Below are 72089 nucleotides of genomic sequence, written 5' to 3'. Positions count from 1 at the left end.
AAATTATTATTGTTTTGAATAACACATACTAATTATGCAAAATCCTGGCACTAAATGGCCTCTGTAAGCAAAATCATACCTACATATCATTACCCTCACATTTTTATTAAGGGCAAAAGAAGAAACACATTATGCATAATGCCAAAAATTTATTTTACATCCAAATGGAAAAATAACTAATTAAATAATTAATTATTTAATTAATTATTTAATTAAATAATTAAATTATTTAATTAAATAATGTTTTTTGTCCCACTGAAGTCATTATGGAAAAAAATAAATAGCTTTAAAAGAAAAAGTGTAATACTATAGACTTGTCATATTCATGCTTCCTAGATCTGCTGCTTCTGATGTTATGCTTAGCCTGCCAGTGCCCCTTGAGCATTGAAGGTTTCAGAAATAAGAGGAGATCATGTAGCTCAAATCTTTAGCCATGAGGAATACAGTATTTTTGATTTCTCTTTTCTCATCTTGGGAGCCCCTTGAGGTAATATTTCTGTGTTTGCTAATGTGTCATGCATCTTGCTTGCTCTTTACCAAGTAGTTCATGGTGCAACCAAATTTCTTATCCATGGTCTATTTCACACAAGCTGCGTGTTTGTTCTCCCTTCTCTTTGTACCTCTGCATGAGGTTTTGCTCAGCTCTCGGTCTGCCTTTCTCCAGCTGACCACCCGTGAGTTGTGTGTAGTGCTGGGGCTCCTGTGGGACACTGACCCATCTCTTACCATCCCATGCCTGCACTTCTCTAGACCATCTCCTGTGTCCTCGCTTTCCAAGGTCTCTGCTATCATGCCATGGCTTTTACAGAGAACATCTGGATAAAACTCTATTGTTGCACCATACAAAGATAAGCAAAAATAAAGCAAATTAGACATAACCATATGGTCATTAGAAAAAAATTCTACCATAGCTAAGTCAGGAAATTGCAGGCAGCTCAGGAGAAGTTGAGACAAAGTAAACTTGAAAAGCTGCTGTCCTGAGGCCTTGCAAACTCAACACTGCTTCTAGCACAGCAGTAGAGTATGTAAAGGGCACCAGGGCTACACTGCACCAGCTACGGAATAATATATGTTGTCTTCTTCAGTAATGTGATTCCTGTTAGGGACATTACTCTTGGAAACATTTGGGAACTACTTCAGCTAGTTTTTTATATGTCATGTCATTTCTATGGCACCATATTTTTCTCTCCTTGAAGGATTAATGGTCCCAGTTCCTGAGTTTTTAATGAGAAGGCTGACAGCAATCATTCCTACTGTGGATGTGCCATCATCTCTCACACTTCAAGTCATGGCACTTCATCTACCCGGAGTGCGACCTGTTCTGGGATGTGGCAGTAAGTCAGGGGATATGAAAAGCAGACTCCTCTGTGATGGGCTACTCTGGAGGTTTGATTTTGTTTTTAACAACAGCTGTGTGCTTACATTTGTCTTGATATGTTAAACTCATACAAGTTCCAAGAACTGATTGGTCATGAAGGATGCAGTTAAGCATATTATTCACAAGAAATTAAAGAATGGGGCACAGGTGTAGACATTAGTTCCCACAGTTATAATAACTTGGCAACTGCTTTGGTTTGCTCTCTCTGGTTACCCCCAGATACATGGAGAGTTCAAACATATTGCTTTAGTGTAGAAGGTAGATGTTCTAAGGACTTGCACAAAAATCCCCAGGGCTTTGGAGGAAATTAATCTTTCAATACATCAGTGGAGTCCTTTTCATGTGGTTGTTCCTCCTTTAGCTACCTTCAGTGTTGCTACAGTAATAAATCACACCCAGCAAAACTACATGTAGAAACTAAATGCTGAGTGACCTTTTGTGTGTATGATTTGCTCTGTTATTGTGTAAATATATCGTTACACATGTGTATATGTAGCTACAGAGAATAAAATACACAGTGCCTTTTGCATGCCACAGGTGACAGCAAATTCCCTCAGAGAAGTTCACTCTCATGACCTATAACAGGGCATGGTTTTGTTTCACCTCTGCAAACTTACACCAAACACTGACAGCTCCTGTTGGACCCAGCCTAACAGTGAACTTAAACTGAGTCACACAACTCTTTTTCTCATGTTCATGGTTTCAGCTTCCAGGCCCTCATCCTGGTGAGGGCAAATGAATATGTGACTGAAAACCAGACAGCTTCGTGGGATCTTATCAAAAAACTGTTCTGCGTGGGAAGTGGAGGAGACTCTCATCCCAATTTCACATCCATGGAGAGAGTTGGGGACCCTTTTCTCTAGGCAGGGGGTACAAAGTCATGTTGGAGACCTGCATGAATGATGCAGTTATAAATTAAATTTGAAAACAAAATTTCAAAGGAAACCTTGCTTCTGGTTGCTCTACTAAAAGAAGCTAAGTGACCTGGAAAAGCTGTTGTCCCTGTGATGCTCAGCCAGACTCTTCACATGAGTGCTCTATTCTGGCGGGGTAATTTTAGCACCATCTTTACAAAAAAGTGGCTTTTGCCTGCCTTCAGTGCAATTAACAACTAGCCTCTCTTGCAGATCTAGTAAGCAGTGCTGCTGTTCATGCAGTGCCTGTCTCTGAGAAGTTTATGCTTCCCAGAGCTAACAGCTAAAATTAAAAATGCCTGTTTTATCATTTGATGTTAACAGGAATGATGTGGAGTGCATTCAGAGAAGGATCTATTGTATAAAACAAAGCCCTTCTTCCCATCACTCTGGATAACAGCACTGTGTGAGAAGAGTACTGTGCTTTAAATCAGTAAAGATAACTTCTTGCCAGATATAATGCAAGATAATGATAGCACATAACATTCTTCTCTTGCTGCTTCTTTCTTATGTATTGATTGGTTCTATCCTGTAGGTGTGATAGAGCAGGGTGCTTACCCTCTGTTCCTCTGGGCACTTTGAAGAAACTACTACATTTGTCAAATGACAAAAAGAATCATCTTAAGGGAGTCAATTGAGAGATATCAAAAGCAACTGGAAAATCTGCAGTCTCAGGTGAGCTGTTGCTTGAAGATTATCCAGCTTTCGAGTCATCTGTGGTTTGTCTTTGAAAAGCTCTGCTGAACTCAGTCCGGATTTGAGAACTGAACACTGGATTTTTTTGTTTGTTTTCTGGGCTCCCTTCCCTCCCTATCTCCTGTGAAGAAAAAAGCCAGCATGGTTAAGGGGATTGTGGGCCACATGGTATTTGTCCCATGGCAGCTATGGGGTTACCAATGCCTAGTAAAGGATCATTTGTTTAAATACACTTTATAAAAAAAAATCAGAAAAGTCTCTAAACCTGTCTATTTTCCACATAAAGTACTCTGACTGTGCAAGCATTAAAACAATAATACTACATCTAATGTATGAATGTTTTTTTAAGTTTGTCTTAACTCAGGGTTTTTCAGATAGGCATTAGGAATCTGGAATCAGCTGCTGTAACCTCTTATCCAAATGCAATACAGATGCTAATAACCCCTGAAATAATTATACATTACTGCCAAGCACCAAGCTTGCTGAGAATGAACCAGATGTTGAAGAGTTTGAAAGATGGCAACCTTCTTCTTCCTAAACCTGAAATATAGAAATGAGTGTTTGCTTTAAAGTAGTAATAAGTTTAGGAAATTTAGGCTGTAAGAAAGAGGATATATTAGTGGTTTACAGCCAAGTTGTTTCCTAAATGTTGTTAAGGAATTGTCTTCCTTAGTCCATGGAAGGAGTGGTCAAAAGGAGTTCAAATATAAGTATGTCTTCCAGGGTCCTGAGCCTAAGCCCAGCATTTGGTTTCCAAGGAGAAATCTTGCATTAAGAATTGTTGCATTAGATCAAGGGGCAAGGGGTAAATAAACATCTGCTGTTCACAGGAATTTGCATCACAAAACTGTATAGTTAAGTGCTTTTTCAGATGACAGAGTTCTTGTTCTCAGAAACAAACTTCTTATATAGTGTGAACAAGGACATCTGCTTGTTTCTGCCATATTTAGGGAACAGAAAATTACTGTTTGGTCAAATTATCATTTTGTGATGCATAATACCATTCTTTTAATCCTGATTTCTGAATCTGTCTTTTCTTGAGGGGAAAAAGAGATCATAAGACTTTCCTTAAATATATTTAATGTCTAATTGATGTCTTAACAGTTGAAATTTTCCTTATCAACTTATGCAGTGGTTGCATAGTTCTAAAAATTCCTTAGCATGTTCATTTTTAGACTACCTCATTCCATCTTTCTGTCACATTATGCCCTTTTTCAAACTATTCCACTATTTTCCAAGAAGAGGCTTGAAAGAGTTGTTATTAATAATTAGAGATGAAGACATAGTGGCTCACATAATTTCTACCCTCTGCTATGTAGTGACAAAAGGACAGGAAATTGTTTCATATTTTATTTGTCTTTATAGCCTCCCAAATGTATATGAAGCTGATTTTGTATTTCATATGGGATCAATTCTCCTGTGTCCATTGTTCTGTCTGCCCACAGGCTGTGCAGCCTCACACCAACCCTTCTGCCCCGTGCAGCAGCTGGAGCTGCAGTGTTTGGGTTTGTGCCTTGGCACCAGCTGCTCTCCAGCTGCACAGGGCTGCATCTCCATGAGCTGGGGCTCAGAACTGCAGCCTGCTCTGTGACAGAGGGCCAGATATTGGAGCTTCCTTCAGAAACAGGGACTTCTCCCCTCTAGGGTTTCCAGAGTGGTAAGTGTTCTCTTTTCAAGAGCCCTATTCCATTGCTGGCACTCCTTTGAGCTTTATCTCTTTGATCATATGTGTTAGTTGAAGAAGATGGATTTTGCACATCATTTCCTAAATGTTTGCTTTCTTTCCAGCTCTTTGGTAAGTGGGAATTATAGAGTGCACCATTCTGCTATTCCTCACCACTTGAAGATGTTCTGCAGGGTATGGTTTGATATCTTCTCACACTATTTTCTTTCCCAACTCCATTCACTCCATTATGTATCACTTCAGAAGATCAGGCTTTCCTTCTACATCATGGAACCTTCTCTTTGCCTCACTGTTAACATCATCTTTGGCTATCCTGATTTTTCAAATTATCCCTTTTTACCTGTTCTCAGTTTCATAGCCCATGTGTTTTTTACCTCCATAGTGACATCTGTCTACCTGTTGGTTCATCAGATTTTCCATTCAAGTCACTACTTGCGCTACTAGCAACAGGCAGACTGATGTTTGACATTGAGGAACTTGTTTGTAAATGCCTTCAGAGCAGAAAAAAAATCAAATCTACAGGTGAGATGAAGGGATAAAAAAGAAGGGTATTACCAGCTTTGGTAATTACTTGGTAATTGCATACCAGCTTCAATTCAGGGAAGTTAGTTTTGTTTAGGGTTTCAACACTGAGCTCTGGGCAATATCTGTTTGATTTATTAAGGATTTCTGACCCCAGTTTATATAAGAATCAGATGCTTGGACACATCTCAAGTGTTGCAAAAGTTGCCAGCCAGAAACAGGCTCACATAAGGATGGTCAGTAATTGTGTGAATCTGTAGTTTTTGAAACTGTTTTCAATAGAAAAACTGAAATCACTCCAGCTACAGGAAAGCACATTGACTCCACCTCTCATGATGTTTTTTGCAAGGCTGGTAATACTCTTCTCTTTTATCCCTTCAGGTCATCTGTTCATTTGATCTTTTTTCTGTTCTTCTTAAGGGATTTACAAACAAGTTCCTCAATATCAAATATCAAAGTTTCTATTTATATTTCTTTTTTCTCTAGAAAAAATTACAACTCTCCACATAGTTGATAAATTGATCAGAAATTACCAATAAATTAAGTTACAAGTCAAATTCTTTGTATTTCAGAATTTCTTCTTCAGTTTGCCAAATGTACACTTCTTCTGTTCTTAGTACTATTGCCTTAAAATTTATTTCTGTAATGTTACTTCTCACCAAGTTAACCAACACTTAACCAACTTATCTTCATCTAGTTTTCGTCTTTTTTTTTTTTTTTCCCTAAAGCTTGTCTTTTCCATCATTGGTTATGCTTGGTTTTCTTATGCATACCTTCTATATCTTGATATTTAATTGCCTGGTAGCATAATCTCTATGTTCTATTTAGCCCAATGTTTGCACTTCTTCCTTAATCCTGCTTCATTTATGCCAAGTTTTTAGCTCTGACAAAAGAATTATGAGACAAGGATTTAGTAAAGTTAAGAGTTTAGAGCATGTAGAATATAGGAATGCACTGATGGACCATAAATGAAGCAAACAAACGTTTCATGAGTCACCATGCACCAGCTATCATAGAAATGCAGAAACTTTACTTTAAAATTTAATTTGATACACTTGTGTTGCTGCCATACTGACTATTTTTTCCTTATAAAATCTCACATTTATCTAAACTAAATGAAATATTGGTTTTTCAGTCTGAGGGCAGTCTCTAGCTCCTAGAACTGCCCCTCCAGAAGGTAGAAAGGGTGCAGGCATTGGAGCCACCTCTACTGAACTGAAAGCTTCCTGCTATGAAGCTTTTCCTTTTGTTCTTCAGACAGCTTTTTTATTCCATATTCTATTGTACCTTCTTTGATTTAAATCCCTTGCCAATTGCTCTTGAAAAATCTAAATATAACTACATCCTCTGAAATTGCCTTTATCTTGGTGGTAATACCTTCAAACGACTCTTGCAGGTAAGATAAATGTATTTTCCATTGTAGAAATGAATAACACTTCAGTTGTGCATGGATCCAAAGGAATTTTGACAAATGTGTGCATTTTATCATGGTGGCTTTAACCTACCTCTTCATACCACTGTCTTTTCAAGTAAAGCATCATTGCTTTCACTAGAGTCCATTTTTTCTAAATTCACCCTTGAAATACAAAATCTTTTGAGGATTTTCAAGTGAAGAAGGGTTAAGCTCTTTTTTGCATGCTTCTTGAACTTAAGTCACTTATCAAAGAATTGGAAATTAATTCCTAAAATGTAATGATAGCACAACACAGAAAAGTGATGCAAAATATATACTTTCTAAAAAAAAATGCAAACCTTTATTCTTAGGAGAGAAAAAAGAAATAAGAAGATGCAATAACCATTGTTACACATGGTTTAAGTGGTACTGACCTTTTTTTTTCCAGAAAGGAAGTATAAATGCATTCATAATTTTGACAATTTGTGTTTGTTTTCATGTATAAACATACTTTAGCTATTTTTTTTTAATTCATGGAAATTTCATGTAAAAAATTCAGCTGAAAGTAGCTGAAAGTTGTTGTAATATTACATATGGCTGGCCCTGTTCCCATTGTCCTTTAGAAATTTCTTATAGCACTTCTGGAAAAAGACTGGATGGTGAGAAGGGCCCTTGACCTGAACCAGATCACAAATGTATCTGTAGTATTTTGGCCTCACACTTATGAAAATGATATATGCATTTATTCCATCAATAAAGTCCAATTATTTTATGCTGAGTGACCACTCTTACAAAGCCAGTATTCTTTGTGCAAAGAATATTACGTAATTTCTGCACAGAACATGTTTTCTATATGTTGAAAATGTATGCAAAATAGCTCTTAAGGAATGCCAAGGTGAGGTATAATTTAGGGTTGAACTAGTGTGACCTATGAAAATTTATCATGCAAACTGCTCCTATTAAAACATATTCCTATTCCAATTTTCGATAAGTGGGTTTTATTTAGTAAATTTGGATACTTCTTATCCTCCAGTCTTTGAAGAGTCTAGTTAACACCAATCTCAAGACCTCTGAGAAGCACAAAAAGAAGGGACATTTCATGTTCTCATGTCTTAAGTTTCCTAAAACCAGAAAATACAGAGTTCAGGTGGTAATGCCCAGGAAATTGTATGCCTGCAGTCTGTATGTTTGCCCTGCATGGCAGTAGGGAGACCAGGTTTGATGTCACCAGAACATGCCCAGGCTGAATAATCTTTGAAAAAGCAGGTGACGACAGCTGAGCTGACCTTTTTTTCCACATGCTTGTAAGGGTAGTTAGAGATTTTGAAAGGAGTGTTGCAGCTTATTTCTGTAGTTGTTTCTTTGTGCTGCTACATCGGGGGCATGCTGAATCTGAGCATTAACTTAAAATGTCAGTCAGTAACCTTTTGAACAGTCCTTCCATGAGCCTTTACCATTTAATGACAGGCATATATAATTAAGTGCCTAAATTCCATGCACCTTTCTCCTAGAGGGCTTTTCATTAGGACCACAAACAGCTAGCTCTTCGTTCTGGAGGCAGCAGGGCCCCAGGAACAAATATATTTCATTGTTTGGTTTCATGCTTTCTGACAAATACCTGCCAAACAGTGCTAGAATAAAAATGAAAATACTCCATGCACACAGTCAGATTTTGGCTTTACGTTGTACAAAATAGAAACTCATCCCCAGAAAAAGTCATGCCGTGTCTCACAGGGACAGTCTACCTGATTGGAAACCCATTTAGTGTTAGCAGGGAACTAGAAAAGGTCAAACATTACACTTATTCATGAGTTATTCTGTAAAATCAAACATGGATAATTCTTAAGCAGAATAACCCAGAAGAAGTGGTGGTGCAGGTTTCAGCACAGCTGGCCTCTTCCTTTCTCTGACAAATCTGTGAATGGTCACAAAAGCATGCACAAAACTAATCTTACCCGAGGGATCAGTTCTGTCATTCCTCTGCCCAGAGAACTGTAGTGAGGAAATGGCCACGTGCAAAACGTGGGCTCTAAAAGGTGCATTACTCAGGATAAAAACTTTCCATCTCCAAAGAAAATGAGATCACCTGGATGATAATCATGTTTTCTTTTTTGAACCATGGGGATCATCCCCATGCTCCCGAGGCACAGCATTGCAGTCCCTCATTCCCCACCTTACATTTAGCTCTACATTGGCAAAGTGTTTCTTTTGTAACCAAGCAGTTTCAAAGGTGCTTCCAGAAACATTGAAGATTGTGCAAATACTGTCAAAAGTGATTTGCCAGACCTAACCTGAAGTAAAATATTTATTCTTTCTCTGTGAGCCTTGTGGCCTCTGCTTGCTGGCTGGCACACACACCTTGTGGGAGAGGAGGGCAGGTGAGAGTCACACAGGTCTCCACACCACAGCTGCTCCTGGGCTGCCCCTGAGCTGGGGTTGTGTGCAGTGACTCAAGAGTCCCCAGCTGCAGGGCCACCACGGTAGCAGGCAGTTGCTCACTAAAGCTCTGTGCTCTAAGGACCAAGAGATTAAGGCACAACAAGTCTCCAAAATGCATTTGTCACAAAGCAGGGGCTGATGTAAGGAGGCCCCATGTACTGAGTCTTGCTTGTTTTAGACTCACTGAAGTGTAAATTTCTCGAAGGAGGAATTGTTCTTAGTATTTTTTAAAGAGTTCTTGCACAAACAAAACAAACCCTGGGCTTAAAATGCTGTTGGAGTGCGTATAGTAAATGCTTTTGTGCTTTCCTTTCCAAGAACATGAGAAACCTCATTTCAGATTCTGAGGTAGTTTTTAAATAATTAAGGAACCACTGATTTTTCCCAGGAGATCTGCATTTGTGTGCACAGGCCAGAGTGTCACTGAAACACACGTTTTCCCTTTGTCATTTTACAGACAGAGGCACATGGAAGAGGCAACACAGTAAAATTGAAAAAAAGAAAAAAAAATCTGTTTTGTTGAATGCCACATAGGGAAGACCAAAAAATCAGATCAAACAAAGAGCAGCCTAAGGTGCAGTTGCAGAAACTTCTGTACTCTGTAAATGGTGTTTTACTTTATCAGAATAATTAACACATTTAACGTTGGGCTGGTTTGGTTAGGTTTTAATGCATAAATTATGGCATTCCTTAGCGCTACAATAGATAATAACTTCCCTGGAACAATCTCCAAGTCTCCCAGAAATAGGTGTGTACTCCTTTTGCTGTTGTTACACACCTGTTTTCACGTAACTATTGTTTGACTCACATTTGCTGCACATCAAAACACAAATGTAGGGTTAGCTGTAGCTGATTTTATCGTAGTGGTCATTCAGGAAGCCATTAATATTTTTCCCTCAAGCATAAAGAATTTGGTGGCTATTAAAAAATTGTTCTCCTAGGACCTTTACCCTGCATACTGATCTTAAAATTGTAAATATGGTGATTAAATTTTACTGTACATCTTTTCTCAGTGAAAGGTTTTCTTGTAATTATAGATACTGGCTACACATTTTAACATCTTCATCTTAAAACCAGTTGGATGTTCAGAGCAGGATGCTGATTTTTTTTATTGTCGTTGATATAGGCTGTGTGAAATACCAAATTCAGGAGCACGTATTTGGTATATAGAGTAGAGTTAGCAAGTGCTTTGGACAAGGACATTCATATGCTGAACCACAAATATTTCCACTCATCTTTTAGCTCACAAATGATGATGAAGATCATCTTCTGTGATGGTAATTTTATTATGGTGATTGGATCAACTCAGGATTAAAGCTTCTTAGATTTGGCAATAACCTCTTACACTGCTACAGGTCACGCTTTTGACAAGAGGACTAATTGCATTGCTTCTGTGAAGGTTTGATTATATTTATGTTTTTCCATTAGAATAGCTCCCAAACCATTTTAGACAGTTAGCTCACTGTACTTTGCTACCTTTTTTTATTCAGAACAAAAAATTAACTTTTCTTCAAGTAGATTGTTCTCACATTCCCTCAAGTGTCAAAAAGATAGAACCACTTTTATTTCAGATGGCTGAAAACTCCACCCACACATACATCTTGAAAGATTAAAGACAGGGGAAGGGTGTATGTGTGAACTAAGCAAATGGCTTTGCCTTGGATAGAGACCAGGCCTCTCTCACTACAGATTTCATTCCTAAAAGAAAGGGATCGGAATGTTAATGGATATACAATTGGGAAAACAATGTGGTGTTACAGCTTCTATAATTCACCTTGCGCAACATTTCTGTGTTGTGCTAGAAGAAATAGAATGTCAGAGAGCAGTAAATAAAGTTGTATGTTAATACAAGGCTAAATTATAAGGCATGGCATGAGTAATGCTTTCAGTTAAACTGGCTGGGATAAAAATTTATTGGTGCTGTCAGTCTTCTTGCTGCAGGATGCACACTGATCACTCAAAAACAGTTGTGAAAAAATTTATCCCATCACAGCCCATTCCTCCTCCTTTCACTGCACATTTATTATGAGTGTGATTGTTTGCATTCTGGTTTATTTGCTTTTCCCTGTTGTTGACTCCAACTGAAGATTACGTGAAATATTGGTTTAACCTGATAAAATAATGCCTGGTCATATCAGCATCAAGAAGTAGAGAGGAAGTATGTGGCCACATGTGAACTGATTATGGTTTTATTGGTTTCCTGATTTCCTGAAAAAGAGGTGTGTCAGATCTGTCTTAAGAAGATTAACCTGTCATTAACCTAAGTGCTACCAAGAAGATAAAGGCTTGCCAGCCAATAAGCTGTTAATTGAAAACGATTTTTTCCTATAGCTGTCAATCAGTGAAACCTAAAAGCATCCAGTTTCACTCACATTTTTTCTACAAAAACTGCAAGCAGGATGTTGCACAAGCAAATGGTGCTTTAAAGAGATGCCTTTCTCCTGAAAGCTTGTCACTTAAATCAGAACTGCAAACTGGGATTTTTTAGCATGAAGGTATGTTCATTCATTACCCAGAAATGTGATTTAAGATCTTTTCCGTGCACCCCAGGCACAGAGGTGTAAGTCACATCTGGAATGTCCTCTAACAATCTCAAGACCTTTTTCAAAAAGAAACATATTCTGCAACGTCACACAAGGAAGGACACATCCCAGGCATTGATTTCAGGTTGTGAAAGCATACGACATACATGTTTTTAAGGTAAAAATACCTCCTGCCTAGCTTATTTCCTATGCAATTTTGCAGGTACCTCTTCCCGATCTAAAGAAAATCACCTGTTTTGTGAACCATTGGTGCTGTTAAAATTGATGTGAAAAACAGTGATCCAGAAATTATCTGTGTGAGGAATTTCTCTAAAGTGCCAGAGATGTTGTATGGTAACAAATTGTATCAAAAAGGGACACAGGGGTGTTTCTGCCTCCTGCTGCTTAAAAAAACAATTTTTGAACTGGTGTCTTACAGTACTGTGCTGTCATTGCAGGTTGAAGGCCGTTGTGCATAAATATGAATTTACCATGGTTCTTGTAAAACATGACAAAAGGCTGTGCTGTAGCAGGAGAAGTAACATTGATGGACTTTCAATGTCTTAAAGCCAGTAATACTCTTAATATGGTGACTGAGCACTCTAAATCTCTGGCTTGGGATATCATTTGCCTTAATTACTTGTGGATCATCTATCTTAAAGTGCTGACTTGTTCTTGAAAACATAAGGCTGGTGATGCAGTGAAAGTCAACCTCCAAATCTGATACATATAACTTAAATTAATATTTTCTTACAAGCAGTTACACAAATAAAAATTACTTAGAAGAATACCAAACCGTCTAAATAGAAGGTTTATCTTTTTTTTCTCTTTCTCTCCCCACCCCCCCCCCCAAAAAAAAAAAAGAAAAAAAAGAGAAAAGCATATATCAGAGGAAAGGCATCTAATATGTATTAACTTTTGGAAATGGAAATTTGATAGCCAGAGACCAATTTGCAAAATTATAAAGAAATACTGAAAATGTAATTTATGAAAATAGCGAGAATTGAGTGCTCCAGGATCAAGAAGGCAAAGTGTAAGAAGTTAAATCAGGCAAAGGTTAGATACTATTAGCAGGTTATGTTCATTAATTTGTTGTAGTGTTTCACTGCAGTACAAAATGGGATTTTTAGAGTACAAAGAGCATAAAAAATCCTAATGTCATTTTTAATTTAACAAAAGGAATCTGAACCAATTTCTGATACTTTTGGTGGAGAAAGACTTTCAAATCAAGGAGTAAAAGCAGTATGTATCATAGATTTGCATTAAGAATTAGCAGGCAATTTAAGAGCAGAAAATTCCTGAGTTGATTGAAAGCAAAATAATTCCATTAAACTAAGTGTCAGTTAAGTTTTGAGTGCTTATAGCAAGCAGCTGTTTCCCATAAGGGATACAAAGTTTGGCACTGAGCAAGGTTCCAAGGGTGTGTTCCATTTATTGTCATACCTTGGAATTCATCCATTTTGGGGTGATATCACAGGAGGCTGTTTGGGTTGCAGCCCTTTTTGTCAAGATGAACCATAGTTGTATTACTTTTGTTTACATTTTGTTCTATGTTTTTCCTTCAACTGAATACCTGTCTATATGCAAATAAAGTAATTTTTAAGAGGCAGCATGCATGGTAGAATTGCAGTGTAAATTAGTATCATCTGGCCTGATTTTTGCAGGTCATACCAAATCATGTTGCAAATTAAATTCCTCACTAGCTGTATCGTTTCTGTAATTGATGACCTCTGCTGCTGAGGTACAAACAAAAGCTGAGTCTACACACAGTACTTAGTGCTGCTAAACCAACCACATCCTGAGGACATTTTTTTGTGTTACACTATTTTTTTTATTTTATTGACCAAGCATTCACCACAACAGAAGTTTTACCCACCCTGTATCATTCAAACCCAACCTGTCTTTAACTCCTGCTTAGCTACTATTCTGGTTGTCATATAAATGGTGAATAGCTGTAAACTCACTCCAAATAATTAAGTTTTAAACATTCACTTTTCAAAATTACTTCATAATTCTCTCCAGGTATGCCACCCCCACAATGCTTATCTTTTTGATTTCGTGGGAGTTTCTTTTCGCCCTTATGTCACTGTCTCAGTTTGTTTAAAACATATATACACCTCTTACACTGTGATTTTCCTTTCCTTGCTTGGTTCTTTGCACACCCTTTCTCTCAATTTTATGTTTTAAGCCATGCAAACTCTGGAATTTCGGCAGAATAAGAGAAGGTAATAATTTTTACTACTACTACTACTAAGCCCAGGCTCTTTGTGAAAACTAGCCTGGGTCTTCTTAAGTTCCTGGATATCTGGCAATTTTACATACTCTGAGATCAGCCATTTGATCTGTCACATGGAATAATGCAGGATAGTTTTGATGGATAGTTTGTAGAACACATATTATCCCTGTTTCAGAACTAGCTGAAATGTCTGATAATCATTATACCATGCTTTACTTCGTTTTTATGTGTTCAGATAGGTAGTTCATTACTTTTAACACTTCTCATCATGCCTGAGTGGTGACAGTAATAGCTTCAGTATTGCTTTCTATTTGTTGGAGCGTGTTTTTAAGAACTGGAGTAAATTACGTCTGTCCTGATCCTTTCCTCCCTTGGAAAGCATGACATCGCTTCCTTTCCTCATCCCTTTCTTCAATCATCTGTTGGGCCTTGTTGGCAACAGCTACACAAACACACCTGGGGAAATGGCATAGCTAAGCCTTGTCAAAACTGACTTGAGAACTCACTGTGGCCACAAGGGAGAAACAAGAGCACTTAATGCTCTTCCTCATGCTGGGGCCTTTTCATCCACTAACAGCACCCTGCTCTTCAGGAGCTCTTTGATTTCTTTTCTTTAATTCTGGTGGATTTGAGCTGAGTTTTGGTGCTGGGTTTGGTTTTCTGTTGTGTTTGGGTTGTGGGGTTTGGGTTGGGGGGGCAGGTTAGTTCGTTTTTTTTTCTTTAATTTAGAAGCTTGCCTGTCTTGTTTTGTGAACTAATAATTCTTGACTTTCCATGACTTCTACACCATCTAGCTCCATGATTAACTTTTGTGGCCTGTCTGATATTATTGTGGTTGATAATCAACTTTCTCTTACAGAAAAGAAAGTTACAGTACTATACAAAGACAAGACATAAAACCATCTTTCCAGGGCATCTGTACTGATAAGCAACAGTGCACATGGACAGAAGATAATCAGTGCCAATTACACTGTGAAAAAGCCTCTCTTATTCTCAGATTGTAACTCCTATCACTTCTATAATAAAGACCTGCTATTAGCTCTGTTACAAATCCCTGCTCTTCTGAAATATATAACAGTCCTCAAAGCATATGCTAAAATAAAGCTTTGTATAATCAACCTAATATCCAAGAGCAAGTGTGAAATTACCCAGTCACTTTTCAGTAGACGACAAAACAGGGCAGTTGAAGCAGGGCAGTGCTATATATAATGACAGGAAATTCTGGACTAGTTGGAATCTGTACCTCTGATCAGACAGGATTTTAAGTTTCTGTCTCCAACAGACAGCCTGCACCCCACTGAGTGCTCTCCCTGCTAAACCAGTCTTGTTTCTGCTCCTTCCTTTTGCACTTTGCATGTCCAAGGGCAGAATGAGCAAAGAGGCTGACCTAGCACTGCCCTGGGAGGCTTAAACTGCTTTTGTCAGCTTTTCACAGCAGCTTTGAACAGGGCTCTTCACTCTCATTGTTCAACCGCTTCTCTTACAGGTCTCTATATCTGCTTAGGATATTATTTAGTAACTATCAGAAGACAGACATATTTAAGATAATTAAGTCAGTCAAAGCACTTGCAAAAAGTTTAATCTTTCTCACCAGATCTAGTTAAATGCTTTGTGTGTCCTTATATACATCTATCTATATATATCTATATATCTATAGATATAGATATATATAGACATGTCTTTGTTCTGTGTTGTGGCCTGCAACCAATACCCACCAGCCACTCTCTGACCATCACCACCTCCATCCCCTAGGAGCTGGAGGAGAGAATAAGAACAGCAAAATTTTATCTTGTGGTTCAAGATAAAGACAGTGTAATAATCTGTTTCATAATAATGATGAGGTGGTGTTCAAAGATATATTGGATTGAAATGGGAAATAAATAGTAAGGAAATATTTATAGCCCAGCTCTGCCATTTTAAGCCCATTAATATCAGTGGGCCTGCTTCTGATGAAAAGAGAAGCAAAGGTAAAGTAGGATGCAGTTGCACCTGATGAACTAGTAGCATCTGACTCTTGTTAGCTACAGCCTTGTTTTTAATTAAAAGGAAGGAAGGTTAACACATAGAAAACCCGAATTCATTGTACATGGCATTTTTTAATTTTGCTTCAAGATAAGTCTGAAGACTTACTTCAGAATAAGGATTTTCCTATATTTTAGTGCGATCTTAACTGAGTCTTATACCTGGAATTTTGCCTTCCATACCCACTGAAATCATTATTTTATTATTTTAAAGATTTGAATCACAAGTGCAGTCAATTTTGAAAAATTAATAATAATTTTACATGCTACATTTTTCTGTAAATAAGTGCCTCTTGATGTAAATTATATCTATAGTATTCTTGTTTATTCTTGTTCTTCATTTTCTGGTAATTTATTTTATAAATATAGGGTTAAGACAATTTATCTGACATTGTTGATGGAAAACAGCCTCAATTATTTTAAGAAAGAAGACTTTAAAAGCAATGATTAAACACCTATTCTCTAAACTGCCAACAAAAAAGGAAAAGGTTTTTCTAAGACCCTGCTGTTAACCCAGTGCATTAAAGTCGAGGGCTTGTCCAAGGTTTCAGATCCCTTAATCATGCTGGCTTAGCTTCAGTGGTACATTTTTAGCATGTAGTTAGAACAATATAATTGCTACTTTGTGCAGCTGTAAGAAAATGTAGCTGCTTAACTCCAGTGTGCTAAACCCAACACGTAGTCTTGCAAGGCTTGGAGCAACATCTGCTGTCATGAATTTGGTATAATAAGACTCCCTAGGCCTGAGTGTTGGATGTCTGACCCTACTCTTGTCAGGGTGGTTAAATGCAATGTACCATTCAGCCAATGCCTTGTTCTTCTTCGAATGGATGAATGTAAAGACACAAAGAGTGTGGCTGTGCAGAGTAAGATAAATGGAAAAGGGACTTCTGGAACACTAATGCAGGTACTAAAATAATATTATATCAGAATGAGGTAGTATCTGGACAAATAATTTTCCTGCAGTACCACAATCATTTATCTTTATGTGGTATCTTGAACTGCTGCTGTGTGCAGTATCAATTTCTGCACTCTACAGTATGTATCAAAAGTGGGAATTGTTGCTTTGAATTTTCTCATGTGCTTCTCTTAAAAGTCAGTGAAAGGAAGCCCAACAAATAAAGTTTTCCTTTTATCAGCTTTCTCACAGTAATGTAATATTTCTGAAGATGGCAACAGTCAGAATATTAGATTAGAAATACTAGATATTTTAGTGTAAAATATCCAATCTTTTTTAAAATTCAAAATACAGAACACTAGGTGTTTCTTAAAAGTTTTAGTCTGTTGCCCATGTTCTTTATTTTTAAGCAAAAGTGCCTACTCACCTGTTAATTGCTTGATTTTGCATGTTTGAGTTAATTAATTTCTAAGATTTCATTCCACCAACCACTTCTTATTTGCTCTTTAATAAAATTTACAACTCTAATTCACTTGTCTCCCTCATACAGAAGTACCTGTCTCCTGTTGGATGAGAGACTATGTTGAAAGACAACTTCTGTTTGTCCCTGACTGATACTATTGAACTCCAGCAGGCAAAACAGATGATTTAATCAACATTTTTTCTGGCTTGCACTGTGTGTATCACACTCTAGCCTACATAGCCAGGCTGTCAAGGGTTCCATGCTTTTCCAAGAAACATATAATCTTGTTCTCAGAGCAAAAACAGGCATTTAATACCTGAGCTGCTTTCACTCCTCTTCTTCCAAATTCTTCCAACCCTTTCTTTTCCAGAGAAGCATCAGTGTCACCATCATTTGGAAACACTCAAACCTGCTTGAACTTACTAGCCAGTTTTCTCTCAGCTCTTTGCCTTCACTTTGCTTTTATGTCTATTTTTCTTCTGTCTAGCCAAAGTGGCTGAGGTAGTCACCCCTTACTCCCTTCTTTCTGGGCCAAGTGGGCTTTAGGATTGTGCTGCAAGGTTGGAGAAAAGTCCAGAGTCCTGGGAACAGTGCCCTCAGCTTAGTGGAGATTTCACCTGCTCCCACAGACTGAACTCAAAAATAAGGACACTGTGCTCTCCCTGATTTCAAGTTTTAATTTGACACCTACTGTGGTAGCTTTAGCATGTTAACTGCTAAGAAGCCATAAGAACTTCTTAGGAAAAGGACCTCTGACTTTCTTTAAGTTCTTTATGTTCTTCTTCTGCTCTCTGCCAATTTACTGTACCAAAGAAGTCTGTACCATTCCATGGGAAGCTGGTGCAGTGACAGCTTTCATGGGATCTTGGGATCTTCCCTGTGCATGTGTAGGAAGACACTGGAAATGCCAACCTCTCATTCAAGGCAAGCTTTTCTATGCGAGTACTTTACAAATCCCTGCTGTGCTCACCTTGTGTACAGATTGGTTTCAATCATTTTTCAGTCTGTTTCAGAGCCTTATGCACAAATATAAACAAAGTTTCAGAACTGTGAAAAATACCCAGAACATATTAAACCACTGATCAAGTTTCCACTAGGCTAGGACATGTGCCCTGCAGTTTTACTCTAAGCAGAAATTCTCAGGTGCACAGTGATCACTGTGAGATGTGATTTTGTAACACTGTGCTTAGGTGAGAGTTAGTTTTGAGGGCTTGGCTGTTGTTTGTTCCTATAGGGGCTGTGTAGTTCATCCGTGTGAGCAGTGATTTTAATAAGGAAGGGAACTGAGAGATTCCTCTCTTCGCACGCTGAATTCCTATTTTACAACATTATATAACACTAATCCTGGTTTCAGCACTTCAGCAGGATGAAAGTGGCAGGTATTTGGCTCTTTTCCTGTCACATCACCATAGTGTAATGGCGGATTTAGCAGGGTGAAATGAGGATTTTCATCGCTTACTACTTCTTATGTCTGTCTCTGAAGCCAGTAATAGTCATACCCCCTGTGGGTGTTCAGGACTGGTTTTTAGGGGCTGAAAGAGTGTTTCTTTTTCTGGACAGTGAGTTGAATTAAAAACGAAACTGCAAGTAGTTTGTCCTTGAATGAGGGAGGAAATCTTTGGTTTAATGCTGAACTCAGCGCTCAGGAAATTGTGTAAGTTGAATATGTAAGATTTTTGGCAGATGTGCTTCTACCAGCTATGGAGGAATGAGGATTTGAAACACTGCACTCAGAATTTTAAATGGATGCATTGTGGCAGCAGGGCTATCTAAATGGTCTTTGCAACCATTCACTTTTGCAACCTCTTTCACTTTTTACTGCATTTTTAATTTGACTTGTGATGCACTACATGTTTTACATAGGGAGTAAAATACCAAACTTACTCACTTGGCAGATTTGTCTCATAGGACTGTCTGGTCTGTAGTAAAAAGCAAAGTGTTAATTCAGGTTCTGAAGACAAAAGCAATAAGCGTTAGATATTTTCAGCCCATTTATCCCCAGAAACAAAAAGGAATGGTATGCTGAGCAAATGACAGAATTAGGGGTATATTCCACACTCCCACTAGCATCAACCATTAAAACTAAGAAGCTCTAAGGTCTAAAGAGCATCCGGTCTCACAGTAGCTCTCTGTTCTCCAGGAGTCTTTTACATTGAACCACTGGATAAAGCATAGTTTAATATATTCTTCTTAAAGTAAAGAAAAATATATTGTCAGGAACTAAGATTAAAATTTCAAAACTTAATCAGGCATCTTATTTAAGGATTATCAACTTGTAAAAAAAAAAAAAAAGTGGAGACATGAAGAAGTTTTAAAGGTAATTGCTACCAAAATGGTTATATTTCTGTTCCAGTGAACTGCTGTGGCCAGCTACTTCATTAAGATTGTTAATAACATTAAGTTATTTTCTGAGAGAAGAAAAAAAAATTCTTAATTAGAAAACATGTTGAAATCACTCAAAAACATTTTAGTAACTTTGACAGATGAAAAACTGCTGTGTTTTGTTTTGTTACTCTTTTATTCAGTAAAAGTTTGTAGAAGAGCAAGAGCATGCTGCAGTTGAACCATCAGATTTTAGTTCATGCTTAAGCAGTCTCTCCAAATGTGTGTTATAAACATGATATAGCAGCCTTATCATTATTATGTATCCGAAACTGAGCAGATGTCCAATAAAATTGCCAGAAATACCAGTGGTTCCCTAAGGTGACTCTTCTGCCAATAGGGAGAAATGCATTAAATCCAGCCTTTCAACACAGTTCTGTGGGGAAAGGCAGCAGCCTGAAGGCCAGAAGCACAAGCATCTGAAATGCTACCAGGGTCAGACTTGTTGCAGGCAACACTAAGTTTGCAAGAAGCTGACTTCCCTTACTCCCTGAGTGCAGTGGCATAATAACTGTGTAAGGCAAGGTCTCACACAAGCTTGCAGTACAGTTTCGAGGTGTGTTTAGCCTCTATCTGTGATTCTGGTTGCACTTCATTTTTTTGACATGACATCCATGATTGCTTTGCATCCATCTTAAGACATTCGGTAATTCAAGCAGGGTTATTAGGCAATGCAGACTAGGCAATAGGAATATTCTGTCTGAAGGAAGTTCCTCCTTCATCCCTTCTTCTCTGCTGATACTGTTACCTTCCTTGCCAAACTCACAACCACTGTGAAAGCAGAACCTTGAGTAAATACACCATAGAATGTCCAGTGGAAGCTGCTGCAGCCCCACAGCAGAAGGCAGCTCTTCATCACCCCTTCCAAGGATAGAGACAGAGATATGGGAGAGGACCTTACCCCCAAGATGCCAAGTGACTAAGTCAGGTGTCAGATCTGCACACACTCTGGCACCAGCATGATTTTACTGCAGCTCTAAATCTCTTTCTGTGCTACAGCTTATTATCTGAAATAAAGGAAGTGGGTTTTTTAAATATGGACTCTTTCCATCACTGAAGTAAAATTAAAATAAAAAAGCTTTTTGTTTTACTACTGGCACTGTGTGGAAGACACGTTGATCGTGTTAGATAGTACAGATACAGAGTTAAGACACATGGGATAGCAAAAAGAGTTGGCCTGGAGTCCAGTTCCTTAATTTTAATCACAGCAAATTATACACTATGGTGGCCAGATGGTCTGGTATCACTTTATACAGCTGGTTGAAAAAAAACAGAATTAATTATCATAAAATTGAGATGTTTCCAGCTACTTAAAACTGTACTAAATTAGAAGCTGCCCATTAAGGAAATTTTCTGCTAGTTCTTCTAGTAGAATGGTGTGCACTGAAATTTTGTAAGCACACTTTGTATGTAAGATTTTAATCTTTCTCCATAAAAGCTCTGACAAGAAGTTAAAAGCCTTGCAGCTTTGTGTTTAAAAGCATTAGTTTCATTTGTTGCACAGTTTCCCTCCACTGTGCCAGAGAGTAACTGCACTACAAGCCATGGTTCTCAGAAAAGATGCCCAGACTGAGTGACCAGGACATGGCTTTCCTGGCCTTGATGCTTTTGAAATCTTCATCGCTGGTGTGTATTTGCTTTTATTGTCATTGAACTTCTCAGAGATATGTAGCTTTTTTTCCAAACATAAGCTATTAAGAGAACAGTTTGCCTGCACACCTGGAGAGGATCCTACATCGATGTTTCCAGTCTGGGAACCTACAGCTGCCTGCCTATTAACTCAGAATGCAGAGTTCCCATTTCATGGGAAACCACGGTAACCCTGACTGTGGCACTGTCACAATTTTTCCAGTGAGTTTGTAAGGGAAGTGCTTGGTTTCCTCTTGTTCTTCCATGCAGACCATACCTGCTCTTGTTCCCATCCTCAGCTGCACCGAAATTGTGGTTGAAGCAATGTACAGAGTGCTGGTGGGGGCTGCAGGGTGTCCTTGGTGGGCAGTGCTCAGGACTGCCCCGTGCTGAGCACTGCAACTTCCAGCTTGCTCCAGCAGACCCAGCACAAGGCACAGCTGAACCCTGCAGGCACGAGGGCAGTGCCTCTGGAAAAGCCTGTGTGAGAAAGGGCAAAATGCTGCACAGTGAGTGAGGAGTGTGTGAAAAACAACCCTGCAGGCACAACGTCAGAGAAGGAGAAGATGGTCGAGGTGTCCAAGTAGAGATTCCCCTGCATCCTGTAGAGATGATGCTGGAGCAGGCATCCACACTGCAGCCCATGAAAGGAGCACACTGGCAGGTGGACATGCCCTGAAGGAGCCGTGGTCCATGGAGGGCCCATGCTGGAGCAGGTTGATCCTGAAATGCTGTAGCCCATGGGAAGGAGACATCCTGCAGAAGAGGAAAAGAATACAGTGGAAGCTGAGGCAGAGAGGAGCTGTTACGAAGTTACCCCAGCCCCCATTCCCTGCACTGCTTGGAAGGACAAGGACTCTTAGAAGAGTCAGGAATGAGAGAGTGAAGCTGAGCATGTCAAAAAAGAGGGACTTTGCAGAAGATGGTGTTTTGTCTTTCTTTCTCAGCATGGTACTCTATTTTAATTGAGAATAAATTCAATTAATTTTCTCCAGGTCAAGTCTGTTTTTCTCATGACAGCGACCAGTAAGCAAACTCCCTCTCTTTAACTCTTTAACTTGACCCTTGAGCTTTTTCACCTTCTTTTCTCCCCTGTCATGCTGAGGGGTGGAATGTGAGCAGCTGGGTGGGCATCCGGCAGCTGGCCATGGCCAACCCACCACAGTCACTTACCACAGAAATTGTTACACTTGAGGAGTCACTCTGCCTAAGCACAGCGACTCAGATGGATTATTTTTACCACTCCACTTTACAAGTGCCTAGTTTCCATGTTTTGCCTCTGTGGAAAAATTGCCACCCAATTGTTCCTACAACTGTGCAGATGTACAATGAACTCAGAAGACAGAACTACAGCACCATTCAGAGAAGCTGCAGCTCACTCTGTCCCCATTAATAAACTGCTTTCTCCCAGCTGCTGCAAATTGCTAATTCAATTTAGAAGTAAAAGCTTTCAGATGCCTTTAAGGTGAAAGACAAAGATCAGATATTTGCACGCAAATTTGAATTCCCCATCAATGACCCAAGAATTTGTTTTCAGGGATCTTTTCATCTTTTATCCTGGTGACTTAATGCATCAGGAAAGTTTACCGCCTGTGCAAGTTTACTGGGAGCTTGTGTCACTGTGGGATGCCAGCAGCTGCTTGTCCAAAGTGCACATGCACTTTCTTAGAGGTTTTTCACAGAAGCAAACTTCAGGCTTTTAAGCTTTTCCAGGAACTTATCTACATTACTAAACAGCCTGTTATCCTTCTTCTTTTGAGTTTCCTTTTAGATCAAAGGATATGAAACTTGTACTAGGTACTAGAAGGCATGTTTTTCCATTGTCCTGGCCTTTTACTTCAGTACTGCAGACTTATTACTTTTAAATACTCCAATGTCACCTTTAAGGCATAAGAGGACAAATCAGCTGTCATTATTCTCTACCTGATGACAAAGAGTTAATTTGCTCAGTTAGGGCTTCCATACCCTCCTGAATTTAATTACTGTTCTCTCCTATCTCTATTAATTTTTCTTCAGTTGTTTTTTCTTCACCAACTTCTTTTGACTTCTTTTACACCCACACAATACCTTGAGAATGTAAATACTAGTTATTTTTCTTTCTAAGTAAGATTGCCCCTGAGAATTAAAATCATGCTACATCCAGGTAAAATTTTTTCTTTAAAGACATGCTACTAGATATGTGTTATAATGCTTTTTGGATGCTCTTTCCAAGAAAAAGAGAATGATTTTATTTATATTCTTGAATTCATTAACAAAAGTAGGTTTAATAATTCAAAGAGGCTTCTTAAATAATGCAAAGTAGACAAACAGGTCAAGCCGAAGTCCGAAAACCTGAGCACAGCTTTAGCTTTCAATTATTGTTGCAAAATATTTTGGCAATCAAAACTAGCAAAAGATTAATGAAGAAAGAATTTAGTTCACTTGACTAGTTTTTGTGATTTTATTTTGTTGGGGGGGGTGTGTGAATACATTAATTTCTTTGAAAACAGGATGGAAAATTCAGTTTCAAACTCATTAATGCAAAAGCAGGATGATTAATTTTGAATAACTCTCCAGAGTGGGAGGAATTCCTCTAAGAGGTGTATCTTGTGTTTTAGACAAATCATATCAACATGGTGATTTTTAAGAATTGTAATAGAAGAAAAATTAGTCTATTAAATTATCTAAATCTAACAGCTAAAGGGAACCTACCTGGTTTCACAAACAGAACATAAAACTGACTTCTTAAGCTAAAGAGAACATTTCATTAAGTTAAACGTTCAGACAGCTTTGGAAACCCAATCCAGTTTTTTTCTTCTAGTTTCTTTTCAAATTTTGATTGCAAGTCTGAGTCAAATTTTTCAGAGCTTAGAGTTCAAGTGATTTAGTAGTGAATGCTGAAACTATGACCTACTACATGATTATGAAAACACTTTAAAAATGCAAAAAAGAAGTCTGCAAGACATCAGCAAAATTGTCTGGAAACAATGATCTTTGCATTCTAAACTCTAACAGATTTCCTTGCCTTTATTTTAATTACATGTGCTGATTAAGCACATACATTCCTCTTCTAAATACACTGGAGTTGTACTTCTTACTCACAGAGTGCAGCTTCTTGGTGTAAGTTCTCTAACATGTATTTCATCAGTTTTTCAGACTAAAACACAAAGGAATACTCTTTGTCAATACTTGGTTAAAAAACCACTTGAATAAACGTTGTGCCTGCTGGTATTTTTTCATATCCTAAAGTTTGTCAAGAATTACAGCACCCAGGGACTATCTTGAGATTGCTGTGGCAGCGTGACACAACTTTAGAGCACAGTCAGAGCTGCATAGCACAGTGGTGATGAAATTCCTCTTGAGGAATATAAACTATAAAAGGTTCAAAGACCTTCATGCATCTTTCTTTTAAATTAAATTCCATGCTGGTTTTATTTTTGTGTATTGCCTCTCAGGATGTAATACCAAATGCTGATGGTAAGATAAAAAGACAGCATTTTCCTTTTTGTTTTCTTTGTCCTATCCCATTGTCAGACCTTGCTCTCAGCTATGCAGGGTCCTTCTGACAGAAAAAAAACAGGAGTAACAAAAGTTCCAAGTTTTTTTCAGTATGAACTCACTGATATAAAAAAAAACTGGGATCGTGGCTGGCCAAAGGTTTTGGGTATGGTACAAACTTCCTGGAATCACACAAGTCCATTCTGCATGGGTTGCTGCTGACCAGGCATGAACCATGGATGGACCTTACAGGCCACTGTTTGCATGTCCTCTGTTAGGGATTATTAACCATGGTGAGTTACTAGCTAGTAATGCTCTACATGCTGATGAATATTTATAGGAGTTCTCACTAGAAATATACTTTAAAGAGACTTCAGGGTTGCCTATATTCAGGATATAAAACAAAACAGTCTGTTTAGATTTAATAGATTTCATACTGTTTAATAACAAACAATTCTATCCATCACCATATTTACAGACCATGCTTGCAAACTGCATCAAAGCTGTGAACTGCAAACATAGCATTTCAAGGAAAACTTGGTAGTCTGAAGCAAAAGATGGCAGAATTACTGAAGTCCCCTCACAGGGTAAATTACATTTCATTACATTTAACGAAATGTACTTTTCTTGTTACAAGTATTTCTTGTTATTTAACAAAAGAAGAAAAATGTGGCTGTTTCTGAGCTTCCTGAGCTTCTGAGTTAGTAGCATGTTCCTCTATAAGCACAGATGCACACAGTTAGCACAGATATCCATCCATGGATATTTTGTAGGGAGACATCCTGTCATGGGTTTGAGACAGGACCTTGCCAGGAGGACGCACAAAAAAAGGGCAAACAGGCTTCAAGCTTAAAGTTGCAAAAAAGGTGATTTAGTTACCTAACAGAATTGGAGGATAAATGCAGGCAAAAATAAACTTTTCATACAGTTTTTGTTCACTCCCCCCTCCCTCTTACGAACCCATAGTATTCACCCCCTTTCCTCCTTTACAATCCACAAGCCAGGTGGGGGGGGGAGGGCAGGGTGTGGGGTCTCTTCTCAGTCCACAGAGCAGGATCTCAAATTTATTTATCACTACAATTCTTCTACTACAAATACTCTTTATCTCTACTTGTTTCTCTCTCTCTCTCTCCAGACAGTTTTCTGCTCTCACCCCCACCCTCTTAAGAAGCAATCTCTGCACTCACCCCCCCCCCTTTCCTCTCTCCAAACCAGCAACACAGACAGGGGCAGGTTGAGGGGTTCTCTGGTCAGTCCAATTAGGAAAAGAGGTTCTCTACTTAACTAGGAGTCCTTCCCACGAGAGACAGTTCTCTGAGAACTTCTTTGGCGTGGGTCCAATCTCATGAGCAACATTCCCGCCCGAATTCTGCTGCAACATGAGTCTTTTTGTCCATAAGGTGCTGTGCAGACTCTCCTGAGCTGAGGCCAGGCTGCTTCCATGCCAGGAGCAAGGCCTATCTCTCCCAGTCAAGGCCTTTTGCAGTTTTAACTCTTAGATGAGACTCCCACTGGTTCACAGTCTTTTCCAGGCATCCACCTCCTCCTCTGGAGTGAGCTGTGGGTGAATTTCTGCATCCTTATGGACTCTATGGGCTGCAGAAGGAATTTCTGGCTCCCCCATAGCTTCCACCATGGCTAGCAGAAAGTTTCAGCTCTGGTGTCGGAAGCAGTGGAGCACCTCTTTCTCCCCCCTTCTTCACTGACCTTGGCAATCTCCATGCTGTTCTCCCTCACATATTTTCACCTGCACCTCCTCCTCCTCCAACTACAAAGTGAAAGAAGTGCGCGCCTGCTTTGTTTTGAATTTTTCTTAAATATGTTTTCACAGAGGCGTAACCAGCACCTCCAATTGGCCCAAACTTGGCCGGCAGCATGTCCATCACCTTCAGAGCCATCAGAGATTGGCTCTGCTGGACTTGATGAAAAAATTTCCAGAACTTACACTCAGGATACACAGGAGCCATCTTTGTGCCACTCCCCACCCCTCAGACACCTCCCTAGGCCTACTAGAACAGCTTCTGAGGGGTCCAAATTTCTCCTAGATGTTAAAAACACTTCACTGATGTTTTGGGCCAATCAAAACCACCACACATCCCCTGCTGCACTGGACTTGAACCTTGAACCAGTGTTTCCCACTGAGTCCCTCTGGGTTCATGAGAGAACCTGATGCTTTGTGTGCCATGAATTCCTCTGCCTGTTCACACTGCACTAATCTTGTCACTTAGATAATCCTAGACTCTACTGCAGGGAGGCACTGACAGATTGCATACAATCACTGCTATCAAATCAAATTATCAATTATTAAACATCAGATTTCTTTTCAAGGCTAGTGGTGTAAGCATGTTATGTATGTTCTTCAAATTGAGTTTATATACTCACTTAACAAACATTTATTGTTAAACTGTTTCATTAATTCCTTTTGGTGAATTTTATGATATTTACTATTCTTCTTCTGAAGAAGTAAGTTTTATTTATCCTATCTCCTTTTTCTGCCTAGGTAGGGAAAAGGGCATGGTTGCCTTTTTTTTTAAGATAGAATAGTGTGTGTTGCATAAGAGTCCCAGAAAGATTATGGTGTCACCTTAATACTTTATAAAGGGCTTTAGTAGCATTAGAATATTACTTAAGTAACCTTAACAACAATTCAGAACCCACTTACAAAACTAATTTTAAAAGGCATCTAATGAAGTTTGAGAACCACAATAAATTATTATTAATTATAACAAGAGAAGAGGAAGAATTAAAGTTTAATTGCCATCTAGTCATCTCCTCAGTGTAGGCTATCACAACAATTTATTCTCCTATTAGTTGACATCAGTAGAATCTTGTTGTCCCTTTATGCTTCATGACTTTGACAGCAGACAGATTTCTGCAAAAATATTGTTTTGTCATGTAAGAAAACAGATATAAGACCTAAGACAATAACAAGGCACTAATTGTCAGGTCTACTACTGTGTATTCAGGGATGCATATTTTCACATACAAGCACACTGAGAAGCTTACAAGCAAATTAAAACAGAAAGTGTCCTAATAAAGAGGCATTAAACCTGTTTGAAAAAATTATGGGACGATAGAAATAGAAACTGTATAGAAAATGGAATTTACATTAATGTTTTTATGATAAATATGCAATTTACAAATAAACTGGGTATGCCTGCATTGTACCCAGACATCCATCTAGGACAGGACCTTCAGAACACCATAATTTTTTCCAAAATGACTGATCTTCAGTCAGTCAGTCTGACTACCAGCAGGATAAAGATAAGCCAGTTAAACACTGTCTGGTGTATAAAAATAGCCACACTTCACTAGACAGGTCAAAGACACTTCAGGTCCACTCTCCTGTCTCTGGCAAAAGCCAGGAGCAAGTGCCTAGGGAACAGGCACCCACCCATCAGTCACCCTCTGCTTCCAGCAGCCTATGGCCTCTCATTCAAATAACAGATTCAACAAATGGGTTCAATGAAATTATCTATTTTTTTAAACTCGTATTTACTTTTAGCCTCCATACCACCTCGTGCTAATCAGTTCCACATTACAATTGCACAAACATTCTTCTTCTTTTTTTCCTTTTTTTTCTTTTTTTTTTTTTTAAGAAATCTAATTATTACTCAAATTATTTTGGAGGAGTACTTCAAAGAATTCCAGAAAGGCTGGTTTGAGATTAAAGGAAAATAAGACTTTTCAGTTCAGTGACCTGTGGTTTTTATGGCTACAGGTAAGATCATTGCCTGTCACTGTAGTAAGGGGATCAGATAAAAATTCTAAATGGTGCTCACTTTCTACATCTTTAAGTCCAAACATTTTATTCCTGTGGCTTGCAGAGACTGATGATGCTAATATACAACACTGAGAGAGACTTGGTGAGAATTTTGCTTTGGGGAAAAGATGGGGTCAGAGTTTAGTCCCTTGAAGCTTCTCCCTAAAATAGATGTGGATTTCTTTCTCCTGATATTGTCGTCCTCATTGTCTGCAATTTTTAAGTTTCAAATGCTCCATTAAACTTCTTTTAAACTGATGTTTTATAGCATCATCCATAGAAAACTTAAAATTTCCTAGACACAGTTTATCAGACCCTCAAGGGTGGGTCATGAATTTTTTATTTCATAAGCTGTGTTAGGAGCCTTGAGTTCCCACCATTGCATATATATACATATATATGAAGGTCTAAGTGCAGGTTCCATCTGGTACAGTGCTGAGAGGTTCCAGGTGACCTGGGTGGCTTTTTCCAGTCATATTCAGAGGCAAATAAGCACATGCCTTTTTGATAGAGGCACTACTCAGGCAATAGGTTTCTGTGTGCAAATGTCGATGCTGGATTTAAGTTGCTGGAATCAAATTTTGTTTTTTACTGTAATGCATAAATTCAGCTTTTTCTTTTCAGGCCTCATATTTATGGCAGAACTTTTTTTTTCTTCATCCTTTTTTGAAGTGCCTTGCATTCTCAAAGTCCTGTCAGCCCCTCTGATAGGTGTTGCTTTTCTTCTTCCACCTGCCTTTCTTCCCTTTTGTATTACACTGCCTGCAGACCTACAATGCAAGTTCTCTGCTTCTACATTCTCTCTCATTCCTCTTCTGGGCTTTGCTGGAGTGTAATACACATGAAGAAATGTACTCCCCAGCTAACCTAGATGTGGACATGCAATAAATCTGAGAATATTGTGTTTTAAATAAAGAAGTAACTTTTCCTCAGAGTGAAAGTGAGGATATTAAATGGCTAAAAAGAGCAGTGTTGCCAGCACAGCCCTTCTAATCTGTGTGCACTTCATCACTGTAATCCCTCAGTAAAGCTATTCTAGCAGGAACGAGGCCAAGAAGAACTCCTTGAAAAGCAGCTTCTTTTCCTACTTGCTCCTAAGTCTAGCTTCCATGTTTCCATTTTACTCTGGGTTATTGCACTACTTCTTCAAGTCTTCTGGGTATTTTCTCTTAATTCATTTTGAATTATGACATTTGCTGATAAGCATGTCGTGCTTGTTCATATGCTTATTTTGTCAAATGCTCCAGAGTAAAATTTGAGGGGTTTTATTCCGATTCATCAAATAGATAATTTAGAATATCTTGATGATTATCTTGGAGAGTTATTAAAATAAAATGTAGGTTTTTCTGACATTTTAACCTTGTCTTTCAGAAGGACAATTACAACAGAGATAGGAGAGTCTTCCATGCCATATGAAAAAAAATGTACATTTTCAAGGACTGAGATAGCTTCATTTTTGATATTCCCATGTATGCTGTTGCTTTTTTCAGAGGAAACTTTGAAAATTAAAATGTACAAAAACTATTTCAGGCCCCTTTATTGACTAAAAAAAAATTCTACAGCTCCTGAAACCTATGGTTCAAACCTTTGATTTTTTTCCCTTGAATACTGCTGTTATTTAGGCAAGGGCTGGGGAAAGGAAATCTGAGTAACATTTGAGTTTTTTAAAACTCCCTCTTTTCATTGAATAAGAAATTTGGTAGATATACACTTGGGAAATTCTGTGTCAGCATTTCCAGTTCCTAGCTGTGGAAAATTTAGATTTGATGAAAAATTATAAAAGACTGAAGATTGCCACTTTAAGCCACTTTTCTTTTGCTTGCTGTTCTTGGTTTTTACAAACATGGAATTCTTTGCCTGCTACTGATATTTTAAAGTGAAGTATTTCCAAATACCACTTCACATGTTTCAGATTCTGGTTTTATTCCATATTTCATACAGAAAATCCCTGCTGCTTCTCAGTATTGAAGGTCTTGGTCTAATGACTGACAGGATGTTAGTGAGCAGCTATTGATGCTCTGGGAAGACTGTTGAAAGTGCTGCAAGGAATGACTAGAGATTAGGAAAAAATCACTTTTTCCTGATAGCTACAGCATATGTCTCTGTTGAAGTCCTCCAGGCATTCAGGTGCACTTTTTTCCCCTTCTCTCATCCTCAGCAGCATTGCCCTGACTGGCTGCAGACTCTGGCTTATGCAATGTAGGTGCAAATATGAGCTGAAAGTCTGTTCCAGCAACGGTCCAGCTTGTTGTCCTTTTACAGTGAAGGCTTGTACCCATTTCTGAAAAATATCTTGCAATTCTGATCTTACACGATTAGCATGTCACAGCAGTTTATTTTCCTAAAGAATTATTTCAAAATAGTGGAGGACCTCAAGAACCTGCATACTGTGGCCCTAAACCTTAAGTCTCAGGGGCAGCTTGCCCAGCTGGTTCTGTAACCAGTGCACACCCCATGGATGCACCACCACGATGCTCATCACTCCTGGTATCTGAAAACCAGGTCTTGTGACATGTCCAACAGGAGTGTTCAGCTCCTTTGAAGTCATGAGACCAAATTTGTCTGTCCTGACTGTCAACACTGCTTTTGCAACTGAACCAGCAGGAACCTTGGCCCAGAGGAAAATTCATCTCCTGCAGCTTCACAGCACTCCAGGACAATGGGACTACACCCTGCTCTGCAGAGAAAAGCTGCTTGAGTGGTGCTCATCTTCCTCTGGTGAGACACCACTGCAGTGCCACTGGGGAGGCACCACCTCTGCAGCAGGCTTAGGTGTAACAGCTGTATTTTTACACTCTACCAGTTTAGTCTTTAATTGCTGCATGCCACAGTATCTGCTGTAGGAATAAATGCTGTAAACCTGTACACTGCTGTGTACTTCAAAACAGCTCAGACATTGTGAAATTACAAGTTTCCACAAACAATTTGAAGCAGCAGCAGCAGCAGTCCTGCACCCCCTCTATTGCTGGCCACCCTTTTCCACCCTCACTTTATCTGTTCTCTTGTACAACCCAGTATTGTGACACCAGGCAATGCAAAAACCTAAGCAGTGTTGACTAAAACTATCTATATTTATTGGTATTCAATCTTATTGCAAGCTTTTGCCTGGATCTGTTTTAACACTTGCTCCCAAATGCAACCACAAACACTGCTGCCGGCCTAAGGGAAGGGAAAGGATGGGATTGAAAGAGCAATGGCAGTGGGAAAGCAATTTTCAGGACAACACTGGCTTAGAGAAGACTCAGATGTTTGTAGAACTGCTGTCTGAAAACAGTGGCAAGGTTTTTTTGCTTAGTGTACAACCACTTTCAGTTTTTTCAGGTTATCCACGTCAAATTGCATTGCAGTTTTGACCCACAAGGTAAGATTTGGAACACAGTATATACAGAAGTAATAAAAAGTCAGTTACTCCAAGGCAGCTGCACAAAATGTATCCAAGTATTAAAATGACTCTAAGTTTTAGTTAAAACTTTATAAATTATTAAAATGAAGGTTTAGAAACTACTCTCAAAGTTCCTGCATATTGCTTTTTCAATATTCATCCAGTTTAAATAGCTTTAGCACCACAGATGCAAGTGCAAGATGAGAACCTGTATAATCAGTTCATCTGAGGCTCTGCAGACTGACTGTGCACAAAGACAGTAATCAGCTGATAAAACCATGGGGCACTAAAACTGGGTGCCAGTAATCTTGCTAGGGTGCTATATTTACTTAGTCTATCTTGGTAGGGATTGTAAGAGGTTTAAAGTAGCTCTCAAAGGCAGAGTTGGTGTTTGAATGATCATTGTTGGGCAGCAAGAATCAACATTTGGATGAACAAATACTGAAAAAGGTTACCTGGTATGTTTGATGCAATGGGTGCTGCTGGATCAGCAGATGACATTAATGCTATGGAAATTCACCACTGGTACACAAAGTTTATGAAGGAATGCCCATCTGGACAACTTTGTCTGCATGAATTTAAACACGTCCTGGATCTACACGGACTTACTCCCGAAGCTAACAACTATGTTGAACAAGTATTTCACACATTTGACATGAATCAGGTAAGAATTCATTCCTGACTTCCTGGCTTTCTTACGGCTGTATCATCTGATGCACTCAGAGACACATCTCCGAGAGCTGCAAGCTCCCTGCTCAGAGGTAATGGAAGTGATTCAGAGGTAATTCAATAGGAAACTCCGAGCAGACAAACATGAGCTGCAGGCAAACTATTCTGAATGCTCTGCTGCCAGTACGCTTTGCCAATTTGAACGCTGCATACAGTTGTTCTAATACATGCTGATGGTTTCTCATCTTTGAAAGACAGATTTTTATTATTATTTTCAGTGGGCATTAATAATTTAAATTTTTATTTTTATTTACATAGCTGCTTGAAAAATCTTTCTAAAGCAGTAAGTGTTCAGCTTAATCCACAGGTATTAATGCTTTAAGATTATGCAACATAGACACAATATGATTCTTTCTGTCTTGGGATTCATTCCAAGCACCTTTTGTGGCTTAATTTGTCAATCCCCCTTTTCCAGAGGCACATCTGTTTGATTTTGATCCATCATTCCAATTTTATTGCTTAACATCCTAGGTCATCCAGCGGCTGTTAGATGCATTGCTGCATTGTTGTCTTTTGTTATGCCAACATAACAAGTGTTCATACAGGTTCCTTCTAGCCATGAGACTCATCCAGAATTATTTTCCCCTTAAGCCAAGGTAACACTTTCTATCAAATGTGATAAAAGAAGTCAAGAGTCATCTGTAATCCCTACAAAAGTATTTATCATTGACTGAAATAGCATTTAGGCTGAATTGTCAATAATACACACTCAGCTTTTGGAAAATAGAACAGATGGGCCCATCATGGTATAAAAAAACCTAACAAAACCAATAAAGCATTACTGTTCTCTACCCACATCATTTATCTCAATGAACTCAGAGGTGTAATGAAAAATGTGTTATTACATTACATAAATTACTTTAACAGGAGGTTAAAACTGGTCCAAATAGTAGCCATAACTACTCCAGACAGTGTCCTGTTCTAGAAATGGCCTTTCTGTTCTTCATTATAAAATTAATTATATTTGTTCCAGAAAATGCTGAGTATAAGGTACCTCATGTGTTTTTACATCCAACACTATCTCTATTACATTGTTTTCTTGTTATGCATATTTCCATACACATCTCCACCTCCATTTCAGCTTGCTTTTTTGAAATTGTGTCATTCTTTCTTCTATAATCCTCAAGGACTCTTCCTATAAAATCATTGCATGCTCTTTTCTTCCCACTGACAATTACCAGATGGTTAAACATACTGAAATTTGATTAAGTAGCATCACCTAACTCAATAAATGTGCTAATTACAGATGATGAGCAAACTTCCAGTCTACAAATATGAAACCTGACTGGCAGAAATTGTTAATTTGCTGTGTTCTTTTCAATTAATAATTTGATGCTTTAAGTTCCCCAGAAAAGCTTTATCACTGCTAACTTTCATGCACAATGCACACGGACAGTGTCTGAACTCACCTAAGAGCTTTTCAAGTTTAGCTTTAATGTGTACTAGTAGCAAAAAGCCCTTGACACTTCAGTGCTCTTGAACAGTATGGGGAGCTTGGGGGTTAGGGATTTTGGCTTTTTTTTTTTTGTTTCTTTTTTTTTTATGGGAGAATGTCTTTTGATTTGTTGTTATTTTAAAACATCCTAATTGCCTTTCTCCCACTACAAGTAGTGTTATCACCCATGGAGTAGTTTGCTCAAGTTATCTGAGGAATATTAAGATGTATGCCTTAAACTTGCCAGGTATATACACAGCAGAGTTTGACTCTTACTACCAATCAATCTCTCATCTCCTTTTCTGGTATCCCCACAACTTTTCAATCAATTGGCATATTTCAACCACATTTCAAAGAGCAGGCATTTCAGTTAATCAGTTCCTACTGGTTTCATAAAATTTGGCAGCTGGGTAGCAGGACACACCCAGAATGAATGCGCCATTCATGCAGAGTTAAGCTTTTATTCATTGTTTAGGGCAACAGTTGGCTGACAAAATCATCAGGCACTTGTTTGCTTTTGCCTAGAGGGAATACAGGGTGGAGCTGGGTTACCAGGGTGTGGGGATTTAGGGGACAAAAGACATAGTTTGTATGGGTCTAGGCTTTTGTTTTTCTGTTCCCAGAAGGGTTTGTTTAATCAATGTTCCATGTTAGATAGAAAAAGATGCTTCAATTTTTTATCAGTTTGGAAGCCTTACCCCCATTTTAATGAAATTTAACAATGATTTGGCCTTTAGGGCTTCATAAAATCCACTATAAAACTGCTTTTGCTAGGCTTAAAACCTCATTATTTAATAATGCACTCCCACTGAATATCTGATATTCATTTCCAGTTCTGCAAGATGTTGTAACAATCCTTCACTAGATACCACTAATCAGAGGCATAGATTTTATTGTGTGTTTTCTTAATTGAGCTGTTGCTCAGCTGCAGCAATAGAACCAGGCAATGTTATTTAGAAGGCAGAACAGGAATGGCACATTAAGAATCGTCAATTACATGAGACTGTATAGTCTATATCCATTTGGAGACAGAAATAAGATGAAGAATGTGGCATCCATTCCCAGATAAAAGGCTGGCCAGTTTTAATCCCTGCCCAATCTGTTTGTAAAATTTGTGGTTGGAAAGGCCTAAACACTTGGAGAAATGAATCAAGTGAACCAGAATGTTTTACCTAAGTGTTTTACTTTTCCCCTTTTCATAATAAAAATAACCTATTTTTGATTAAATAGCAACAGCACAATTTTAATGAAATGGCAGCAGTATAACTACATTATTCAGATAGAGCACATAGCACCTAGATAAGCTGTAGCTCAGTTTTATTCTTCTCTTGCCTTGAATAAAGTCTTGTGAAAGCCTAATTGAAAACCCTGTGGCAAACGAGAACCAGGACCTCTCAAACAACGTGCCAGGATTTCATAAGTTTCCCCTTTGGCATTCACACTGCCTCTGTTTAGTTTGATATGATGTGTATATTTATCTGTTGTAATTTATGTTTCCTGTGAAGTCATTCTGTGGGGCTTCAGACTGGGCTAGGGGACTGATTTACGTAAAAAGCAGAATGAGCTGTGACCACACCAGCTTGCCAAGAGTAATGCATTGGGGAGTTTTACGACTTAGCATGGCTTTCTGAGTTACAGTATCTTCAGAGTGTTCCTGGGCATTCCAACTGCATCGACACTTCTAACAAGATCATAGCTCAGGCACAGAACAATGGAAAAGCACTGTGTTCTGGATTCTCGTCTTAACGCAGAAATCCAGCTCAAGACTCCTTTCCATGCTTAGCAGAGACAAAGGATCTTATTTCAAGATGACTCAGCTCTTTCCAAGTCAGATGAACAAAGTCTCTCTGTCCTGCCTTACACATCAATGGAACAACAACCTACCTGATTGGGTCAGTGGAAACTAGCTCTTTATTAACAGAAGAAGCAGATATATTTTAATCAGTTTGTGAAAAAATCCTACATGTAAATCAAGGTTCTGAAGTGGCATAACACACACAGACACAAAAAGGCACAATGAGATTTTATATGGAAGTTGAAAATTGCAGCATTAGTTTTCTTCTTTTTCTTTGTCACCCTGAACCCTCCAAACACAGTTCCCCCCAAATTCTGTGTGTTAATTTTCTTCTGATAGAGGATCATATTTTCTCTGCTGCCATGATAGTAAAAATCACTGCCATGTCTATGACATAGTGGATGAGGAAAATAATTTGGGATTAAATTTATTGCAGCAAGCATGCATTTAGAATTGGAAAAATAGGAAGGGAGTTTCCAAGCAAAGAGCAGGCTTAAGTATCTGCAAGCTTCTCCCTGAACTTGAAACTGCTGAAGATGATTCTGTCAGCTTCCAGTTTCCATAATAACAAAAGTGGCATGCTTTAAATATTCAAATTTCTATCACTTTATTATCTGAAAACTCATCACCGAGCCTGTGAACAGAACATGTGCGTTAAGTGGATTATGCAAATGAAGCAATATGATTACTTTTTAGTGTCTCCCCATGATCTGACTGTTTCAGAATTACATAAGTAAGGACATGTTGCTAGTTCTTTTTAATTTTAGGATTGTATTAGGAAAAGTACTTATCCCATGCTTGGTTTAGATGGGATGTTAATTCAAAGTATGTACCTTTAATTGGAGAGTCATGAAGAGTTTGTTCTCAGTAAAAAGTCCCCTTCCTGAGTTTCATTAGCTCTGATTTATATCCTTTTTTCAGGTGCTGTTGTGTGAATTGCACCAGTGTTTTTATTTAAATAACCTGATATTTTCTGTGAGAGATTATCTGAACACTTTTTTTCCAATGCTAATGATGCTGCATGGGTCTTTTTTTAGCAAGAGTACCAAGGCTGCAAACCTGACACAAGCTCTTATACAACATGAGCACAAATATCATGTTTTGTCTTTAACAGAGTCCCTGCAGAAGCACCTGAGAACATGTCAAGGTCACTCCAAAGAGAAAGACCCACCTATTGACAAACTCTCCAAAAATCTCCTAAACGAGTTTGTTTCCTTGAAGTTGGGCCTAGATTATTGTCTTAAAGCCCTCGTTTTCCCCTTTCACTGCCAGTAGGCTGTGTGAATATTTTTGTCTTCATTCTCCTTTTTAAAAACTACTTTCCCCACCATTTCCAAAGTAAATTCTGTTCAGACCTATTGAGTTGCATTTTCAGACTGTTACGATGAATCTTATCTGGTTTTGTACTTTATTTCATCATTCCCATTTTTATTCTTTTTTGGAACGCTTTTAAAAGAGTTATACAGTTTTAGTTTTAGTTCCCTATCCACCTCTTACAAAAAACAACTTTTAAAGCTGGGTAGTGGAAGGAAGGTAGACTTTAATTATTGCATAGATCAGAAAGATTTTATTACTTCAAGAAGATAAATGGAAAGAATTGAGAAATGGAGTGGAAAAAGTACAACCAAAAAAAGAGGAATAGACAGGAATGAGTAGATAACAGCTTTTGAGGAGAGGGAAGAAACAAGTGAAATGTTAAACAAAAAATTTACAAAACTGAGGCACAAGTATAAAGAGATGGAAATAGGCATTCAAAGAGTGGAAGGAGGAAATAGTTCCTCATCCCTTTTGTATATTAATTGAAAATCTTGTGGAACTGAAATGCCAGTTACGGAGAAAAAGTCATCAAAAAATAGTTAAAATCTTAACAAGAGATTCATTCTCCATCAGAAGCAGAGCTGGTAATTGGACAGAAACAACAAGCAGGAATAAATGTGGCTGTTTGCTCACTGCAGTGAGAGGGAGAGGGGGCTGGCAGTGGCAGCCACAAGACCCAGACCCTCGGCTGTCTCTCCACAAGGCCTCTCCAGTGTCCCAGAAAAGCAGTGGCACAGGGATTACTGGACAGAAATACCGCCGCTCTATTTAGCAGCAACAGCAGCCCTTGTCTTGCGAGCCCACACCACTAGGAGATGCCAGTGGCTCAGTGTCTGCTCACTTTGGGAAAGGCTTCAGCCACCAGCAAGGAAAACAATCAAAACAACGGCACCTAATTAGGGAAGACAGCCTCGTCTTTTAATTAAATGTTTGCTGATGACTCTATTGGCTTGGGTTTCCTTTTTTCCAAAGTGCTTAACTCAGGGGATTCTATTGCTGGTAGGAAAAAAAAAAATAAAATTCAAATTTCTTCCAACTAGCTGTGCTGTGTAGGCAGATAAAAACAGGAAGCTGGGACTTAGAGTTGTTTAAGGATCTATATGTAGCATTATTAAGTGGAAAAATCCAAATTGTCTAATCTAAAATCCTTCATGAAAACAGCCCGTGGCATCAAAATGTTGTTGAAGTGAGGTTAATTTGGAACTATTACCATTAACATGAAGATTTCTGGGGATCCCCCCATCTAGTTCATCAGCATGGAAAAGTTCAGTGATCTCTTCTTATTTCTCCCAGTTGGAGCCAGGACATTTCGTTAGCCTCTCAGATTTTCCCTGGATGAGAGGACCCATTCCCTTCATTTCTAATAATGTAGAAAAACCGCTGAAAAGTAGCAGGTTAGCAGTAGCAGGAATTGTTAGTCCCACCCTGATGCCCACCAGGCAAGGTGCAGCCCAAGGTCTTGCCAGCCCTGAGTTTAGGAAAATCAGTGAATTCACAAGAGCTACTAAGAGAAAGTATCCCTGACTTATCTTCCTGACAAAGGAGGATGCATGTTTTTGACAACTAGAAACCTTGAAAATAACAGCCTCAGCAGTGGGTCCTCATTGTGTTAAGTCTTGAACTCCAAACGGAAAATGTAAAGTTGGTATCTCAGAGCACTTCCCATAATCATTAAAACTAAAGGAACTGCACTACAAATGGTTCCGTGGGAGGTATAAGACTTGTTATTTCATTATGCATGGTTTGCTGGTTATTTATAGATATGGGTGCACTGCAGCATGTGTGCTAACATCACCCACAAAATCACGTCTGTAATTGGTTTAATGACAAAAAACCTCCTAGACTGGGCTCTGCACAACTAAGAAATGCTCAGCTGACTTTCTCATCACCAAGACATGTATCACTGAGCTACACTCATAATCTCCATGTCAGGAATAATGAAGCAGTATTACAAAAAGAAATCAGACATAATAGGCTCCTACAGATATGTTATTTTAATGGTCACTGCCTTCTTTTTCAGTTTTAAAGCTATACAAAAACTCAAGGAGTTATTGTTTGTTACTATAGTAGCAGGCACACAAGAAATGTATCTTTGAACTAGCAAGTTGGGCCAGTGCTTGATCAGTGTTTTCAGTGAGAGAATAATTCAGTAATTGTCTGTCCCACAATGGTGACAGGGTTTAAACACCACAGAAAGCAGCAATGACCTCTCTTTTCCCCATCCCCATGCTTGAGTTAGCAATAATTTGTGAGTCCTCTCACCTCAGACAGAGAGATTAGAGTTGTGTCCTACTAGAAATTCACCTCATTGGGGCAAAATCTTTCTGGCTCATGATAGAGTCAGTCTTTAAAAGCCAGCTCCATCCTTATGAAGACAAAAGAAAAAAAGGCCAGCTTGGTATTCCTCCTTGTAATGTGCATAGGAGAAGAAATGCAAAATTGAGAAGATAAACACTCATTCAGATAGTTAGAAAACTGTAGAGTCCATAGGGAGAAGATGTTGATGGTTGGGACCTAATAGTTTGGGTGTTTAAAAAAAAAAAAAAAGCAAACAACAAAAAAGCAAAAACCTTAAACACTTAGAGCCTTTATAGGTAAATTTTCTGACTAGGATGGGCCATTCCAGCTCTTCTGGGAGGATAACCTTCTCTTTCCAAAACTTTGTGTCTGGTCCAGATAACTCTCTTTCATTTGGGCTGTCTAGGTAGTCCCTCTGAAAACACCTCACCCAGGTCTGTGTGAGCTGGGAGGTAGGTTGCATCCACCTTAAGAGACATAAATGAACTCTGAAGTTGGCTACAGATGATGAGTAGCCATGTGCCTGTGGGGAGCTGGCAAAGAAGTTACTAGAGGGAGATGGCAGAATGGGGAGAAGGAAAGCATGCTCTAAAGTCAGGGACATGGGAATGCCTGCCGTGGTGCTGCACCTGGTCCTGCCCACAGAGCTCCCCTCTGCATCTGAAATGAGCAGTGGCACATCTCCATATGCACCCAGCACTGGCAGATCCAGCATCTGATAGCAATGGAGTGCTGGGAACAAAGGGATGGAGAAAGAGAAATGGGGCAACGTCCAGAAGCAAAAGCTGAGTCACGCAAGAGAGACAAGTGGCTTTTTTTCAGAGAAAACAACACACAGAAATTGCCCAGGAAGGAAACAGAAAGTGGGAATGAATTGAGCTGGAGTAGATGCAGAAAGTTAATTGGCAAAGATGACATAAATTGAGACAATAATCTGTAGATAAACTTTTCATTCAAATACACGTAAAACTTGGCATTTGCCATTTTAAGCAATAGCAGTTCTCTTTTTTGTATTACACTTCAAAGAGGTAGAGTTCAGCTGCATCTATCAGAGTGGAACGATGTGTGGCCTCCTTGTTTCACAACGCAGGGATGGGGTATGGGCTGCCTACTGCCGAGGTACCACTGTTTTTACAATAGCCAGCAGAAAGAGAATGTCACCTCTATTATTTTATTTTTCTTCTTTTTTTATCAAGTTAGTTCCTGATCACCCTGCTGGGAAGCCTTGTTTTGTCGTGTTTTTTTTTAGAAAAGCTCGACCTCTATTTTCAAACTGTCAAAAAAATACCTTTTTTCACTTGTAAAGAAATCTGCATCATATTCCTTCAAAAACTAACAGCTTTTATACCATTTTCAAAGCCGAACGAAGGAATCTGATCTTTTTTTCTCATGACTCCCTACAGAGACAGTTTTGCTTTACCTGCAATGTGCATTTTCTTTGTGCCCATGTTGTTGCAGTTTAGCAAAAGCCTGTCATTGAACCAGAAATCTTTATTATGGGACTCTCACTTTCGGTGCAAGTGCATAGTCCCACTGTTGCCTGTTTGTATGGTTTTATTGATTCCCAGAATATTTTAAAGATTCCAGAAAGCATCTCAATAGATACCGTAGTTTTATCTTCATCTTTTAGAATCAGCTTAGTTTGGTAGAGATAGCTCATTAGGAATTGTTTCACTGGGTTTCCTATATACCAATTAGTCTCTACGCCCATTGTTTCAGCATTCTTTGAGATGGCTTTCCTACATTAATTTATTCAGTTCAGGTCCACATTGTTAACAATTTTTTTGTATTTTTATTTATAAATAGGAATGGTCCAATGCCTTTGGCTTTTGGAACAGGTGATTTTTGTAGAATTTTTACTATCTCAGCACATGCTTTGTCTGCAGCTCACTAAGTGCTGTCAAACTATGCGGTGGGTTATAAATTTTAGTCTTTTTGTGCCCCATAGAACTCACCTTTTTTTTATGTCAGGTGTTACATCAACTATTATACACTGTTCTAGTCCTCTACTAGGGGTGACGAATGCTGTGACACTGAACTGTAAATCAGATAATTTTTTACCCAGGCATTTTTGCAGTCTTTACAGGTATTTTAGTTATTCTTATATAGCTCAAAGGATTCTGAGAACAGGTATTACTTAAAAGCATTCCAAACTTAACTTAACATTCTAAGGGGTTTGTTTGCCCGAATGTACAAAATCTGACAAAAAATGGGCCCTTCTTTAAGGCAGTGCAGCAGTCTCTCATGTGCCTCAATCACCATGGGCACACTTCCCAAGACTCGCTGTTTGGAAGCAACAAGGAAAAGTAGTGTGTGATTTGAGGGAGAGAAAAGAGAAAGGGGAGAGTGATCAGTATATGTGAGCAAATCCCAAGTTCCCTGTGCCTAAGTGAAATCCTGTGACCAGTGTCTGCACAAGGTCATGTGAAGAGATGGGAGAGAGCTGTCATTGCCCAAGTGAAAGAGAGAAAAGAGAAAGGATGACTAGCACTGGGTGAGTCACTGAGGGACAGTTCTTAACCTAACCATATCAAGTCAAATATGCAGTCTGCATAAGTCTTGCTCCTGTATTCTGTTAACAGTCTTGGTTTCAGCTGGGATAGAGTTCATTTTCTTCCTAGTATCTGGTATGATGCTGTGTTTTGGATTCAGTGGGAGCAATACTGATAACACATAGATGCTTTGGTTGTTGCTATGTAGTGTCCATCCTAAGTCAAGGACTTGTCAGTGTCTCATGCTCTGCCACTGAGGAAGTGCACAAGAAGCTGGGAGGGAGCACAGCCAGGACAGCTGACCCAAACCAGCCAAAGGGATATTCCATACCACAGAAGTCACGCTCAGTTTATAAACTAAGGGGAGCTGTCTGGGAGGGGCCAATCACTGCTCAGGGATGGGCTGGGCATTGCTCAGTGTGTGGGGAGGAATTCTATTGTACAACACTGTTTTTTCTTGGGTTTGATTCCTCTCTTGCATTATTATTATTAGTTACTATGTTTATTTTATTTCAATTATTAAACTAGTCTTATCTAAACCCATGAGCTTTACCAGTTTTTCCTATTCTCCTCCCCATCCCACCAGGGGCAGGGTGGGGTGAGAGCACAACTGTCTACAGTCCTTAGCTGCCACTTCAGGTTAAACCACAATACTTGTATTTCACTGCTGTTTGACACAATCCTTGGTCATTCCTTTAAGAGCGGGGCATGATGGCAGAAGAAGAAAGTTCCGGATTGTGGTCAGCCTGTGCATCCCTGAGAGGTTTGTCTGCTTTCCTTTCCCCTCCCTTCTCCTCACATCCTCTTCATTGCCCCTCACCATTCTAGCCAGCACACATCTGCAGATGAAATGCCTGCACAGGCTGTGTTCCCATTCTCCCTCAGTCACTAGGATCACTCAGCAGCTCCTGGGCTGAGAGGTGGTCTCTGGAGGGAAGGCAACACACCAGCTACCCACTTTGCTCTACGTTCTTTGTGTTCTGAACCAGTTTTGGCTAAACTGATGGCAATGTCTCTATCTGTTTGATCTTCAGAGGTTCATGGGCACCTGAGAAGTGTTCAAGCTCTCTTACTCGTACTCCGTGTTTTGAAGTATATGATTATAAACTTATTGATGTTCTTGTGGAGAGAGCTGTAGCACAGACTAAGAGTATGGGAGTCCTTCTCAAAAACTGACCTGATCCTGTAAGATACTGGTTGCTCTCTGGCTGAAGTGAGGCTGGAGGATGGTTGTCATTTTTAATGGACACTCACCACCTCACAAGACTGTGCTCTTTAATTCCACTGTGTGATTATAAATGGAAAGAAGGAGTGGCAGTGTCTTTTTTTCTGCATCACTAATATCCCATATGTTTACATTGATATTTATAGCTCCAGATTTCTTTGTCCTATAGTAATGCTCCTGAGCTGCTCATCTCCTTGTATAAAAGCTAAGCAGCACAGAAGTATTACTGATACCTAACCCCTTCCCTGAGCTTATGGAGGAAGAAGGAATTCAGCTCATGAAATGTAGAAAATAAAATGCAAGACTACAGCAGTGACCAACAGCAAGCCTGTTTCTGATTTACTGACCAAGACTAAGTGGATTCTTGTTAAGGAAGTTGCTGTAAGAGATTCCTCTTCCACTCAAGTGACAAGGCTGGTGACCAAAATTGTGTGTTATATCTGGAAACCCATGCTGAGAGGGAAGAAATAGGATGTGATTTGCACACAACTACAAGATCCCACATAGCATATTTATGACAAAAAATACCTCAAGGAGGAGTCCAGAGGGCTCAATTTTTAGAAAAGCTTAATCCACTTAAGGCAAAGAGGATGTAATCACAGGCATTTCTGTTTGCACTCATAAGTTTTTCCATCCTTTTTTGCAGCAAAAATGATAGTTATTCCTTACAGCTATTCCAGGATTAGACTCTTATGTGTTGCTAATGGTTTGTATATAATTCAAAATCAATCACTTTTAGAATGTCCTCTTTTTTTTCATAAGAGGTATGTTTGCAGTCAATGGAAGAGTGATGAACTATAATTTGACCATGGTGCTCTTTGCTTCTACTTTAGCCACACTGGATGGAAATCCCATCTATTTTAAACCTGGGCATTAAAGGTAATCTCTCATGAGTAGAGATAGGCACTAAATAAAAATAGAAACTTACGTTGTAAGATGTTTAATGTTGCCATTTAAAAGCCATATTAAGCTAAGTTGTGGTCTTGAGCAAGACTTTGAACCTGACAGATGGAAATGTGAACAGACGAAAAGGGACACTTACTGTGTAACAACATGGGTGCCCAAGAATCGTTACCAGATGCCCCTGCACAGATGCACCATTATTACAGCAAATTCATGAGAGAATGTCCATCTGGGCAGCTTAGTCTCCACGAATTCAAGAAACTTTTGGATCTTCAAGGGCTGGATCCACAGGGAGACTTATACATTAAACGAGTGTTTGACATATTCGATCTGAACCAGGTAAAGCTTCTCTTCTTTATTCTTTTGATCTCATACTATTGCTTTGTTTGTGAGTTGTAGCCTGCAGGCTCTTCTACATGCTCTGCTCCCAAAACTGCTCTTGTGGACAGCGTTGCCATTAAGGTGCACTAGAAGTAAAGAAGTGTGACTGTGCTTGAAGGGCTTGGAGTAGGACTCTTGTTAGTACTTTCTGGGAGCACTTAAAAAAATGTCCAGAAACAACTCTGATAAAGAGATGTAATTTCCAGTTCATTGGTTATTCTTCTACCCATGGCTTATCCTGTGTTTGTACATAAGCATATGGAAATACTGGTGTGCTCAAAGTTACTCACTTCCTATAACAATGTTAGACAAAGGGGAAATATGGTCTGCACTTACCTGAAGATGAAGTGCAGTGTAGATAAATGGATTTAAATGGATTTTCTCAGAGTACTATATTGAACGTGTGGCAGAGAGGAAAACATAACTCAGATGAGGAGCTCACACACAGCGTATAATCACAAGACGAAACAGTACTGAATGAAGAGGTCAAGCAGTTTCTCCAGGCTCTATTTCTAATTTACCTTCCTTTCTACTGCAATAACTGCTTGTGACTGCAATCAGCTCTCTGTAACGTAGCTGGCTCCCAGACAGACAATATATATTTTCCTTAGCAGTGCAGACAAGGCTGAAGACACAGTCATCTGGTACTTTTGTGGAGCATCTTCTTCTAGGTCTGTCTTGAGCACTGCCTTATGTTTGTAAGGTCCTGGCGCTGGCCACCTTGAGCCCTCCACTCATTGCAATGCTGAGTGGCCTGGGGCACAACTCTGCAATATTGTGAAACCTTCAGGTTTGTCAAGACCTTCAGATTCTGGATTAATGTAAAAGCGAGCAGAGTGGAATCAAAGCAGGTTACAGAAAGGGCATTTGCTCACCTTTAGCTGCTATGGCAGTGGCCAGAGACACTGAAAACAAAATAGGAACCATCTGCTAATTGTTGCTTCTCTATCTGGTGTTACAGAGTTGTGCCACCCTGCTCTGCAGGCTGTCGTCAACTCATACATGAAGTGGCTAAGCTGCCAGATATCAAACCAACTGCTCTCATGAGAAGTAGAGGACAGATGCTTGGGGGGATTTAATATGTGTTTTAATGCACATGGATGGTATTTATAGTGTTAAGAACAGAGAGGCATGAAGAGCTGCACCAGGGTTGTCAGCTGGAGCACAGGCTGCCTTTTCAGCACAGTTTTCAGGATCGCCGTCCTCAGCTGCCTCATCTGTGTGACTGAACTCCCTCTTCTACCAGGACCTTACTTGCTGCATCTTTCTGAACTTTTGTCTTCATCCTTGTCTTCCTCAGATAAGCTAATGTCAATACAGGCTAAAGAATGGGAAAACAAGGTAATGAGCAGGAAGTCAGTCTTACAGAAAAACTGCTTCATTGCCATCATATTGCTGACCATCATAACTTTCACATCCTTGGGGGACTGCAGGGTTTGGCTGCATGGTCAACACAGGACAAAGTGCTTCCCACTATTGCCTTCTCCCTTGTTTGTATTTTGTAATTCTTGGGGTCACAGAGACCAGACCAGTGAGGGGTGGCCTATTTGGTTACACAGACTGGGTGGGTTAGAATGCAGTCCCTCCACCAGAGAAGGCCATGTGTGTCCAGATGCTGTCTTAGTATAGCACCTCTTCCAGTCCCTATAGATATCCTTTTTTTTCAGGTGTTTCATACCAAGTTTTACCGAAAATTTCAGCTTTCCATGTAATGTGGAGTTGAACTGTGGGTCTACATCCCAATATGTAGATCAGTTTCCAAGCTAAAAGAAAAATGAGGAAATAAACCTCATAAATGAGGAAAAACAAAGTAGAACAATAGGTAAAACAACAGAACAGCTGGGAATCAAGCTAAAGTGCAGAAAAGCTCAGAAATCTATGCTGATCAATAGCCTGTGAGGATTTGAAAAGGTGTGGTAGATATTGAGAGGACAAACCTTGCTAGGGAAGGATGTCAGGAAAATGAAACTAAAACTGGCATATTTGAGACCAACAGATATTTTTATTCAGAAAAAAAATGGAAAGGAGCATTTTAAGATGTAAGATGCAAGATTTCCATCCTGTGCCCACCACAACTTTTTACAGAGCTTTACAGATTTCCTGAATTTTAATCTCTATACAGTATAATGATTTTATTCCTTTTCTTTTTCTAGCATTGTTAAAAACACTCTGTTTTAATAAATTTAATTTTTTTCATTCATTACCAAGACAAGTGGACACTATATTTAAGGAATACTTTTAGAAACAGGAAGCATTTCAAGTACAGAGCTGTGATGTTTTTCATGTGATTAAGCTGATAATAAAGTGGCAACAGCCATCTTCTCAGGGCAGGAAAAAAGGAATGTTGTATGTTGATGACGAGGTAAAAACAAGAGGATCTCTTTCTTCCGTATACTCACTTTTTGTCCTAAAACCTTTCTACAGATTTTTCTCTGCCCCAGGATTTTTGGCAAAAACTTAGGATTTGATCCTGAAAAGTTTTTAGTTAAGTACAGATGCGTGAAAAGTGGTCAATGGATGGCTGACTGGGGGTATCACACTGTGGGGTCTGAAATGGCAGATATTATTGTACAAATAAGGCTTCTGTGACATTATGCAGAGTATTTAGGCACTGTGCTGTATTAACAGATGAGAATCTTTCATCTCCAAGCCACAGAAGTTAATGGATGTAAGTGCATAATGTACAAATTCAGAAATAATTTGGTCATTTGAGTTTTTCCTTGCATTCTGTTCTTTCAGTACTTTAACAACTTCTAAGGTCTGAAGATCAAAATTTTGTTTCCCTTGCTACTGCATTGTTTTCTGGTTTTGCTTTTTAATAAAGGGATCACTATCACAGTAAGTGGCAGAGTACACAAAACTTCTTGATCAAAATTATTTCCTTTCTCTTAAAAGTATCCTTCACATAGAAGCACTGTTATAATTAGATGGTTGGCAAATTTGACCCCTCTCCCATGCTTTCCCCAGCTTACTTTTAGTAGTTATATGACCTGGGTTTGTCCTGCTCTAACCATGCTATAATAGGGTACTTTTACAGTTTAAAATTGTTATTATTTCTATTGCTGAAGCTTATAAAAATCATATAGTATAGGGACTGGTTTACAATTGATCTAAATCTAGAGAAACCCATTATGGAAAACTTGAGTCATTTAATATGGTCTTCTCAGACAGAATGTATTTTTCACTTATAGGCTTCCATTTTCTCAAAATAGGAATCTGCTCAGAAAGCTCTGCTAAAGCGTTAGTCCTGAGACTAATCTACAATTCCAACTATAGCAGCCTAATGCCTCTTGAGTTAACCTGAGGACATCCATGTTTGGAGGTACATAACACAGAGTAAGATGATAAAACACTCTTGAAAGGTGCATGGACTTTCTCCTCTGTGTTTCATGTGTTCCCAGTTTAAAACCTCTGGTATGTAAGGTATGGAATATTAACCTCACAGGCTGCCAGTGGGACGGTGACGAGGGGATGTGATTACAGCTGTGAATTACATTTCACCTCCTCATCAGCTTTGCTGCTTCCAGATGAAGCCTGTTACAGACATCCTTCTCCCTCTTAGGATTTCCACTAAAAAAGACCCAAATTTCCAGTAAACTGAAAATAGTTTAAAAGAAATTATGGCAAGCATGGTAGGCTTTTTGACAATTTGTGATAGATTGAAAGCCCAGTCAAAACTTGTTTCACTCAAGTCGTCCATACAAATACCAACAGAAATTCAATTTCTAGCCAAACCTTATCATTCCCTGCCTTTCTTTAGGCTGGAGATAATAATAGAGTACTTCAGCTCCCCATTCATGGAAATTACTATGGCCAGTGGATGTATGACAGAGAAGGGGACATTTTCACAGAGCAATTTAATGCCATGTGGCGATTGAAGTCACTTTTGGTCTTGGCTGCAGGCAGGCCATGTAAGCTCAGAGCATTTCATGCCAAGGAGGCAATGGTGCCACGGCTGTTTGGCTTCTTGGGCTCAGTTATCTCACGTGCTGATGTGTGTACAGGTACACTTGTAAAGGGTACAGGTACACCTGTAAATGGTACAAATACACCTGTAAGGTCCAGGCACACCTACAGGGCACAGGTACACCTGTAAGGTACAGATTCACCTGTCAGCACTATACAGCTCTTCACGACTCCAGCTCAGCAGAGTGCACCTTTTCAATGCACAAAGGCCATTTCTAGTCAGGGCTGTCTCTGTGTGACTCAGTCACTCAGGCTGTGTCCTAAAAGCTTTCTTCTCAGGAACATACTAAATAAGCACTAACCCTTTCTGATGCGTCTCTTGTGCAGACAAACAGTGGATTCGCAATTAAACAACCCTATACACCAAGCACACAGCTGTCTTTTCAATTTTTCAAAGTTTCTGAAAAGCAGGGGCTATAATGTGAAGATTTTTCAGCCCTTCCTTGCCCTCTATGGGATGTTTTGCTAATAATTAAACATGCAAACAAGCGAACAAATAAATATGCTAGTGAAATTTAAAAGTTGTTCATCATTCCTACCAGCATTGAAAAATAAAGATGCTGAATGTTCGGAACTGTAATTGCAAAGTTCACTTTCCTTGAGATTATCACAAGGAGTGCAGAAGGTAGCATTTCAGCAAATGTTTTATTGATGACTCATACATTAAAGCTTGTAAGCATTATTTATATAATGACACTGGCAGGATAATAAATGGTAGGTTTATCTTTTGCCACAGCTTTCCAATGAAAACCTTCAAAAATAACGTGTTTATTAAAATAAAAATTCAACTGAATTTTTTTTTTAAGGATTTCCTTTATTAGATTTGAAGAATCCCTTTTTAGGGAAAAATTATCTCAGTGTTTTTCACCCTTAAGCTATTTGTAATACAAAAATGATAAATCTGCAAGCACATACAAACACATTTAATTCTTCCTACATTTTTAATCCCTCTGCCTGAGTCCATGCATAACTGGCAGTCCTATTTCATGCAGCCTACTGATAAATTTTAGAGGGGAAACAGTTATGTTCACCTAAAATATCTCAGTAGTTGCCAAGTATACTGATGTATATTTGCTTTTCAATGAGAATGTGTATCATATTTCAGTGCTATTATATGCATCAAAACAAGGGGTATATCTATAATACATTGGAAGTGTTATTTGCTCTTAAGCAGAACTAAGGAAAAATTCTACAATCAGCACTGCTATTATTTAACATTTATTCTAAAATATCTTCTTTCTTTATATCAGAAACCCAGACCACTGTCATTCATTTCCTGCTAGCTTGCAGATAGGTTTTGCCACCATTAAAAATAGAAATTGAACACTGTGGTTGATTGATTGATTGATTGAATGGGTTCTTATGACCTCTGAAGAACAAAATTTGCATAGCCATTTAATACATGAAGCAAAGTATTAAAAATGGGATGCTGCTGTTGTAGTTCTTACTGTTTCTCTTGGCATTAATTGAAACTAGCTACAGGAATAAGTGTCTGTTGCTTTGTAAGAAAATCGGATTTGAAAAGGTAGGATTACTGAGAAGAATAAAGAAGATTAATAGGAATGTGTCACTGAAGGAAAATTATGCAAGTTCAAGGATTTTCTGTTGAAATTTATAAAGCATTGGACAGACCACGTCAGAGAACAGTATTTTATGCTACACTTCTTATGCAGAGATAAAGTTGGCAGATGCACAAAAATGGACACTCCACAGCCATTTCAGAAATCTTTAGATAAGGAGCCACCAGCTGATGTCAATCTTTAATCATTTTTCTACTTTGGGTTTTTTGTTTAAAATGTAAACTAGTTCTCTGATAGAGTTCATCTGACATCATTATGCAGATTAGAATGATAAAAAAAAGATTCTAAAATGAATCCATTTAAAATATAAAGAAGAAAGTTTAAAAAGGATGTTTGATGTAGAACAGATAATAAGAAATGCAAAAATGTGTTACTTCAATAGAACTTTGTTGTGTGTAGGGATGACTACATAGCAATGTAAACTAAATCTCAAGTTATCTTTTTTTAGTTACAGGGACATGAATATGATCAGCCAAGTACACCATCTTTGGTGTTGTAGTAGGAGGAAATGAGAGCCATTCGGCCATGAAATTCTCTATGAAAGCAGTGGTTGCACCTCATATTCCATTAAAAATGTACAAATGTCCACAAAAAGAGGTCATATTTTTCAGAGGTCTTTTGCTGATTATTGAAAGTTATTTTTCATTTGACTTTCAGTTGGTTTTTCCTTCCCCATTTTCCCCCTTATTAAGAACTGTGAGAGAGAGAAGAATATTACTTTCTTCTCTATGACGCAATTAGTCTAGAGATTCTAGTGGAGACATTATTTTGTTAAAGACTGACATGGCCCAACTGAACAATGGTTAACAATGTGTTAGCCACCTTCTGCAGGATCACAGAAGGTATGAAGAGCTCCTAAAGGATCAAGAAAAAAAAAAAAAAAAGGTGTTAGAGAGCAATGCTTTGAAAACTACCGGGAACCTAAATCTTAGGTTCTTACTTGGGTTCTTACTTAGGTTTTCACTTCTTGTGGGATTAACTATAATGGCTCAGGACATCTTTGCTAACTCTCCTTTTCTGGAAAATATCGTCTTCAGTTGGGCTTCCTTTCCCAGTTTATCTTGCTTGGTTGTGTCCTCAGAACCAGGAATAGCTGCTGTGATATGAATTGTCAGGCTGCCTAAGGAGCTGCTCAGCCCATTTGCTGCATCCTTTCATGTTTGCAGGCATTACCAAAGCTAACACAATAAAATTGGGCAGTAAGGAGGATGATCAGAGAAATATTTCCCCAAACTTTCCTGAACTACTTTCCTCTTTTGTATCATAAGTCTCTGAATAGTTCTGCAAACATAAGTTCAGCAACACACATAGTTTCAGGGATGTCTTCAGCCTGAAATGTCTCCTTGGACACTTTTCTTAGCTTATTCTAAGTAGCCAGCTTAGCCTAGGCAACAAGGCTGCAGCAGCAACATCTGCATTATATTTATTATGGGGCCAAGAACCATATCAACTGATATTGTGTCAGGCAGGCTCTTCTACATTATTCCTTTTCCGTGTTGGAAATTCCTTTTCTTGTGTTGGCCCAGCACATGTAGATAGCACTTCCACTTTGCCCAGAGAAGTCTAACCCTTGCTTTTTCTGATTTTTAAGGTTTTGTCGCTCTCATAAATGTCTCCACAACAAGAAAAGCCTAGAAAACTTAGTTTCTTTTTATGACAGTCATTGCTTTAACATTGTAGTCAGCAATAAAAGCCTGTATGTCAAAAAATTAATCAGCTTCTAAACCAAGGGATAGAAGAAAACAAGGCTCTAGATATGTCTTAGAAAGAATTCTTCTGTCAAAAGTAACAAACATCTACAGCTCTTACTTCCTGAAATATTGGGACTTTTTGAAGGTGACATATAGAAATCCTGTTCCCATTAGTTTCAAACACAATCCAACAAAGGCAACAGAAACAACAAAGCCAAATCATTTGCTTCTTCTTAATTTGGAGTAATCTTGCATGAAATTACCTCAAATGTAGAGTAACTAGCCTGATTACTGTAAATGAGGAGGTTAAATTATGTTTTGCTGTGTTCAAGGCAGTGTAGTTACCTAATTTTTCTCAGTCTGCTTAAGTGCCTTTGAAAGGTGCAGCACCCTGATAAAAAATTCCATGTTTTATGAATATTTCACCTGGTTGCAAATACTACTCTATTTATTTACAGGCTATACTAAAGAATGTATTTTTTCTCCTTCTAAAGTACCCCCCAGGTTTTTTACATTCCATTTTATATATTGGTTCCAAAAAGAAGAATTCTGTAATATTGTAAGTACTTCCCACAGTTATTGGTGGAATTTCATGATCTTAATTTTGTTTTCCAGTAGTTTGGCACAGGACACACGGCTGTGATAGTACAAATTTATGCTATTATAATGTGTCATGACCAGCAAAAAGTCTACATTAGCATTAAAATCATCATTTGCTTAATGCAAGTACAGTTGAATTCTTGGCTGTAGGATTTAACATTATGAGTTTTGAGTTATGATCTAAAAGATTTAGACCAGAACAAATTCCCCAGTAATGACACAGCACCAGCAAGGACAGAAGGCCAATTCTTTACATGGGACATTAAAGAAATGTCTGTCTCAGATTTCTATTACAGCATTGCAGAATTCAGTGGCTTTCTTTGGGTTTTCTTTTTTGCATTTCAAAAAGCGTAATCTGAATTACCAGTAACTTTTTCTCTTTAAAATCAAAATTTAAAAATATTCAAGTAGATAAGTGTCACAGAGTAATACCCCAGTTGAATTTTCCTTGCATCACACAGCCTTAATATGTAGGTGAACTGGATAAGGTTAGGTTTTCTTTGAAAATTTCATTTAAGTGTAAACAAATTAGCATGTACTTTGCAGTTTTCACTGAGCTTAAAAAGCATTTGGAGCATACCATTATCAGGTAACACTGTAATTTTGTCACATTATGTGAATAGGCAATGGAGATTACCTTTGTACAATTAGTTATAACTATTTTTAAATTGTTAAATTATGATGTAGATAAAGGAGAAAGTAATTTTAATATGATAAAGTTCAGGAAGCTGCTTCCTTTATTTAAAGAAATTTTAAGCAGTTTTTAAAAGCATACCTGTCTTTTTTCCCCCTATTTATTACCATAGTAATTAAGAATTAGCCAATAAGAGTATAAATATAATAATACAAGTAGTTTAGGCAATGATGGTATATGTATGCAACTTTTAGGAGTTGTCTTTCATACATCCCTTGAGATTCTAAGAGCATTATATAGAAGCACCCAACTCTGCCAAACAGAACATCCTTACCTCTAGAAAATATATATGTCTTCAATCTACTTTTCCTGGAGGTTTGTCCTGTTACATTTTTGGATTTGTCAAACAAGAAAAATTTGCTAGAATTATCAACAAGGAATTTGCTGGAAAATGTGTTGCCATGGCTGCCTTTTTTTAGTTTTTTCTCTCTTGCCTACTGCTTTAACTTGGGAAAGATGCTCCTAGAAGCATTGGCAGAGGCTCAAAACTAGGAGTGCAGAAAGCTAAACCCCAGCATCCAGGAGAGGATGACAGAGGGTAGAGGGCTGGGTCTTTTCAGTACAGCCTTCCTGGGCACAGGACTCAGCCTGATGAATCAGTGACTTCCCTGTCCTCCTGCTTCTCCAGTGATCTTGAAAGAAAATTGTGAATGATAGCAGGGAGTTATGGGGTAGTTGTTAAAGAAATAAAATTGTTTGTCATCTTGGATGATATTTTGGATTTCACCAGGTTTTACCAGGGTAGCCTACAGGTCTGAGAGTCAGGACACGTAGTTGGCTCTGCATTTCCAACTCGTCCAACACCTAGGTCCTGGTAATTTTTAAGTCTCCAAACCTTGCAGGTTCTCTTCATCTGGGCAAAGCAGAGCCTTGTGTAACAGTCTGGTCAATACAGCCTCATCTCCTTACGTAACAGTGAGAATGCAATGATTACACAATCGCTTAAAGATCTGCAGCTCCTAATTCCCTGCTTTCTTCTTCATCCTTATTTAATAATCTTTGCTTGCTGAGGCCTCCCCCACCCCATGACAAATGCCAGCTCTGTTTACTTACGAAACTCGTGAGTCTGGCCATAGCCTGTCAGTATCTGGAGCTCTCTCCAAGCCTCAAACTCCAATATCAGATCCTAGGGATGCATCAAAGTAAGAGTTATGAGTAGCTTTGTATTTCTTCAATAATGCATATGCATCCTTTGAGGAACAGCTGAAAGTACTCAGAAGCAAAACCAAACAGAGGATGGTTGGACTCTACGATCTTTCCAACCTACATGATTCTATCATTCCATGGGTCTGTGAAATGGGGGGAGATGAAACAGTGCAATGTATTCTCCTTCAGGTTTCTGAGTGCAGAGAAAGTAGTGCCATACTTGAAATCAGGCCTAGAGAGAAAGAAAGAAAGAGGCATATAGGATTAGCTATAAATGTCTCAGTTATTCTGAGCTGTTTAACGATTGCCTCCTCCCTCTGCCTTAAGAGGGTTAAGGACTATTCTGAAAGACGGGCAGTTGGGAAGGAAGGTGGCTTAATGATCTAAGCCCTAGGTTTGAAATACCATGACCTAAGCCCTAGGTTTGAAATATCATCTATATTTGCACACTTATTAATCCTGATAAACCATTTGGGCTATCTTCCTGCTGTCATATTGAGTTTAGAGACTTTTCAGGAGCAAATTTTGGAAACAAGACATGGCTTATTGTGTATAGACTCCTGGTAGAGTCCATAGTGGTCCAAGATGATGAGCTCACTCACCACAGGGTTTTGCAGGGACAGAAACTCTCCCTTCACACATGCATGGCCACAACGTGCAGTGGGAGATGACTGACTATCCCTGTAGCACCAACACTGCCAGGAAATCACTCTCAGCAAAGAGCTAGGCAGCCAAAACACCAGGTTCAGATCACTCTGGCACAACCTCAGATAACCATGTTGTTTCAGATCAAGTGTGTATTCATAGCTGACAAGTCAATTATTTTTAATCTCCGTAGTATGAAGTCGTAAGAGTTTTTTAAGGATCTATGAAGATTAGCAACGCTATTCTGGGAGCCAAAGGGTAATGCCCTCCTAGAGCTCCAGGGCTGGGGTATTAATGGCTGTTGCATAACATGGCAGTCCCTTGCTGCCCAGCTTTGCCCCAGGGGACACATCTCTGTCCTCGCCAAATAATGGTGAGCAGCCTCCAGCAAAGGCATGTAGACTGCTAGCCCAAAGCAAAAGCCTCTCCGAAAAAGACAAAATTAAATTCCTTTTTCCTCAGGAGAACCAGCAGCTAATGAAAAACTGAAATGGGCTCTCGGCCCTGGGCAGTCAGGGCTGGTAGTGCCCTAAGGACCAATTTCATTCCATCAGCAAGTTCTCCTTCCATTTTTGGAGTCTCCTTTAGTCATTGTTGTGTGAATAAATCTGTGGCAAGTGGCTCAAAATATCACTCATCAGCAAAATTAAAACAAGTTACAAAAGCAAAGTATCAAAGGGCACAAACACATGTATGACCCTAATATGTCCTTAAACTTCTAGTTCATCCAGTCAAGCTGTTGAAAGAATAAAAATAGGTCTACAATTTTATTAAGCCTACTATGTATAGAAGAAAGTCTAGAAGATTTTGGGGCATTTAAAAGAAGTTTTGAACCCATTTTTTTGGTATCTCTCCAGCCTGAACTGACCCCATCTGCCTCTGTCCATTTGGGCAGGGGAGGATGCAGGACTTCACCCTCCCTTCAGATGCCCGTGCCAATGTGCTGCAGACAAGGAAGACAGGGCCAGCACCATTCAGACATGAAAAAGAAACCTTCCCACAGAACAAATGCATCCATCACCCAAATTTGCTTGTATCCTAAGCCGATGAATAAGCAGGTTTCACTAGCAATAATTCCATTTAATAAAAATATTATAAATATGCCTTTTGACAATTACAGCATAAAAAATCAAAAGTAAATTATTTATATCTTCCACCAATGGTAATCAGATCTGCTTATTATGTTGTTGGGCATTTTTTTAAAATTTATTTTATTATTCTTGCAGTAGCCTTTTGCTTGTGAATTAATGACTTCCTAAAAAGCAACAGATATGTTACTGTGCATGCTGCAGAGTGGTGTTTTACAGAGCCCAGAGACACATAAGGACCTACCTAGATACTTGTATTGAGAGTGATTATACAGCAGCAGATGGGTAAATCAGCACAGCAGTATTCTTTTAGTAACATCATAACACATTTATTGCTTTATTTGTTGTACTCACAGAACCACAGGGTGATCTTCATAGGTTACTGTTATGATGTTTTTCACTGTTTAATGTAGTATTTTGAGATGCTACAGTAAAAAGTGCAGTATTTCTGCTTATCTCAGAAAGTTCTCTATATGCCCAACAATATCATCATAGCCTTCTGCATCTCAGAAATGTTTTCTTTTTTACCTACAATGTATGTTTTTGATGTAGAAAGGAAAACAGTACATTTCTCATCAATGCTTTTATGCAATGCTTCTGGTTCCACACCAAGGAGACAAACATGTCTACCTTCTCAGTATTTCAATTCCTGGTGCCCTAGCTGCTGGAAAATACGTCACCAGTTGGTTTTGCATGACTGCAGAAAGTGGCATGGGCTTTCCCAATAACTACAATTTCTCCCAGGTGTTTTCCAGAGGTGGAAGTTTTTTGACCATGGCCTTCAGTCCCTTCCTGTTTGGGACAGACCATATAATCCACCAGATCAGAATTACATATCCAAACACATTAGGCTGGGTATTACACTTTCCAAACTGCTGTTTGTCAACCCTGTTTGTCAGAGTTTGTCAGAGTTCTGTCCAAACTCTGTTTGTCAGAGCAACAACAGTGACACCAAGATGCAGGAAGAAAGCAAACAAAATAATATTTTCCAAAATCCCAAGTGGAATGTAAGGGTGAAAGAAAAAAAATAATCTGGTCATGGACATCCGGCAATCCTAAAATTAATCTGTAGTTTCAGTAAGCAGTATGAAATGCAATAAAAAAGCAGCAATGCGAAATGCCTTTAACCACATTCTTAATAGATATATCAAATCAGATGACGGAAATGTAATCAGCAAAATACATTTTGCCCTCCAGGAAAATACTTTATGAGATCCTTCTTGAAATAATACTTGCAAAATGGAAATTTAAGCCAGTGTGCCAAAAAGAAGATTAAGTTTGTGGTGCGTGACATGTCATTTTTGGTTAAGCATCTGCTTTTAATACTGGGCCTAATTTTGTTTGAAAATTACATGTAGTTACCGTCAAATTTCATTTAATCCTAAACAGTGGTTGCCTTTGCTGTGCTTGGTTGTGATTGCAATGAGAACAAAACCAGCAACCACCAGAGAACCTGCAGAGGATCTGTGAAGCAATGGTCAGTCTTCACAAGTTATCCACACACCTTTTTGCATGAATCCTGAATCCAGTGTGTTTGAATACATTGGATTTATCTCTTTGGTGCCACTCTGCTGATTAGCCTTGCACAGAAGTCAAAACAAGCACTACAAGAGGCTCCTAGGAGCTCTGACCCAGCAGGTACAATTGTGAGGAATTTAGAAAGAGAATGAAGAAAAAAGAGGATGGATCCCTATTTAAAAAATATATATTCAGCCTTTGAGAACCCACATTCATTTCCACAATCTATTGTGATTGAATCCAGGCAGGTAGATGTGTGGAGATGGGTTTAGGCATCTTGCTTTTTTTCCAACAGAAGGTTGCTCAGCAGAGCTCTCACTCTCAGCGTCTTCTAGCCCTTAAAAACTCCTGTTTGTTGTAATTCTTTGCATGCCTACATGTTTGGTTCCTTGTCAGCAAAATATCCTGATAGTGCCTAGAGGTTATATACAGTGTGGAGACATGTAAGGTGTGGCACTTAGGGACACAGTTTAGTGATGGACTTGGCAGTGCTGGGTTAACTGTTGGACATGATGACCTTAAGTATCTTTTCCAACCTAAATGATTCTAGGATTTTGATCCTGGCAATGAGTTTCCCTGCATCCTTACAAGACTTCTTTTCCTTTAGTACAGTATTGAGGACTGATTAATGCCTGCTGATTGTAAACTTCAACTGCTAAGATGCATGTTGATATATGACAATAAAAATAAGTAACATGCTAAACCTACTGCATACTCATCCAACCTTCTCTTTTCAGTCAAAGGCCATCTCAAACTGACAGCAGTCTTTCCAAGGTTTTTCAAACAATTGGATTCTGACCAACACAGAGATCACAAGACAAAATCTACCAGCTAATTCTTTTTGTATGCACATGAGAAACAGCTGGAGCAGGTATGCTCCAAATTCAGCAAGTGTTTCTTCCATCCTAACCGTGTTTTTTACAGAAACAGAAGAACCTGACTATGGAGGCCTGTCCTTGACAAGCTTCTATTAGCAGCTTGAGTGAGGAGTCAGAAAATACTGAATTAAATCAATCTGAAATACTCTCTCCCTATAATTATCCCCAATCAGCAATATTTAGAGACTAGTTTATGACTTGAAGGACTTCTATCCCATGAAAAATGTTCATCAGAGGGACTTGATGTTTATGTGGATAAACCACCGCATTTGGAGTTCATGCCAGAGTATTGGTTACAGTTTTAAAACATGATCTCTCAGATGAGTAACACCTGGAACAGCTCTGGAAACCATACACAGTTCAGCAGTATAGATGTAAACAACTTCACTGTAGCTATCTCATTAGTACCAAACCAGATATCCCAGATTACTCTTTTTCACGTGGCAGTCTGCCACAAAACTGTTTCTTTTCCTCTTAAAAACTGTCAATACCAATTGCTCAGAACAGATTTGCCCCTCACCTCCAGTAGGTCCAGATTTCAGGGGAGAACAAAACTGTCTTTCCTAACACCTCTTCCTATAGTTCTTCCAGCTGAGTGCATCCTTTTACCCTTTTTTAATACCACAGGAAATTTCTATGTTAAGGTGCTTCATAAATCAATGTACATTGTAGAGAATGTGATGACTTGTTTCTGTACAACTGCCAGAAAGAACTGAAAACCAATGTTGTTAAATAGGTGCTTTTTTTTTCTCTCCCTTTCTCTCTTAGGACGGATTTATAGACTTCTTGGAGTTCATAGCTGCAATAAATTTGGTTATACGAGGGAAAATTGACCAAAAACTGAAATGGTATTTCAAGCTATACGATGCTGATGGAAATGGATGCATTGACAAAAAGGAACTACTAAGTATATTCAGGGTAAGCAACTTATGACCAATGGCAAGAGCATTTGATATAGTGAATTGCCCCTGAAACAGGGGTCCATCATTTGCTATAAATGGATTGTCAGTACTTTATCTAATGTTTCACAGTTGTAAAACCAGAATTAACAGTGGCTAGTAGTGACACTCCTGGCATCAGTTTCTTTGTTATTGAACATATCTAAGTAGTATTTTACTTTAAACCATAGTTCTACAGATAAAATACTTTACTGAAAATGAAATACTGTAGAAACAGTAGAGACATTACTGTGATAAACTATAAGGCAGGGTAGAACTGTAGCAGCATAATGAATAAAACAGATAGTTACAAGTATATGTGCCAGTATATTGTGGAAAACTGGCTTCTCAAACTGAACTTGCAGCAAGAAAAATATAGATGTCATCAAAATATTACAATATTTTAGTTTCTGAAAGGCTTTTAGATTTGTTTACTACAAATGCCATTACCTCTGTTTTAAACCTAAATCATGGAAATATAATTTTACTATTAAATCATGCAGTGACATTTGGATAAAAATATTGTCAAAATTTTGCACAAAATGGGTCCACTTCAAACCCATAAAACCAAAGAAGTACAACTCTGTCTTTAAAATTCTTTTCATATTTTTCAACTTGATCTGATGAAATAACATTGTGCTCTTCATCCAAAAGGTATGTTAGGGCTCATTACAAATATGTATGACTCAATACTGCTCCCTAAATGTACAGGGCTCACCACAGATCAAAGTTTTGCTGCAGGGAGCATCAAAGCTAAATAGAGTTTTAATGTCATAATAAACATTATGAAAAGTACTTTTCCTGGATTCTGCATTACTGCTGGTGCCAAGCTAGTCACTGCTAGAGATTTTAAAGAGCTGCTGCCCAACTTAAAAGGAACTGGAGCCAGATGGATCTACTGGGTCAAACAAATAAAGCTGATCACCTTCTAAAGGGCAGCTTTCTAAAGCTAGAAGGATAGGCTGAATCTTCCAGATTTCTCCTTTTTTGAGACTAATGACATCTTTTTTGTGCATATATTCTCCATTAATTTTTACCCAGAGCCAATGAGTCAACAGTGTTTTGTCTGGGGCTTTTTCCAACAAGAGAATTAAAATCAAAATGCTTTCAATGTAAAGAAGATTTCTTTTTTGACTCACCTGGTTTTAAAACCAATTTAAACTTCTGTGTGTTTTCATCTCTTTTGGAGTATAAGAACTTTAAGTTAAACCTGCCTAAGTCATTGAACTAGGCTAGATTAAAAATGATGGGCTCTAGAAGGAAAAAAACCCAGGCTCCCAGCTCAAGGGGTGCCCAGCTAATAGTAAGCATCAGTGACCAAAGGCTTGTCCAGAAAGAGGTGTCATATCTCAGACATTAATTTAGAAACAGATAAGTCTTATTAAAATTAAATCTGTCTCTACAGGTATGCAAACTATGGACCACCATATCATTATCAACCATCAAAACTCCTTCCAGATAATTCCAGATAAGCATGCACCCTTTCAATGCCCAGTTATTTTATTTTACTATTTAAGGGGATTCTGTGGTAGTTGGTGACTCAAATACTTCAGGAACCACTGCTTTACTCTTAGCACTGCAATAAATTTAACTGTGGAAGGGATACAACTTTCTGCTGGAGAGGGCAAGAGGGTCAGACATGTAAAACAACAAAAGTACCTGAAGTATGACTTAGTAATACAAACAAGTCTGTGTAACCACTTTCGTAAAATTCTTGCTGCTTTTTGAAACAGGCAGGAATTTGGGGCATGGCAGGGGGGAGGCATTTGCATTGTCTTATTTGGTGTATTAAGGTTCCTTTTTTTAAAAGCTGTAAAGTAAAATACAGACAGCGATGGTCAAGAATTCCAGATCAGTGCTGGATAGGTTTAACTTACATATTTTTAAACTATAATGAGGACTAATGTAATATTAGGAAAGAAAGACCAAAAGAAACAACTGACACATACAGTGAATTATCTTAAACAACACAGTTCACCTCAAGATAATTCAAGTGCAGAAAAACAAATTCTATAGTGTGCCCCTTATATAAGATATATGCACGTTTATATATGTACATATTTTCCTAGCCAGTAGAGGGGATTCTTCTGGTTTTCTTAACTTCTTTGGAGGACAAGTAAATTCTGCCAACTTCCAGGACTGCTAGTCTGACTTTATTTGTGATTACTCAATTAAACATGTCCTAATAGAAAAATGACTTAGGCTTTCTCTGCCTGTGCTTTCAGCTGTGAAAAACAATACTGTATTTAAATCACACAGACCATAGGGCACTCTCTGAAGACACAGAACTCTCAAGGGCCAGATAAAAATGCTGACATGGAATCTAAAGTGTATTACAGAGCAGAGGTGCCACATGGTTCTTCAGACCTTCAGAGATATGCAAATTAGTCTCTAATCTCCAGACTGTGTTATGTTAATTAAATTTCCAGTCCTCATTACTGAAAACTTACTTGAAATAGCTATTTATTTAGTGATTTGTGAAAGGGTTGGTTAAGTAAAGAGTTGCATTTCAAGTACTGCTGCTGCCAGTGTATTGTTTTCACAACTTGATGGAAAAAACTCTGAGAGAACTTTCTGTGTTTCTGCCCTCAGGCTATCCAGGCTATTAACGGCTACACCAACATGACTGCTGAAGAGTTCACAAACATGATATTTCAGAGGATAGATGTGAACAATGATGGTAAGAATCTAGGTTTTGTTGGCATTGGCAGGGACTCCTCTGCAAGAAGGGATTTGAACACACTACTGAAGAACTGACTGGTTTAGATTAACTGAAAGCCTGCATCTGGTTCTTCTTTACCCTTATTACTTCAGATTTACAGTGAAACGTAAATCAACTTGCATAGGAATTACATGCAGTAGGGGCTAAAAAACAGGTCCTGCACTGTTCTAAAATGCCAGTTCTCTGGCTGCACAGCAAAATGAAAGTTCATTGAAGAAGGGGTTTAAAATATTTGTGTTGGCTTAATCTATCTAAAATTGTTTTAAAAAACAGTAAGATGCTTGGTTGCACATGGTCTAGCATATTTTAAAGTTTGGAGAGTACTAGATGTTCCTCAAAGGCTGACTGTCAACACATGCTAAGACACGTGCTCCTGTTTTTCCTTCAAAATAGTTAGATTAAGCCAACTAGACTTGCATTTGGAAACTAAACTTCAGTTCACTGCTTCAGAGTTTTTTCTCATGGAAAACTTGTAATGTGTGAATGTCCCCCCTCATACTTCTAATCATGAAGAACCTCCTTCCACTGGCAACTACAGTTTACACAAATTGCTGAGATCATTGATAAATTAGAAATACTAGGAAAACGATTCAGAATGAAGTCAGGTCACAGAAAGGAATTTTGGGCAGTTTTCCAGACAGAGGGGCATTTTTATTGTCTTCCTTGGTGTGTTGAGGTTACTTTTTTATAAAGTTGTTTGCAATATATAATTAGAGTATAAACGGTGATCTTGTGATGCATGCGGAAGATGCACCAGGGGAAGATTTTTTTCCCCCACCTCCTTGGCTCACTCTTGGGGTGAAGACAAATTATGAAAGGAGTCCAAATAATTCAGTCAAAATCTAAAGCAAATTCTACAGCTACTCACTGCTTTGGCCATACATTTACTGCAAGTAATAATTGTACCTGAGCTAGACCATCAGCTGAAAAAACAACTTTTGTGTCACACATTTTAGCAAAGAAAAGTCAGAACATGAATTATTCAGGATTATCTTCATAGTGGTTCCCTTTCAAACAGTTTTCCATAGTTTCTTCGTTTTTTAATTGCTGCAAAGAAACAAGACTAGCTCCACCTGAGGAACAGGCCAAGTTCTACCAAGTTTAGCTTCAACTATGCTACCTCCCTGTAGCTTCTTACTAAAGGAAAGTGCAAATAGACAAGTAAGGTGGAAAGTCCTTCTGTACATTAATACACAATAAATAACCCCATGTATGAGAAGAACAATTCTTAAAACAAAGCTCCCGTTGGTTTTGCAATTTACTTTCATTACCTCACGGAAATCTGAGGTCCATCACGGCAGCAGTGAGTCTGAGGCTGCCAGAGTAACCACAGCTGCAGCTGCAGTTTGGCTTGCATGTCTGCACATGGCTATTGGTTCTTCAAAACACACAGCTGGGGAGCAAGAGGAGGGAATCCAAGACCAGTTGACCTGAAAATGGTGCAGCATGTCCACTTACGAGTCCAGGAGTCCCACCCACCTAAAGACCTCAGTCAAAATCAACAGAGAGGGAAGAGGAGGGGAAGTAAGAGGAGCACCTGGGATAGGAGGAGAGTTCAGAGGAAGTGAGTGAATGAGTGGCAAAGCAGGGTGGTGCATGCAAGTGTACAGAGATGGCTTGTTCTGCCCCTGCTAGAATGATTACATAAGGCTGCTGTTATTGAAAAAAGAATTACAGACTTCCTCAGGACTCTACATGCCAGCTCCTGGAGAGGGTCTTAGTGCTTTCACTGAAGCCAAAGAGCCAGGACTTCTATCAAATGGTGATTTCCTCTTTATATGAGCCTGTCACCAGTGTTGCAAGGACACCTGTGACCAAACAAAAAGCAACTTTTACTGACTATGGGCAGAAAGTGGTGTTCAGATTTTTCAAATACTGATCATTTTCCTTTTTCAAATCAGAAGCTGCCATGGACAAAAACCAAGACACAAAACAGAAACCCCTACGAGGAGTACTTAAACCTGAAAACAGTCAAACATCAGCTAGCTAAGCATTCACCACACATGCACGTGACTTGAACTGCTGCTCCCCTGCACCCAGAGGCCCTAACTCCTCCAGCTATTTCCCTCTTTTCCTAGCCTCTTGTTATTTTTTATTTTACTGAGAAATCATTCATTGTTGTGAATTTAACAAGAAACTTTAAACCATTCTCAGAGGAAAGAATCTGGCTTTTCTTATTTCTTTATTTCTTTATTTCTTATTTCTTTATTTCTCCTCTCAAAGGAAAACAGTATCACTGGAATAACCACTAGACAGAGAGCTGTGTACATTTCTGTGTACTGTGCACGCAGATACATGCCCAGAACTGGCCTTTGCTGACAGGGAAAAGAGCAGGAAAAGAGGAAGAACACTAAACAATATTCCTACTCTTCAATAAAAGAGATTTTATCATTGTCTTGAAACTTCCAAGTCAATAGCTGATTTTGACATTAGCCAAAATAATCACTCTCTAAACAGCCATTTCAGTTCCTTGGAAGAATTTATATATCAAACCACTTAGCTGATTTTTTTTTTTTTTTTGCTACATCTAATCATGGCTCTAAATAATCCTAGTAGTCAACACAGGGACTATGCCTAGTAATCCTTAGCAAATCACTCCCTAATCTCAGTTAAAACCAGCTCTAAGATAAATTCCAGTTACCTCACTGAGAACTGGCAGTACATCTAAATTCAGCTCTATACAGGCTTCATTAGTGCACTTTTACACACATTTATGATCACTTATAATTGTCTCAGACTTCAGTGAAAGCTGTGTTTGAGTTATTTCAACAGAAAAAAAAAAGTGAGTCTGAATTCTAGAATCTGACTGATGCAAAGTGAGAAAGCATTAGTAAATACTCTATCTGCATTTGCTTATCAGCAACTTTCCTAAGAGATTCAATCCAGCATGAGTGGTCTTCTGTTGGATAAAGATTGATTGCTGAGTTTCTCAGTTTCTAAGGAATGTCTGCCTTTCTTTTAGGGGAACTGACTTTAGAAGAGTTTATCAATGGTGTCGAACAACACGAGGACCTAATGGAATTGATTACGAAAAGTTTTGACCTTTCCAACGTGCTCAAAGTCATACAGAATGGCAGGAGAAACAGCGTCTGAAGGATCCAGCCATGGATGTGGTCTCTGTGTCATCATTTCAAGGAAGATATTTGATATATTCAGAAGGCTTGATGTTTTCAAAGCCTGCCTGGGCAATACCGAGCAGCCTTCTCCAGGAGTAAAAATTTTCACTCTTCATGCATCTCCTTTTATTTTCTTTATTTCCCTTGCTAATGACTGTGGCAGCCACAGAAAAAGAAAAAACTTTGTCTGCATATAATAGAAAATATATTTGATGCAGTAAAATTAACTTATTTGGTCTCTATGAACATGTTGTGGTCAAACCCTGGCCAGCTGCTCGCTCACTCCACTCCGGTGGGATGGGGATGAGAATTGGAAGAGTGAAAGAGAGATAACTCGTGGGTGAGATAAAGTGAGTTTAATATGGAAAGAAAAGGCACACAAGCAAAGTAAAGCAAAGCAAGGATTCGTTCACTGTTTTCCACAGGCAGGCAGATGTTCAGCCATCTCCAGGAAAGCATGGATCCATCAAGCATAAGAATGACTTGGGAAGACAAATGCCATCACTTTGAACATCCCCTCCCTTCCTTCTTCTGCCCCAGCTTTATTTGCAGAGCATGACTCCCCATAGTATGGGATATCCCTGTGGTCACTTGGACTCAGCTGTCCTGGCTCTGTCCCCTCACAACTCCTTGGGTACCCCCTGTCCACTTGGTGGTGGGGTGGGGTGAGAGGCAGAAAAGGACTTGACACTATGCAAGTGCTTCTCAGCAGTAATTAACACATCTTTGTGTTATCAATGCTGTTTTCGTCACAAATCCAAAATGCAGCCTAACACCAGCTACTACAAAGAAAATTATCACTATCCAAACTGAAACCAGCACATTCTCTTCCGTTCAGACTAATCAATAGAATATTGAAAATAAGACAAACTGACACTTTTCTAAAAGACACCAAGATAGTAATATTTTTCTTTTGATAATGTGTTCTATAACCTACTATATAAAGTGTGGGCACAAACTTTTAGGTAGGACTGGGTTCTATGCAGATCAATTAAGGACAAAGCCTGCTTTGCATTAATCTAACATTTGCTCTAATCAGTACTCAAAATTGGATTAAGTTCTCTGGGAAACACCTCAGATAGCTTAATACTCCCAAGATGTGTATCCTCCATAACAATCTCTCTATTACTCTTGATTTTATTACATTTGTAAATTAAAATAATGTGATAATTTGTTGTTTTTTCCAGGGCTCAGCCACTGTTCTTTCTAATTAACCTTTTACAAAAGAGCTGGAATTAAATTTGTTATCTTTGTAAAGCAAAATTAGAAGTTCAAAGAATAGCAAAAACTGAATTATTCTGTAAGCTCTCCCAGAGATTTGTGTCCTTTGACTTGTATGTTCTCCTTTGCAAAACAATGTTTTTACTGGGCTCTTTGCCAAGACTGCATGAGACAAAAGGTAAGAGGTATATGGTAACTTGTACTTCTGCAAAACAGACAGCCTTTCCGTGAATAATTTAGGTATCTTTGCCCTGCCCAAATACCTGGGTGAAAGCTTTTAGCAATTGAGTCTTTCTGAGACTTCTATCTCCTGTCAAACTGGTTTGCAATTGTCTCTGAAGGTGGTAGCCGGGAGTGCAGGGAAGGCATCTGCAGGTGGCATGACCACATGTTCTTCGGTTTTTTTTAGGAAAACAGGCTCAAAACAACACAATCCTATTTGTAAATAACAAGATCAATTCTATGAGCTGAAATGGAATGGCATGAAATGTCTGCAAAGGGAAAATTATAGTTCTTTCTGGTTCTATCAGGATTGATTCTCTCTCAAGTCTGTAACAAGTTTTATCAAATTACTATATTATATCATAAAACTAAGTTCTCCTTGCCTGACAGTGCCCTGCAGGCATCACACTAATATTAATTATTGTTAGAAATATCAGATTTATGCAAAATAATTTGTACAAGGATTGGTTCAGGTTGAACAAAACAGTTATTAAGACTTCAATATGAAAGTGTTTTTCTCTTCAAATCCATGTCCATTTGCACATGAAATGTACTCCATCATCTACAGTTATTATCCCAGGTTCTGATTGATCAATGGAATATAGTAAGAATATGCAACATGCATCACTTGACATTATAAACTGTTCTGACATTATAGTTCTGACATTTGAATCTTTTATATCCTTAATTAAAAAAAATAAAATTATGTATGAGATTGTTGGTGGTTTGAATTTTAAGTTCTTGTATTTATTCATCATTGACACATTAATATGTCACTGTCAGTTTTCTCACACTCAGACTTCAGAAAGCGACTTTTCTTAGTCTAATACTTTTGTATTTAAAGCCTGTGAGGGTGGTGTCCTTCAGAACTGGCTTTACAATATTTAAAATAAAATGGTCCAATCTAAACAGTTGGGCATATGGAAACAGCTGTGTTTGGGATTTTTGGTTTTAAATTAATGAAGTGATGGACTTGGAAAAATAACTACTGTCTATGTACACTGACTCTTTTTTTAATAAGTCGATTTAAAAAAAGAGTATTTCCATTTAAATTTGCCTAATTTTTCTATGTAACTGTAATTATATGAAGTGAATTACCAATTCTGGGGGAGTGCTGTGTTGCACTAAAAAACAATGTATGTCAGGAAATTCTTGGCCATATTTTGCTAGACTAAATCAGGAAGATAGGTGAAATACTCACTTCCTACACTAATCTAAACTAATTTAGCAGAAACCTATGTAATTAGGAAGCAAGTATCTGTGTAGTTTAATGTAAACACTGTGGCACATAATTTCCAAAATTATTTACCTACCTCCATGTTTGCGACTATACATAAGATTCTAATATCTTTTTAAGTTGATTAACATAAATTTCCTTTGACTACTTACACACCATTTGATAAACAGTCACTTGAGATAAATGCATTATGGCTACAACTTCAATCTAAACTTGCCAGCTGCTCATCCAAGTGTATCAGTGAAATCAGGTGACACGTGGAAAACCTGTCAAGTGTGATGCTCTCCTCCCAAAATCTTGTTCTCAAACAATGTGAAGCTGCAACTCATCATTCTGGAGGTGATTGGTAGTCACAAAGCTATATTGTAAGTCAACCTATCAGAATGCCTGTTGCTAGCTGAATAGGCAGAAGGAAAAAGAAAGCCCAGGCTTAGTTCACCCTATGCACACACCTTAGCAAACACTGCATGGTTTGGGGCACTGCTGACTGCTCGAGCCCACAGGATGCTCAGAAGCCCTGCACAGGAGAAAAAAGACATTACAGCACATGCTCTCTAGAAGTGTATTTGTCAGCAAGATTGATGCAGGTGCCAGCTGTGAGTGTCTGGAGAAGCTGGACTGCCTGCATCCTCATTACAGGGGAGTAGGCTTTAATTAAGACAGACGTGCACTGAGAATAGCTAATTGTTTTGTCACCATATTCACCTTGGAAAGGATCACAGCTTTCAAATTCTCTCTGTGTAGCTGGGTGAGCTTTGCCAATCCACAGGATAATTAATAGTTTTTCTTCTAATATAAGCCCTTTTAATACTAAGAAATCCTTATGACTTTCTGTTTCATAGCAGCCAAACTTCTAGGGGTAAATTAGCCCGACAGTCTCCTTTTTCAAACAATTCCCAATTGTCATAAAACTATCTCCTTTTATCGTTGCTCAATATGCTAAGAAAATAAACAGGTTTGTTTGGGGTTTTTCCTGAGAATATAGAATATGGGAATTCAAAGCCACAAGCAAACTGCTTTTCTTGCAGATATGAAGTCAGCATTACCAGGCAGGATTAAACCTTATGCTATATTTATGCATTTCTGATAAAGTGGGATGATAGCTTTCTGTGATGTGGAAGAGATCTCATAGTTGAATTTCATTTTTGCTCCTATGTGAGATTAGCTGTACCACACAGGCTATAACAGCTAAAAATTCAGCTAAATACTCAAAGCTGGAGTTCCCTGCATACAAGGGGATATGTCCATTTACTTGATAAAATTTTTCAAATGGAGAGATTTTTAGAAGCTTTGCATGATTATAGAACTTGCTGCAGCTATCAGGGAGGGATTTTTAAAATAAATTTTTAAAAAGTCAGCTAAATATAGTAGAATATTCAGAGGACTGGGAAATCACCAACAGTAATGAAGTTTAACAAGGGCAAGTGCTGGATTCTGCATCTGGAATGGGGAAACCCTGGATATACAGACAGACTGGGAAATGAGATGCTGGAAAGCAGTGCTATGGAAAGGGACCTGGGGTCCTGGGGCACAGGAAGTTGAATATGAGTGCCCTGGCAGCCAGGAGGGCCACCTGTGTCTGGGGGACATCAGGCACAGCATTGCCAGCCAGGCAAGGGAGGGGATTGTCCTGCTCTGCTCTGGGGCAGCCTCACCTCGAGTGCTGGGGGCAGTTTGGTTGCCACAATAAAAGAAATATTAAACTACTAGAGAATGTCCAAAGGAGGGCTTGGTGAAGGGCCTTGAGGAGAAACAGATTGAAAAGCTGCTGAGGTCACTTCTTGTGTTCAGCCTGGAGAAGAGGAAACTGAGGGGAGACTTCAGTGCAGTTACAACTTCCTTGTGACGGGAAGAGGAGAGGCAGGAAGCATTCTCTTTTCTCTGGTAACCAGGGATAGGACCCAAGTGAATGGCCTGAAGTTGTGTCAGGGGAAGTTTAGATTGGATATTGGATATTGGGAAAAGGCTCTTCCCCCAGAGACTGGTTGGGCACTTGAACAGGCTTCTCAGGGCAGTGGTCACAGCACCAAGGCTGGCAGAGTTCCAGAAGCATTTGGACAATGCTCTCAGGCACAGGGTGTGACTCTCGGGGATGTCCTGTGCCTGACCAGGAGTTGGACTTCAACTATATGGATCATTGTTGGACTACACAGATTGACCTGAAGAGTGACACCATCTGCTTAGGCCCACACTGATTTTTGCCTTACAGCAGCCATGTGAGAGAAAAGTCAGCCATCAAAGGTAACTTAGACACTTATTCTAAAGGCATTGCTGAATCACAGTTTTTATTTCCACCTCCTCTGCAGTAGAATCATAGAAGTGTTTGGGTTGAAAGAGACATTAAAGACCACCTAGTTCCAAATCCCCTGACATACACAGGAAACCTTCCACTTGACCAGTTCACTCAGAGCCTCATCCAGCCTGATCCTGAACATCTCCAAGGATGGGGAGCCCACAGCCTGTAAGAAAATTTAAGCTTTCTATGCACTTTTCACTGTGCTTAAAAAACACCACTGTATTGAAACAGTAACTTTCGAGTTGATAAACCATCTGGCTCCAGTTTGAAAGTAAGGCCTGAATTTTTTTGTCTCATTTCATTTGCACTGTTTACAAAAACTCATGTCCTGTGCAGAATACTGGAGACACCGGCAGGGAGGACTGGACGGAGACACAGAACACCTGAAAGGACCATAAGGGAAAAGAAGCAAGGGAAGAAACCTTAAAAGGGAAAGGAGGTAACAAAGATCAAGCCTCATCAAAGGAGTATCATGATGTAAAAATCTCTGTCCCTAAGGACATGCTCTAAAGCAAAGTCTAAATGTCAAAGTATGGAAAAGAGGAAAAGGAAGAAGAGACTGAGGCTATGGAGAGGCACATTCATGTTCTGTACCTCAGACAATACCTGACAACAAGAGAACAAAACCAGAAAGTATATGGTACTGAATCTGAGGGTCTGTCTGAAATTTGGCTTCCTTGCTGCCCTAACGGAAGTGAAAAACTTTTCCAACAATGCACTGAAGGTGGAGCTCAAAAGAGGCCAGACACTAGCCTGTCATCTCTTTATCATCTCCTGCACAAAGGTACAAACTAGAATTGTCTTCTGAAATTGTCTAGTATTCAGAAAAAAAAATCAGATTAGCAATATCACAAATAAAGAATTTGAAATAGTGATAATCTGCCCAGCAGATTCTTCTGCGCTGGTCTCACTCCTGATTTCTCAACTACCTAGAGAACTAACCACTCAAGATGTCTTCTGTTTATTCACTGAGAATGTTCAAGAGCTCAACAAAACAAAGGTACTTTTCATTGCTCCTCTCTAGATTATTTTCATTAGCTGCGCAAGTTAACAAGGTAGCAACTAGTGTGTTGGAATGCAGAACATTCCATGCTGTGGAAAACTATTTATTTAGGAAACACAATAAATTCTTCCTCCAAGAAGTCACCACATGCCCTCTGAATAGCAATTGGCAGCTGAGTCTGAGCAACTGATGTAAAGAGAAATGGTTAGTATTTTATTCTCCTATCCCATGAGCCATCTAGTCATCTGGCTTTCTGCATATACATAGCAATTACAGATCTTTTTAAATTTCACCTTTCCTGGAAAACTCAAAGTACACTCAGAATGATAAATGAATATGAACCTATAGTCCATTTGCGGTCCTATGTAAGTCAATGATCCCATTGATTGGAAACCAGAACAGAATTTCTTCACTAACATCTAAAGAATCCATCAAATTCTTGATTTATTGAGACTCTTATTAACCTTTTATGTAGAACTCATTAACCTTTTTTGTATGTCTGTGGGCTACTGCTGAAGGATGTAGGGAGAGAATGAAGTAAGTATTTTGAAAACACTTCTTAAAAACAGGTGATGTATTAGAATTGTGATAATTTTCCTTTTAAAAACCAATGAAATATTCATGGAAAGGGCTGACACAGTTTTGAGTGTATCAAAAGAGACTAAACTCCCATCAGGCTTCAGGCACAGCTTTTCATTCTTACAATCCCTTCACATGCCCCTTCCATCCCTGTCCCCAAAGCAATAAAAATTATGTGGAGCTTTTTTTTTTCCTTTTTCCTACACTTGCAGCATACCTCTGGCACATAGCTTTAATGGTTCTGGACAATATTGGAAGAGTTTGCACTTTTCCTTCTCTTTTTATTTAAATTAAAAATATTTGACAAACTGCTTCTGTCCTGGAGGATTTCAAATCCCCTCAGATTTAAAACACAGCTCACTTTTAAAAAGCTGCTAGCAGAAGAAGTTCAACATTTGCAATTAAACATGTTTTTATTATTCTTTCATTGTTCCTTTATTATATTAAGGGTGCTTATATCAAAAGAGAATCTTTATTCCCTTGTCTTCATTTATTTTTTAATTAGGTCAGTCTTCCCTTTCATATCCTGTTCAGAAGCTCAGACTCTAATGGCAGCATCAGTGAGCAATCAGCTT

At 38.7% G+C, this 72089-nt stretch overlaps 1 protein-coding gene and 1 long non-coding RNA gene across 3 annotated transcripts in view; both read left to right on the top strand.

Moving 5' to 3' along the window:
- LOC146445381 (uncharacterized) overlaps positions 1–2253 on the top strand; it is a 3447-nt gene extending 1194 nt beyond the window's left edge. The window contains exons 3-4 of the long non-coding RNA XR_014851770.1: positions 1197–1334; positions 2085–2253. This is a non-coding gene — a long non-coding RNA (uncharacterized LOC146445381). The remainder of the gene's footprint in view (positions 1–1196; positions 1335–2084) is intronic.
- A 29965-nt stretch (positions 2254–32218) lies between these two features.
- On the top strand, positions 32219–67334 carry GUCA1C (guanylate cyclase activator 1C). Of its 2 annotated transcripts, none has more exons than XM_085073033.1 (4): positions 32219–32463; positions 58949–59098; positions 61711–61798; positions 64803–67334. In XM_085073033.1, exons 1-4 carry the CDS (start codon positions 32260–32262, stop codon positions 64931–64933), a joined length of 573 nt encoding a protein of 190 aa, XP_084929159.1. In that variant the 5' UTR covers positions 32219–32259; the 3' UTR covers positions 64934–67334. The 2 variants fall into 2 exon arrangements, with proteins under 2 accessions (XP_084929159.1, XP_084929152.1); XM_085073026.1 differs by lacking the exon at positions 32219–32463 and adding an exon at positions 44097–44332.
- The last annotated feature ends 4755 nt before the right edge of the window (positions 67335–72089 follow it).

Source organism: Lichenostomus cassidix, chromosome 1, assembly GCF_008360975.1.
Source record: "Lichenostomus cassidix isolate B80296 chromosome 1, HeHo_3.0, whole genome shotgun sequence".
NCBI lineage: Eukaryota > Metazoa > Chordata > Aves > Passeriformes > Meliphagidae > Lichenostomus > Lichenostomus cassidix.
The sequence above is the reverse complement of the archived record's forward strand: the minus strand, read 5'-3'. Positions and strand labels throughout refer to the sequence as shown.

Coding starts and splice junctions, on each gene's coding strand:
- GUCA1C (XM_085073033.1), top strand. CDS start 32,260: ATGTTTGATGCAATGGGTGCTGCTGGATCAGCAGATGACATTAATGCT. Junction 32,464..58,948: donor ACACATTTGACATGAATCAG/GTAAGAATTCAT, acceptor TTTCTCTCTTAG/GACGGATTTATAGACTTCTT. Junction 59,099..61,710: donor AACTACTAAGTATATTCAGG/GTAAGCAACTTA, acceptor TTCTGCCCTCAG/GCTATCCAGGCTATTAACGG.